At 33.9% G+C, this 72,089-nt stretch overlaps 3 protein-coding genes and 2 long non-coding RNA genes across 5 annotated transcripts; 4 read left to right on the top strand and 1 right to left on the bottom strand.

Moving 5' to 3' along the window:
• Positions 1–22,783: 22,783 nt before the first annotated feature.
• On the top strand, positions 22,784–23,215 carry LOC109002609 (uncharacterized mitochondrial protein AtMg00820-like). The gene has a single exon (XM_018980436.1). It carries the CDS (start codon positions 22,784–22,786, stop codon positions 23,213–23,215), a length of 432 nt encoding a protein of 143 aa, XP_018835981.1.
• Positions 23,216–27,488: 4,273 nt separating this feature from the next.
• Positions 27,489–28,479, top strand: LOC109002648. The gene is made up of 2 exons (XM_035690363.1): positions 27,489–28,096; positions 28,208–28,479. Exons 1-2 carry the CDS (start codon positions 27,515–27,517, stop codon positions 28,280–28,282), a joined length of 657 nt encoding a protein of 218 aa, XP_035546256.1. The 5' UTR covers positions 27,489–27,514; the 3' UTR covers positions 28,283–28,479.
• Positions 28,480–34,962: 6,483 nt separating this feature from the next.
• LOC109002650 lies at positions 34,963–47,945 on the top strand. Its single transcript, XR_004801583.1, has 4 exons — positions 34,963–35,005; positions 35,260–35,353; positions 41,288–41,293; positions 47,934–47,945. It is a non-coding gene; the product is annotated as an uncharacterized LOC109002650 (long non-coding RNA).
• Positions 41,157–42,076, bottom strand: LOC109002647. The gene is made up of 3 exons (XR_004801584.1): positions 42,031–42,076; positions 41,790–41,891; positions 41,157–41,224 (listed from the first exon to the last, which is right to left on the bottom strand). It is a non-coding gene; the product is annotated as an uncharacterized LOC109002647 (long non-coding RNA).
• A 20,544-nt stretch (positions 47,946–68,489) lies between the features above and the next one.
• LOC118343649 lies at positions 68,490–69,414 on the top strand. Its single transcript, XM_018980492.2, has 2 exons — positions 68,490–69,038; positions 69,148–69,414. The coding sequence occupies exons 1-2, from the start codon at positions 68,490–68,492 to the stop codon at positions 69,247–69,249; spliced, it is 651 nt and encodes a 216-aa protein (XP_018836037.1). The 3' UTR covers positions 69,250–69,414.
• The last annotated feature ends 2,675 nt before the right edge of the window (positions 69,415–72,089 follow it).

Here is a 72,089-nt window from a genome sequence, read left to right on the forward strand (position 1 = left end):
TGTGTAATCGTTTTGAAAAAAGTGAATAAAACATGAGACCTGCATGAAAAAAATTAATTTTTTAATAATAAATCTCACTCTTTTTCAACATAATTATACGATTTTTATATACTTTACAATTATATATAAAATTACTCTTTTAAATTTTCTTTTCATAGTGGGATGAAAAGAAACACATGCATAATTTTTAGTATAGACCATAGTTTTAAATTTTGGACCGTACCGGTACAGGCCGAAATTGAGGCCGATACGTCCAGTACTGAGTTCAGTTTTTCTGGTAATGAGTTTAGTTTTTTGACAAAATCCTTTAATCAGAAACAGTCTGCGTCTGCGAGTTACTGAGTAACAAAGCATTCCATCAAAAAACGCTTCAATACAGTTAGACTTTCTGGAAAGGAAGCGTTGAGAGATACTATGAGGATTGAAATATATATGTGCAGTATAATGCCAAGATTTGGTTGAAAATCTGGTTGAAAATAATGCCAAGAATCTGCAATCATACTGCAGATGGCAACTAAAGAGGAGAAGGGGACACACGAGTTTAGAGAATTCCGGGAAAAAGCAGACGAAGGTGAAGGGAAAAGGGAGAAGGGAGAAGGGGATGCACAGAAGATGAAGGAGAAGTGGTAAAGACTAAAGAGGAGAACTCGAGTAAAACGGTGTGCTTCATTAAATTACATGGCGGTTACTCAGCGTGTACACAGGCCGGTTGCATCTAGCCTTTTTCTAATTGAAAACGCATAGACGAAAAAAAATTGATCACTTACGAGCAAAGATCCCCGAAGATATGATCGCAGGTTCTGAGATTAATATCTGTGACGGAACAGAAAAGAAAAGACAAAATGTAAATAAAAAATGTTAGTGTTACCGAATGTTGGGTCTTGATAATTTTTTATTTATTTAGTAATTAAGAAAGTATTTTTTAATAATATTGTGAATTTTTTAAAAACATATTTGAAAATAGAAAAAAATAATTAAAAAATAAAAAAACATTTTTCTCCTTGAGGGTCTTGTGCTACGTCCTAGGGGTGGGCAGCGGGGCCCCGCCCCCGCCCCCGTTGCCCCGCTCCGCTTCCGCCCCGCCCCCGTGCGGCGGGCCGGATCACCCCATCCGGCCGATGCAGGAGGTGGGGGCGGGATGGGGGTGACCCCCGCCCCATAAATACCCCGTCTCGCCCCGCATGTATTTAGATATATATTAATATATTATATATTTATATATATAAAAAAAAAAACCAGGCACATGCCAGGGTTTATAACAAAACCCACCCCTCGCCCCCGCCCCCCTCCCGATTCCCATTTCCCTTCACTGACTTCTCCCTCGCTCTCAGTCTCTCCCTCTCTCTGAATGTTGCATTGGGACATCTGAAGACCAATTTTAGAGAGGCAAATAAGACACTCATGGGTGATGAGTGTCTGCATGTGAGATGTGCGGCACATATTCTGAATCTGATTGTCACTAATGGTTTGATGGATCTTCATGACTCGATTGCTCGAGTTAGGACTGCTGTGAGATGTGTGAGATCTTCTCCTTCGAGGTTGTAGAAATTCAAGATTGATGCGAGATCTGCGGGCCTAACATCTAAGAAAAGTCTTTGTACTGATATATCTGCACGATGGAACTCAAAATTTCTGATGTTGGTGGCTGCCCAAGAATATAAGGTGGCATTTGTATTATTGGTTGACAAAGACATCCAACATGTTAGATATTTTAATGATCACGGGGGATTGGGGAAACCCGTAGATGATGATTGAGAAATTGTAGCTATTTTTGTAGAGTTTTTGAGACCTTTTTACGATGTCACCACGAGGCTATCTGGAACTTTGTACCCTACATCCAATGTTGCTCTCTGGAACTTTTTAACTAGGGCAAATATTTTGTTATATGTAGCTGTTGTCTTTGACCCGAGGTATAAGTTGGATGGCATGATATTTGGATTGGACCTTGCGTACGGGCAAGTATGGGCGGAGCTTATTGCAGCAAGGGTTCATGAAACCCTTACTAGATTATTTGATGACTTTTCCACCCTGCTGGGTGATAATATTGCGGCACCTACACTTACCCCCTCAGCCTCAGGCTCACAGTTTCCTAAAGTTGAGGTTGAAAAAGACGTAGATTGGAGTGGGGTGAGAGGTATGAGTAGACCCCCTTCTTCCGGAGTTCTGTAGAGGCTCAGTTAGAGATAAACAGATACTTAGCAGTAGAGATTCTACCATTTTCACGAGATTTCGATATATTAAGTTGGTGGAAGGTGAATACCGGGAAGTATTCCATCCTTGGAGAGATAGCCTGCACACTTTTGGCTATCTCTGTTACCACAATAGCCTCAGAGTCGGCCTTTAGCACCGGAGAGTGTATATTAGATTTATTTCGGAGTTCATTAGCTCCTGCCACTGTGGAGGCTTTGATTTGCACGCCGAATTGGCTCAAAGGAACTTCATTTCATGTTTTGGATGTTCTTGAGTATGAGGAGGCCGACGTCGAGGTGGAGGGTGATGATCAGTCTGGATCTGGAATTTATTTTAATTTCATTTTCTAATTTCTTATTTTAATTTATTTATTTTCATTTAATCGGTATTCATTAATTTGATTTCAAATTTAATACTTATAATGATACATGAGACGGCGTCTACGGCTACCTCTGATGCAGTATGACTTTGTATTGGACTCACCATTGCCATGGTTTGCACAATTTCTCCATTAATTATTTTTTGTATTTAAAATTTTGTTTCATCTTTATAACTTTTTAATTCTAATTTGTTTTATTTTTAACTTATTAATATTTTAGGTTTTATAACTTATTAACTTTTATGATCTTGATTTTCAGTCTCACAGCAATCAACACAACTCACCACTTAGTGAACTCACCACTACGGCTCCACCCCAAAATCAAATTGATCAAATTTAAAAATTATGATTTTGTTAATTTACAATTAATTGTAATGTTACTACAATTGTTAATTGTACAATTTGTAATATTTATTTTTTTTAGAGGAGTTTGTAATAATGTAATAATTTATTAGTTCTCTTAATTTGTATAATTGTAAACTATTTATTTTAGCATAGTTCCTTACTGTCTTAGTGATGATTATTACTTAATTAGTTAATTGTTGAAACTTAATATCTACTTAATAGTTCAATCTATGATTATATATATATGTATATATTATTTTTTTTTCTGTTTTTAAATCTATATATTTTTTAAGTTAAATTATGGGCTTAAAGTGGCCTAAAAACAAATTCTAGGCCCAACGTGGCCCAAAAACGGATTCTGGGTCATTTAGGGCTTAGCAAACTATACTGGGCCACCCTCGCACTCCAGCCAGCGGATAGGGGACTCCGCCCCTGCCTATGCTGGGGAGGGGTGGACCCGCCCCGTAGGGGGCGGGTATCACCCCTATTACGTCCTGTTGCACTGCTCATCCTATTGACAGAGAGCAATGATGAATCTTCGGGGACGCCAAAGTTTTTTATTTTAATTTCTTTCATAAATTTAAGTGGTAAAATAAATTTTTATGTAGTTTTTTCAAAGTATAATGAAGGCTGGGACAGATTTCAGTAATGTTTAGGTAATGAAATGAGAATTTGATTTTAAAAATTTTTTAAAATATTTTTCGTAAATATTATTTAAATAGAAAATATTTTTTAATATTAAAAGAATAACAAAGAACACTACTTTTGATCTTATCTGAAGGCCTTGTTTGGTTTTACGGATGATCTCCATCTATTTCATCCCATCTAATTTCATTTATTTTCATTGCAAAATTTAAACACGAGTAATGCTATTTATCATCCTAATTCTCATCTTACTATCACCATACCATGATGTGGTATTAGGTGATTGGAGACTATTTTTTATATGTCACTTATGAACCTATCATCTAATGTCACATCATGGGATGATGAGAAAATAGATAATGAATAAATTTTTTCTTTAAACACCATTAAAAAACAAACACATTTCAATTTTTTCATATAATCGTTACAATTTTTTCAAACTTTCAAACAAAATATAAAAAATAATTCAAAATTTTCAAATCTTAAAATAAAATAATATTAAAAAATTATATGTTAATAATATTTTAATTTTATAATATTTTTATTCAGATTTTTTCTCTCTCATTTCCTATAACCCAATAAAATGTCATTAAGGCCATGTTTGGATATAAAAAGTCCTCCAAACTCATCTCAACCAATTTCATCTAATCATTACAATTTTTTTTTTAAATTTTTACACAAAATATAATAAAAAATTCAATTTTTCTAAATCAAATAATAATAATAATATTAAAAAATAATATTCTAAAAATTTATTCAACTTTCAACTTTTATTTCAGCTCATCTCATCTTAACTTAAACTCTTTTACTATTATTCATAAACTATCTCTTTAATATTCATAGATTTTTTTACCTAATTTTATCTGTATAATTAATCGAGCTTTTTTTGAAGATACTTAAATAAATTTTAAGTACCTCCATATATACTGTTTGCTGTTTGTGTGATTGTTTAACTTTTTATTTATAAAGAAAGTTTTATTTTCTTAATTTTCTAGGAGGGCCAAATGTTAGTTGTAAAGCCCACATTTCTGATTAATTTTTGTTCTGAAAACCTTTTTCTTTCGGGGGTTCTTGTGCAGTTTTATAATCAATGGGTTTTTGTTTCACTTCAAGAAATATGGCCATACATCTTTTGCCGCAACTTAAGTTTCGCGGCAAAAAATACTTTTTATGGCCAATTATTTCTAGTGGGCCTGACGACAACTTCAGTTATAATTGTACTGATTTTTTGTCCAAACATTGCAACCCCCGGCCCCTTCTATGGTCATTATTGTGTACGTGAACAAGAATTTGTCGAAGAGTTGGAAGGGACCTTTTTACAATGGAAAATAATTCAATTATATAAAATGATTATATAAAAATAAATTTATAAATTGATTTGACTTGATATAGTATATCAAAAAAGTTATTTTTATTATAAAGTAGATCTAACAAATTACATGAAACCACATCAATTTTTTTTTTGTATGTAACAGTTCTCTTTTACAAATGCATTATATTTTTAATTGAAAAAATTATTTATATTTTTTATTTAAATATGCAAAGCTCACATTAATTATGTGGTCTAAGGTTTTTTCTTTTTCATTTTACTTTTGAGCAATTTCATGCTTAGTAGTTGTAAAACGTATACGTTTATTGAAGATGTGCAAACTTTAATTTGCTTAGATCAAGAACTTAATTTAAGATGACAATTTACCTAAAGTCATAATTCATCCTTAGTGCTCTTTTACTATATACCGAATTAAGGTTATTTTCTAAACTTGTACGTAAATGCTTACAGATTTGGCAAGCTGTTATGCTTTGCTTAATTGGATGCCAATAATTATTCTTTCTTAGAAAAATTCCCATTCCTTCCTCATTCCGCAATTTTCTTACTACTCACTACAAGAAACGGAGCCATTCCCGGCGCCTCAAATCGCTGCTAATAACCACAAAAATCGCTGCAAATACTTATTTGCAGCGATTTGTGCTGCGTCGACAGTCCGTCGCAGTTGTTGCGCCTTTTAAAAAATTCGCCAGCGAAACGAAAAATTCGCTGCGAAAAATTTTTATTTGCCACGCTTTTTTTTGCTGCAAATATAATTAATTTCGCCGCAATTAATGACGGGATTTCACTCTTCTATCGCTGCGAAAAAGTATTTGCAGCACCTTATATTTCTGCTAATACCCATAAAATCGCCGCAAATTTCAAATATTTTTAGCAGCGATTTAGTCAAACGCTGCAAAGAATCTTAATTGCGTCGATATAACGCGTCGCAAAATTTATTCGGGTCGCAACTGTTGGCCAATGTATATTATTTGCAGCGTTTTTACGTCTGTCGCCAACTCTTCAAATGGCTTTAATGTTATTTGCGGCGACTTGTTCCGCTGCAAAAAATATTTCGCATCGAATTCTTGGTGCCGCAAAAAAAATGGGCATACGCTTTCGGTTTTGGCGACCGACTCGGATTCGCCGCAGATGAGGAATACGTAAATTTACGTCGAGGCCTTAATCGCCGCTAAAAATTATTTATAACATTAGATGGCTTTGGCGTCAAAGATTGTTCGCCGCAAATAACTATTTCGAATGCAAATGACTTTTGCGGCGAACTAGAAATCGCCGCAAAAGGGATTTTTGAACCGAAATATGCAGTATTCATACAGAATGCACAATTTGTTGTGGGTACCTAATTTCCTGCTCCAACTGATTCACAACATTATCAACTAGTACTTTAATCCAATACGGGTAAGCATAATAGCATCTATATATTAATATAAAATGAAGTTTACATCCAATACATGATCAGCTATAAACTGGCATTTGGTGCATTAATGGAAGGCAATAAAGTCTTACAAGTGGGAGCAGCTAATGTCTCTTACAACTTTAAATTACAGATCAAACATCCACAATCCAGGTAATACAAGTATAAACAAATAATGTTGATATTTGTAGGGTGGAGTTCATCCGCAACTTCGCATATCGATCGTTGATGATTTGCGATGACTTCTACATTCGCTGCACAAAATAAATATCCAAGTTGGAAATCTGCAATTAATATGAAAAAAAATGGTGTACATGAACAAATCATGGGGCAATTAATAAGAAATCTGCAGTGGAGTACAATGCCTTCTACATTATATAATTTTTTTTTGCATAAAACTCACACAAACATATAGCAGAAATTATCTAAAACCTATTAATACATTCTAAACCGAAAAAGTATAAAAAAATTCCAACTACATGAACCATGATTTCTTTTCTAGCTAGCTAGCTACCTAATAGTAATATATATTGTTAATCTAATTAAAAAAGCTATTAAAATGGAAGTATATATATGTATTCAAGATGATTATGATCTGTATTAGATCATGTGGTACATTATATTTGCATATACCACATGCATGCTAAGGAATATGATTTCAAATGTGCATACAATTGTTCATGAAAACTTATTAAACTATCATCTTTCCTTACAGTTAAACTAAATATATATATAGGGCTTTTTTTTTTTTATCAATCCCAAAATCATTTTTTGAATTTAATAGATACTTTAGGAGAATATGTTTTTATTTAATGAGTGCTGTTCTGGCTCTTATCTATTAGTATTTGTTTTTGCTTAATAGTTAAAGAAGTGTTTTTCAATGACTTGATAATTTTTTTACTCGCCAAAAATATTTAAGAGGCTTACTTGTAAATTTCTCCCACTTAATTTCTTGATGGTGAAATACTAAGAGAAATAGTTTACATTTTTACAAGAGATAAAATTTTATCTCAGTTGGGGAAACTATTTACAAGAAATAGTAAGATAAAATTTACAAGAGATAAAGTTTACATCCTTCATAGTTTGGAACCTAAGACAGTCGAAGGAGACAAACACAAGCAATGCACCAGAGAAGGGGCCATGGCTAAACCAAACGAAGCTAATAAAAATCCATAAGCTACAGATCAACGCAAAAAAAAAAAGTTCACTCAGAAATCAGAATGCATAAGCTACAGATCAACAAATCCATTAAGACACACTATTAATCAGTACCCACCAAAATGCATAATTTTTGCAATAAGCAACAAATGCGAGGGGAGATGTATTTCTTTAAGGGGAATCACAGATACCTGTCGCTGGACGACACCGAACAGCCGATATTGGCCTTCCCAAAACAATCACTCGAAAACGGACCGCGGGGAGGCTTCAAATGTGGAATGAGGGGCACGCGATCTTCAGCTCCAGAATCGCCTGGTCCAGATTCAGGGGGTGTGCGAACTTACTGCTAGGAAAAAATGGGGTCGAACGAAATCGGGAATTGGGGGGAAAGAGGTATTTGGGGGGAAATCTGATTTTCTGTGGAGGAATTGGCGCCGATGACATTAAACTGGGGTTTTGCAGCGAACTTGTGCGTCGGCCGAATGTTTTGGAATTTTGCAGCGTTTTAATTTGCCACAACTATCACTAAAGTCGCTGCAAAATCAAAAATAATATTTGCGGCGAAAATTATCGCCGCAAATATTATTAAAATCGCCGCAAAAAAGCGATAATAGTACGCACCGCTTGGAAGCCGCGTCAATCCTGGTAATCGCCGTGAATAAAGACTTATTGCGGCGACATTAATCCCAGCAGATCAAAAATCGCCGCAATAGACCTATTTTCTTGTAGTGACTCCTGAAAAATTATAACTTTTTTTTTGAGTTATTTTTAATTGACTCTTCATGATATTTAACTACTTATTATTCTCAACAGGTCTACTAGTAATTAAGGTTAGTCAAGTTTTTCTCGGGGAGATATATTTCAGAATGAAAAATTTTGCTCATTATTCTCACATTACACATAATTTTTTTGAGAAATGAAAGTTGTAATCGTAAGTGTGCAAGCGCCGCTCATTCACTTTAAAAAAAGTGACTAAATACATGAATTTTTTGAGAAATGAATCTTGGGGGACACCAAAGTTTTTTATTTTATTTTCTTCCAGAAATTTAAGTGGTAAAATAAATTTTTTTGTAGTTTTTTTAAAGGATAACGTTTAAAGGATAATGTAATGAGGATTTATTTTTAAAAAATTTTAATTTTTTTTCTTAAATATTTTTAAATTTTAAAAGAGTAACGAAGAACACTACTTTTGATCTTATCTTAAGGCATTGTTTGGTTTTACATATAGTCTCAATTTATTTTATCCCATCCATTTTCATCTAATTTCATTTCAACATTTATACACCATTAAAAAATAATTACATTTCAATTTTAAATTTTAAATTTTTTCATATAATTATTACAACTTTTACAAACCTCACATACATTTTAATTTTAATTGCAAAAAATATTTTATTTTTTATTTAAATATGTAAACCTCACATAAAAAAAATATACATATATAAAATGAGTTATTTTAGAAAATATTTATATAAATAATAAAATACATAAGAAACAACTTTAGATGTATAAAATTCTCTAGTAAATATTCTGACAACACTTGATCCGTACTCTCCCTATCCCATTTTTCCTCAATATATAGAGTCCATGGCTCCCACCAAATCGTTGCAGAGACAAAGATGGCCACAAATCCGAGCAGCAGCGAGGCGACAGTTAGCTTGAACCTCCTCGTAGACAAAAGCTAAAACAAGGTGGTGTTTGCCGAGACCGGAAAGGAATTCGTGGACTTCCTCTTCGGAATTCTACAGGTACCTCTCGGTTCCATCATCGGACTTCTTCGGGATAATGACTTGGTAGCTGGGTCAGGGTCCCTGGGCAGAGTCCATGAGAGTATCCAAAACCTTGACCCCTCCTATCTTCTTCCAAACCAAACCAAGGATTCTCTCTTGAACCCTAAATCAGCATTCCAATCTTCAACTCTTACCCCTCCATTGCTGCAAAATTTCGTTTCACCTGATCAAGAGAACAGGGCTAAGTCCCGGTACTACTGTGACAGTGATGGTGATGGTTGCTATAGTCCGCCGCTACGTCGTGCCCATGCAGTTGAAAACAATACTGAGAAAGGGTATGTTAGAGGTAGGGGTGTCAATATGTCACACGACCCATTAACCCAACACGAACACGACACGATAAAAGCGGGTTAGGGTTTACTCTTAACGGGTTCGGGTCAAAACGGGTTGACCCGTTAAGACACGATAGCTTAACGGGTTGATAACAGGTCAACCCGTTATGACCCGTTATAACCTGTTATGACCCGTTAAGAAAGTTAAAATTACAATTATACCCTTATACCTAAAAAATAAAATTGTTGAGATTTTAATTTAGATATTTTTATTGTTTAGATTGTAATTTTGGACTTGTAGTTAGTTTTATATTTTGTATAGATATTGTGATTTTAACATTTATATAAAATTATGCTAAACTTAACTAGATTAAGGAGGTTAATTTTGGGTTTGTTTCAATCTATTTACATAAATAGGTCAAAACGGGTTGACACGACACGACCCGTTATGTTATTGGGTCGTGTTAGGGTTTGAGATTTTGACACGATAAGCTTAACGGGTCGGGTTAGGGTTGACCTATATAGTATAATATACATGTCTTGACACGACACGAACACGACCCGTTAACACGATTTGACACCCCTAGTTAGAGGTGTGGTGACATACATGGTGATGGATGATTTGACGGTGAAACCCATCTCGACCATTTCTTGCATTACCCTTCTCAACACTTTAAACATCAAAGACATAGGTTCTGTCCAGGAGAAGAAGGTCGAGATTGACATTAAGAAGCTTAGATCTTGTTCTTTCTTTCTTTTCCAAGAAGAAAAAGTGTTTTTATTTTTTTAATATGTTTTCTACTGTCATATTTGATTTTGAGTTTGTGCTGCATGCATTCTAGACCTTGGAGCTGATGAAGGTTTCACTCTACTCCACCACAGTCCTAACAGACCTTTTCCTCGGGCACAGGGAGTAATCTTTCAAGCCAATCGGAAGAAACGTGACTATTTAGTATGGGTATCTCATATGTGTGTAAAAGTAAAGTATTTTGCAAGGGAAATTCTTCAACCATTTAAATGGTTTTGGGAAGAAAAAGAAGAATTTCTGGGCTGTGTATGTAACTAGATCTGGGTTTTAGTAAAGATAGTGCTATATATTTCCTTCGATTCTCCATATGATTAATCATTCTGATAATTCTTTTTCGTTTCTTCTATATTCGAAAATAATTCTTTTAAAATATTAGGATGATTGAAGTTCACTTGAGCGGTCAAGAAATTGCACATTCTAAGTACTTTTTATTCAACTTCTCACTGCGGCCGTATCAAAGAACGAAACATCAATGAGAAGAGTGCAGTTAGATTTACATTCACAAACTAATTAATAAATAAAATAATTTTATAAATTTACGTAAATTTATCTGATTTGTTAAATTTATTTTATAATAAAAATAATTTTACAATTTAAAAAATCTCATCAAGCCATGGAATTATTTTGGTATTAGAATATTTTTCAATTAGAACTCAAAATCAAATATATAAGTAATGTTTGACACGTTTATATTTTTTTCCCGTTCTTGAGATAAGTTTAATTTTTTTTATAATTAATATCATCAATAATGAATTAAAGTACATAAGGTACAAACTGCTTTACTTTTTTCTCTAATAGCATTGGTATTTGATTGGCTATTTTATTCTTCAAATTTTAAAGAATATGTAACTTTTTCACTTTTAGCTAATCATTCAAAACTTAAAGTCTACATTAGATTAGTCATCACATTCTCTATAATAATAAAATAGTATTATTTTTTATTTTTTTATTTTTATAATTAATTTTTATTTTTTAATTAATTCTATTTTCATAACCTCTTATAATCTCTAACAATCATATTCATTTTCATTTTCATAATCCAATAAACAAAATTTCATCACACTATATTAATATTATCAAAATAATTACATCGATCTTCAATGCAATCAAGCCAATTCTCACAAACATGATCACCAACTAGTGCAAAATAAGAGTAATGAATAGGGTGGTAATCAACATATAAAACTATAAACATCACACCCATATCTGTGATCCAAAATAACAAAAAACCACAAAATAATCATGGGCTACAACCACAATATACAAAACAACTCTAAAATGTTTCACCAACAAAAGGCTACACATCTTCAAAAGATGAAGATAGAGATGGAGATGAAAATCGCTTCCTGGATTTCTCAAAAATCTCTTTTTGAAGATTCAAGAAATACTCTCGTTGCATTCCATTCATGCCAGTAAGATCCATTTTCATTATCTCCATATCGATCTTCCTATTCTTCGTATCATTTCTCCTCTTTTTCTCCGCTAGTAATTGAGCCCTATCAACATCCAATTTACTGGCCACTTGCATTCTTTCAGACATAAATACAGCTCTATCATTTGTCATGCAATTTAAGGCCTCAGCAAATTCTGAATCATATGATTCTGCAGCCTTCCTTTTTCTCTCCCTTTCTTTCTCAACCTTCTTGCCTGGAGGTCTCTCCAAAAAGACCTCTATGTTGTCATCTATCGCGTCGTCTCCTAATAGAGTCGACTCCGCTATAGCATGGCGTTTTCCATGTGGTTTCCTTCTCGTAGACAACATGGACACGTGTTGTTGCCATTTTGGTTGGTGTCTCAATAGACACCAACAATGTTCCATGTTGTATGTGGCCTTCTCAGTCTCTCTATACATGATTTTAGCTCTTTCAATCTAAATATACGAATGTAACAAGAATTTTATAATAGAATTTCAGCAAGAAGATTTAAAATGAAATTTAGTTAGAAACTCATACCTTGTCCTGCTCTGTCGCACCACTTGGATGCAAAGATTCTACTTGAGCCACAGCAGCACAAAATTTATTTGTACATTTTTAGATCACCGACCATCGATTGGTCAATGACCCCCCAGAACGATTTGCCATGCTAGTATTTTTATGCTCATTATAATAATTGTTAATTCTCTTCCACATTTGAGAATATTTTTGATCCATCCCCCGTATAGCATCCATGCTAATATTGAGCCAAGCCGACACGAGGAGATTGTCCTCCTCTACGGTGAAAGACATACCTCGTTGTGTTTTCTTACTAGGTGGCCTTTTTTCACCTTCCAATAGTGTTGCTTGGAATCCAACATTATCATGGATACTAGTCATTACGGTTGTGGATCTCCCTTGGTCACCACTTTGCAATAGAGTGGTAAAGAATGGACTTCATCAAATATGGTGTCCATCCTTGATTCAAGTATAATTATAAAAAATCAGGGCAACAATCATAAACACTCCTTAAAGTATTCACACATAATCTCATGCAAGTAGGTCTAATCAAACAATTGCTTAAAAACAACACTTCCTTTCAAAAAAATAGGTATATTAAACATTAGATATAAAGTAGATACGCAACATAATCTCATGCAGGAAAAATATGAAAAATATAAAGTAGATACGCAACATTAGATATGAAGTATAACTATGACTATGACTATACATGAATTCTCACAGAACTATGACTATACATGAATTATGACCATACATCAATCCTCACAGAACTATGACTATACATGAATTATGACTATACATCGATCCTCACAGAACTATGACTATACATGAATTCTCTAAGCAACGATTCCATTGTTCCATTTCAAATACATGAATTCTCTAATGCTTGCAGGTGAAACCCCATAAATTCTCTAACGAATTCTCTAACGATTCCCTTGATTACCAACTTCATCTTTATGCCAAAGGTCCCTAGTAATTAATACAGAGGCAAAACCCCAGAAATCTGAGAACATCAACAGAGGCAATCGCTCGAAGAAACTACCCGAGACCAACAAGTTCAAACCCAAACATCAACAAAATCAAACCAACTTTCAGAGAAATCAGGGCTAGAATCAAAGTTAGGGTTTCGAATCAAACCCAAACATCAACAAAATCAAACCAACTTTCGGAGAAATCAGGGCTAGAATGAAAGTTAGGGTTTCGAATGATTACCGTGTGCTTGGGAGTGCCGTGCTGCCGCCGTGCTAGAGAGCTCTATCGCAGGAGAGAACGGTTGCGGGAGGGAATAGTTGCGAGAGAAGAGAAATGGGGAAGAGGACAAATGGGGAAGCAGAGAAACAGGGGAAGAAGAGGAAAAAAATGAGAAGAAGAGGAAGAAGGAAGAGATGCGGGAGAGGGAAGAAGAGGAGAAGAGAAAAAAAAAAAGAAAGAAAGATGAAGAGAACAGAGAGGAAGAGACGCGAGAGAGGGACGAAGAGAAGGAAGAAGGGAAGATGAAACGCGGGAAAGGAAGAGGAAAAAGAAAGAGAAAGGAGACGCGGGAGAGAGCGACGAGATATTAATAAACAATGTATTTGGAGATGAAATAGTACTTTTCATCCTTGAAGAAAAAGATAAAATTACTGTAGCTAACATTTAGGATGAGAAGTGTTTGGCTAATTCAATGTGGGTCAACTATTGATAAAGTTATTTAAATTTAGAGATGAAATGTGATTTGAAGAAGCCAATATGAATGCTCTAATCAACAAACATCTTTACTTTTTCCAACAAGCTGTCTGTTTGTAACTTTTTTTTTTTTTTTTTAAAGATAGCCCAATTCTTATTTGTAAAGCTGTCAACAACTTTTAAAGATGGCCCAATTCTTATTGGTAAAGCTGTCACCGTCTCGGATTACTTTAAGACCTTAAGGTTGGATTATTTCTTAATTGTGAAATAAATTTTTTTTTTTTTAAAAAATAAAATATAAAAAAAAATTATACTTACAATCGTGAGTTTGCAAGTGCCGTTCAATTGTTTTGAAAAAAGTGAATAAATATGAGATCTACATGAAAAGAAATTAATTTTTTAATAATAGATCTCACTCTTTTTCAAAACTATTGTAAGGCGTTTGCGCACTTCATGACTATATGCAACATTACACGTTGTATGGCTGGCTTCATCTGTGTTTCTAAATGCACATTAGTTCAGTTTTTAAAAATGACAATGCCAAAGATCCACTGGGAGCTCTTAAATTTTTTTTTTTTTTTAGTTTTTCTTGGTGATTAAAAAATTTTATATCAAAACCCACCCCCGGTTCCCGAACCTCGCTCACTTCTCCCTCGCTCAGTCGCTCTCAGTCTCTCCCTCTCTCTGAGTTCCCGGCATCGCACCCTGTCCTTCTCTCTGCATCGCCGTTCTGGTCGTCGTCGTCACAAGACTAGCACCCGGTCCCTCTCTCTTCATCTCCGTCACCGAAGATTCGAAGGTAAGAAACCCTGAATTCAAATTTTTTTTTTGTGATTTATATTTTTAATGAAGATTGTAGGAAGGATGGGGTTTATCGGAGATGGAGAATGAGATTTTGTGAATTGTGTGCTGTGGAACTTAGATTGTGCATATGGTTTGAACTTTGAATGAGTCCCGTCCATTTGTTTTTGTTTTTTATTTTGTTTTTATTTTGTTGTTTTGTTTTTTTGTTTTTTTTTTTGCATTATGTAATATGTGTGAATCACTGAATGATTATTTGTGTCTAATTAATTCGGATTGGAACCCTAAATTAATTTAGAGCTCCAATCCGAAACCATAAATTAATTTTTGGGTTTCAATCTGTGAAACCCCTAAATTAATTTTGGGTTTCGAAAAACCCTAAATTAGTTTAGGGGTTTAATATTTAAAAGTGTTATGCACTAGGAGTTTAAAAATAGAATTTCATGTTCCCTACCAAATTGAGAAAAAAGAAAAGAAAAAAGAATGCACTAGTGTATTTCGAAATACAATATAAATAATTAAAATGAAATATATATATATATATATGAATGTCAAGTGATAAATATTTTTATTCTACTTTTTTTTTTTTATATTCATTATTTCTATGCTTATAGTCTTTCAAGTATAAGAAACTATATTGTTAATATATAGTTGGTATGTTGCTATATTTTCTATAATTTCAGATTTCTTATTTGCTTGAGTTGATGGATGGATATGCTAGCAGATTCTAGTGCAAGTTCTCCTTTCCAGGCCGAGGGCACTCCCACCCCTATCCCTATACCTACACCTACCCCTCCTACTCATACCCCTACCCCTAGCCCTACGGCACCTTGCCCCGTCCCCAAGCCCAACAAGAAACATGCTTCAATAGTTTGTAGTCATTTCACCAAACTAGAGGGTGGTGATCCAAGTAACCCCCAAGTCAAGTGTAACTATTGTGAGAAAATTTATGGATGTCACTATAGTAAACATGGCATCTCACAATTAAAGGTGCACATAGAAGAGCAATGCAAAAAAAGTCCAATATTAAGATCACTATAACAGAAAAGCCAATCTAGGCTAGAAATTGGACTTAAAAAAATGACGGATGAGACTAATGGGGGTGCAACTTTGAGGGGGTATACTAAGTATGATCCCGATGAGAGTAGAAGACACCTAACTCATATGGTTATCATGGACGAGTTACCTTTTTGACTTATTGATGGGAAAGGGTTCCAAGCGTATTCTCGCTACTTGGAACCATGGTTTAATATTCTTTCTCGCCACACGGTGGCAAAGGATGTAAAAAAATATTTTACATTGAAAAGGAGAAGTTGAGGGGTCAATTGGCGGATCAATTTGTTTGTCTCACCACTGACACTTGGACATCGATCCAAAATTTTAATTATATGTCTTTGACTGTACATTTTATTCATTGTCATTGGACATTGCAAAAGAAAATTATAAAATTTTATAAAATCACCGATCATAAGGGTGAAACAATTGAAAAGGCCTTAGAGGCCGCACTAAAGGAGTGGGGGTTGACCCGAGTTGTTATAGCCACAGTCGATAATGCCTCGTCTAACGATATCGCATTGGGACATCTGAAGACTTATCTCAGAGAGGCAAATATGACATTCATGGGTGGTGAGTGTCTGCATGTGAGATGTGCGGCACATATTCTGAATCTGATTGTCACTGATAGTTTGATGGATCTTCATGACTCGATTACTCGGGTTAGGACTGCTATGAGATGGGTGAGATCTTCTCCTTCGAAATTGGAGAAATTCAAAGTTGCTGCAGGCCTAACATCTAAGAAGAGTCTTTGTACTGATATGCCTGCATGATGGAACTCAACATTTCTGATGTTGAAAGCTGCCCAAGAATATAAGCTGGCATTTGCATTATTGGTTGACGAAGACATCCAATATGTTAGATATTTTGATGATCACGGGGGATTGGGGAAACCCGTAGATGATGATTGAGAAATTGTAGCTATTTTTGTAGAGTTTTTGAGACTTTTTTACGATGTCACCACGAGACTATCTGGAAATTTGTACCTTACATCCAATGTTGTAAACCAGCAAATATGTAGGGTAAAAGAAGATTTAGATAACATAGTCGTGGCTGGTCACATTAGGCAGCGGGAGATGACATTGATTATGAGGACAAAGTACGACAAATATTAGGGAGATTTAACTAGGGCTAATATTTTGTTATATGTAGTTGTCGTCTTTGACTCGAGGTATAAGTTGTATGGCATGATATTTAGATTGGGCCTTGCGTACGGGCAAGTATGGGCGGAGCTTATTGCAGCAAGAGTTTGAGAAACCCTTACTAGATTATTTGATGAGTTTTCCACTCTGCGGTGTGGTAATATTGCGGTACCTACACCTACCCCCTCAAGCTCAGACTCAGAGTTTCCTGAAGTCGAGGTTGGGAAAAGACGTAGATTGGAGTGGGGTGAGAGGTATGAGCTGACCCCCTTTCTCTGGAGTTCTGTAGAGGCTCAGTCAGAGATAGACAGATACTTAGCAGCAGAGATTCTGCCATTTCACGAGATTTTGATATATTAAGTTGGTGGAAGGTGAATGGCGTGAAGTATTCCATCCTTGGAGAGATAGTCCGCACACTTTTGGCCATCCCTGTTAGCATCATAGCCTCAGAGTCGGCCTTTAGAACCAAAGGGCGTGTATTCGATTTATTTCGGAGTTCATTTGCTCCTGCTACTGTGGAGGCTTTGATTTGAATGCAGAATTGGATCAAGGGAACTCCAATTCATGTTCTGGATGTTCTTGAGTATGAGGAGGTCGACATCGAGGAGGAGGGTGATGATCAGCCTGGATCTGGTATTTATTTTAATTTCATTTTCTAATTTCTTATTTTAATTTTTTTTATTTTAATTTAATTGGTATTCATTAATTTCATTTCAAATTTAATACTAATAGTGATACAAGAGATAGTGTCTATGGCTACTTCTGATGCAGTATGACTTTATATTGAACCCACCATTGCCATGGTTTGCACAATTTCTCTCTTAATTGTTTTCTGCATTTAAAATTTTGTTTCATCTTTATAACTTTTTAATTCTTTGTTTTATTTTTAACTTATTAATATTTCAGGTTTTATAACTTATTAACTTTTATTATTTTGATTTTCAGTCTCACAACAATCGACACAACTCACCATTTAGTGAACTCACCGCTACGGCTCCACCTAGGGCTGCAAACGGTCCAGTCCGGTCCGGCGATAGACAGAATATTTTCGGTCCATCATTTTTCCGGACCGAACACCCAAAGGGACCGGACCGGACAGATAGCTATTGGTCCGGTCCGGTCCAATCGGTCCGGTCTATTTTTTTTTATTTTTTTAAATAATTAATAAAAAAAATGATTTAAAATACTAAATTAAATTAAGTGACTTATTATTGTGGATTTTGTAACAAACTCAATAAAAAAAAATATTTTATATGGTCAATGATAATAAATTAGATGAAAATTATATTATTAATTTATATAATTACTATATAATTAACTAATTGATATTATATATTTATTAATTCATAGAATATTAACAAGTGTTAATAGCATATTTAAAATTTTATATTGTTAATAGTGATAGGTTAGATGAAGATATATATAAAATATTGTTAATTTATAGAATATTAACAAGAATTAATAATATATTTAAAAATTTATTTTGCTAATTGTACAATTATTAGATATAAAATATATACATATTTTTTATGTTTCATTCGGTCCGGTCTGAAAAAACCCTGGACCGTGGACCGGGCCGAATGTTTTCGGTCTCTAAAATGTGGACCGGATTAGACCGGTCTAAGTCTCGGTCAGGACCGAAACGGTCGGTCCGACCGGACCGTTTATCACCCCTACAGCTCTACCCCAAAATCAAATTGATCAAATTGAAAAATTATGATTTTTTTAATTTACAATTAATTGTAATGTCGCTACAATAGTTAATCCTATAATTTGTAATATTTATTTTTTTAGAGGAGTTTGTAATAGTATAATAGTTTATTAGTTCTCTTAATTTGTTTAATTGTAAACTACTTATTTTAGCTTAGTGCCATAATGATGATTATTACTTAATTAGTTAATAGTTGAAACTTAATAGTTCAATCTATGATTATATATATACATTTTTTTTTCAGTTTTTAAATCTATATATTTTTTAAGTTAAATTATGGGTTCAAAGTGGCCCAAAAACGGATTCTGGGCCCAAAAACCCATTCTGAGCTATTTACTGCCCATAAAACTGTACTTGGCTGAAGGCACAGTAGGGGATGCTGGGGTAAAGACGGATGGGGGTCCACCCCGGCAACGGGACGGGGTACCCCGCCCCCCGCCCATGCGGGGGTGGTCCCGGATTGGCTTCCACGTGGACCACGCCTATGATAAACAGTCGGTTAGTTTATGTTAGATGAGATCAAATCAAATGAAATGAAATGAATTGAATTGAAGTGAAATTAAAATTAAAAGTTAAATAAAATATTATTAAAATATATTTTTAATATTATTTTTATTTTATAATTTTAAAAAATTAAATTATTTATTTTATATTATGTAAAAATTTTAAGAAATTATAAGAATTAGATGAAATGAACTGAGAAGAGTTGTGAAAACAAACGAAGCCAAATAATTACAAATCAATTCACCATTTAAAATTGAAGATTTAGATATTTTATACTTTAAGTCTTAGTATATTCTACGTAAATAAATTTATAAATTAAAATAATTTGACACAGTAAAAGATATTTTATTATAAATATATTTAATATAATATATAAATTTATATTAATTTATAAATTTTTTTTCATGATTTTTTTTAATTGTAATCCTTCTGTTTAATACACAACATCTATCTCTAATCTACCAAAATGTTTCCATGCTTTCTCTTCCATCCAAAGTACTTTTCATGCCGTTTCTGAGATTTTCTTTGTTTTTCTTCCGATGATGGGTCAATAGATCATCGAATTCAGAGGTCTTTTTTTTATCAAATGTAAAAATGTGAAGTTCAGTGATCATCGAATTTTATTGTAAGAATGTGAAGTTCAGTGATCATCGAATGTTATTGTAAAAATGTGAAGTTCACAAACTAATTTTTAATGTAAAGTAGATATAGCGTATCATATTTAACTAAATCAATATGTAAATTTTACTTTTATGAAATCTCTTTGTAATTCTATCACTTTTTATATTATAATAGCAATAAAAAAAATACTTTACGGATAAAGAAATCTCATAAAAATATCTTAGGTAAGTCATGCATTGAAAAGTGATAGGGAGTATTAACATAGAGAATATTGACATCTCACCAAAAGTCACTGTAAAAGAAACCTTAAGGAAACCGTAGGCTTTTATGTTAGTCATTCTCTCAAGTTGTATAATTGATTTATTCTTCCAGATTCTTGTACAAACTATGTATAAATATCCCTTGAAATGCAATACAATACATTGTGGAATTCAGTGGTAAAATGTGATTCTGATATGGTATCAAAGCAAATGACTCACAGTCCCTGATCCATGGCGTCATTCTCCTCCCTTTCCATTATGTCTTCATTCTCCCATATTGTCACAACAAAACAAAACACAGAAAATTACCTTATGTGAAAAGTGCAAATTACTGCATACTTGAGAGGTCAAGATCTCTACCAATATATCAATGGTAGCTTGGTCTGTCCCCCAGAAACTATACTTGAGGCATCCTCTTCTACCCCACGACCCAATCCAAAATTTTCTTCCTGGAAACGCACTGACCAAAAAGTGCTAAGCATTCTTTTCACCTCTCTCTCAGACTCTATCAATGGCCATGTGCTTTGATCAAGCAGTTCTTGTGCATTATGGCTCTCCCTTGCTTCAACGTTTGCATCACACTCTCAGGCGAAACAATTTCAGGAACATTTTCAGTTGGCAAACCTCACTCGAGGTGACCAAACTATTACATATTTTTTGGGTTTGGTGCGTTCCCTTGCTGACATTCTTGCCTCCACGGGAACCGCACTACCAGATCAATAGTTTGTCACTTATCTTCTCATGGGGCTTGGTTCAGCTTATGAATCGTTTGTTACTTCCATAACTACATGGGTTGAGCCCATCTCTTCTAATGAACTTTATCAGTTGTTGCTTGTCCATGAAAGCAGATTATCTCAAACTGCAAAGACTACAAGTTCCATGGAGCCTTCAGTCAACTTCACCAATACTGGCAACCATGGACGTAACTCTTTTAGAGGAGGTTGAAATGGTAGAAATGGCAGAGGTGGTCGCAATGTTCACTCAAATCGTGGTGGTCGCTTCTCTTACAATCCGTCAACTGCTCCATCAAATACGTCTTACAATCAACGACCAATATGTCAAGTCTGTCACAAACCAGGCCATGTTGCCTCGAAGTGTTGGCATCGTTTCGATCATAGCTACCAATATGCTGCCCCACCTTCTTTCTCAGCAAATTACACAAGCCCTCAACCTGAAGGTTTCTCAGACAAATCATGGTAGACTGATTCTACAGCAACTCACCACATCACTCATGATTTTGACAATCTTAATCTCTCCTCTGAGCCGTATAGTGGTAATGATCAAATTTGGATTGGTGATGGCTTAGGCCTCTCCGTTCAAAATACTGGTGATTCCTCTCTATCTTCTCCTTTTTCCTCCTTCTTATTGCGAAATCTTCTTCATGTTCCAAGCATAACCAAAAATTTAATCTCTGTTTCTAAATTTTGTCAAGATAATCATTGCTATTTTGAATTTCACGTCAAGTTCTTCTCTGTGAAGGACATAGCGGAAGCCCCTCCTCACAGGTCCAATACGTGATGGCCTTTATGTGTTTCCTTCTCCCTCCATGACTCCATCACTTTCTATCCTCTCTCCGTCAGCTCATATTGGCGAACGTACTACCACAACTCAATGTCATTTTCAGTTGGGCCATCCTCATCACTCTGTCGTCTCCACCATCTTGCGCACCAACCATTTGAAGATCTTTTTCAACACTTCTAAATACAATTGTCTCGATTGCCCACTTGCTAAAAGCCACCAACTACCGTTTGTGTCTCTATGGGCCTCTTCCACCAGGCCTTTAGAGCTTGTTTGAGCAGATGTTTAGGGCCCTGCCCCGTTTGTTTCTAGATTAGGCTACAAGTACTATGTATCGTTTATTGATCAATTCACCTGGTTTTATCCATTAAAATTAAAGTCTGATGTTCTTCATTTTTTCTCAATTTTTTTACCTTATGTCGAACGACTTTTCAATACAAGCTTGTTGCACCTCAAACTGATTGGGTGGGGAATTTAAATCTCTCACACCCAAATTCATCATCAATTTTCCTGCCACATACCCATCGACAAAATGAACTTGTGGAAATGAAACATTGGCATATTGTAGAGACTGGGCTTGCTCTTATGGCCCATGCATCTCTTCCTGCTCATTTTTGGGCTGAGGCTTTTGAGACCGCTACTTATCTAATTAATCTCTTACCATCCCCCACTCTTCAAAATAAATCTCCATTCTTTCAAGTTTATCATCGTCACCCTGATAATCATTTTTTAAAAGTGTTTGGTTGCAAATGTTTTCCAAATTTATGCCCTTATAATAAGCATAAAATTAACTTCCGTTCTGTTCCATGTCTTTTCATTGGTTACAGTTCTATACATAAAGGCTATCACTGTTTGGACCTCACTGCTCAACATTTGTATATATTTCGGGACGTTTGATTTCATGAAGATGACTTTCCCTACTCTAACTCACAGCCCATCACAACTTATTCTCCTCTCGTTTCTTCAAACCTGTCCACCAATAACTCCTCACAGGCCTTTTTACCTCTACTATCCCAATCAATTCTTGGCCCAGGCCCAGACCTGCAACTTACATCTCCTTCAGTTTCATCGCCTACCTTCCCCGAAATCCCTAATTCCACTGCCTCTCTTCTCCTTCCTAAATTACAATCTCTAATCTCAACCATCAACTTCTTCACATCAAAATCCTACTCCACCCATTCTCACTCAACCACGTTCCCCCATTATTACTCGATCCCATACTCAGTCCTCTTGTCTTATTGTTCCTATGGACGACACCATCCCATATCCTTCTCGAACTTGTCTCACTACCACTGTACACACTTCCGAAAATCCAACCAGTTGTGCAGCAGCTTTAAAACACTCAGAGTGGCAAGATGCCTTGCAACAGGAGTTTCGTGTCCTTCTCCAAAATCATGCCTGGAGTTTGGTTCCGCCCCATCCCTCTACTAATATACTTGGTTGTAGGTGGGTGTACCGTACAAAACTGCGGGCTGATGGTTCCATTGAGAGGAGAAAGGTGAGACTTGTAGCCAAAGGCTACAACCAACAGTCTGGTGTAGACTTCCAGGAGACCTTCAGTCCTGTGGTCAAGGCTCCTACCATTCGGCTTATTGTTTCTATTGCGGTTGCCCGTGGCTGGCCTCCTAGACAGATTGACAATCAGAACGCCTTTCTTCATGGAACACTCCATGATTAGGTATTCATGCAACAACCCCAAAGTTTGATAGATTCTTTGCACCCTAACTATGTTTGTAAATTGCAAAAGGCAATTTATGGCCTCAAGTAGGCCCCTAGGGCATGGTTTGCCCAGTTGAGTACTTGGTTATTGTCCTACGGTTTTAAGGCTTCTCACACTGATGGATCATTATTCATCCTTAGTCATGGTGATTCTCCCATGTATCTCCTCGTTTATGTTGATGATTTTATAATCATTGCTTCTAGTGCCTCTGCCATTGATAAATTCATTCATGACTTAAGTGAATCATTCCCTGTTAAAGATTTGGGTAGTCTGTCCTACTTTCTAGGTCTGGAAATTATTAGGTTGAGTGATAGTCTACTGCTCTCTCAATGAAAATATATCAAGGACCTGTTATCTCGAGCTAACATGCTGCAAGCCAAGTCTATCATATCTCCCATGGCATCATCTTTGAAACTATCTAAATTTGACTCACCCAATTTTTATTATTCTACACTGTTTCGTAGTTTGGTTGGCGGATTGCAGTATTTATCAGTTACTAGGCTTGGCATCTCATTTACGGTAAACAAGGTGTGTCAATTCATGCATGCACCCAAATTACCTCATTGGATTGCAGTAAAGAGAATACTGCGTTACTTGAAAGGTACTATAAGTCATGGTCTATTTTTCTCCTCTCAATCCTCATTCAAACTTCAAGCCTATTCGGATGCGGACTGGGCTGGCTGCCTAGATAATAGAAGATCAACGGGTGGCCTTTGTGTCTATTTGGGCAAGCATTTAATTTCTTGGAGTTCCAAGAAGCAGCATACTGTTGCAAGATCAAGCACTATTGCAGAATACAAGGTTGTAGCTTCCTCTACAGCAGAGTTAATCTAGCTTCAGATACTCATTTCAGAACTTGGACTACCTTTAAATCAAGCTCTCACAATCTGGTGTGAGAATATTGGAGCAACTTACTTGGCTGCCAATCTAGTCTATAACTTTAGAACAAAGCATATGGATATTGACTTCCATTTTGTTAGAGATAGAGTTGCGGCAAAAACATTAAATATTTCCTTCATCAGTTCAAAGGATCAGATTGCAGACATATTTACAAAGCTACTTGTAGCTAAAAGATTTTTTCAACTAAGAACGAGTCTCAATGTCGAAGACATTCCCTTGGACTCGAGGGGGCGTATTAACATAGAGAGTATTGACACCTCACCAAAGGTCACTACAGAAGAAACCTTAGCGAAACCGTAGACTTTTCTTTAATCATTCTCTCAAGTTGTATAATTGTTTTATTCTTCCAGATTCTTGTACAAACTATGTATAAATATCCCTTGACATGCAATACAATACATCTTGGAATTCAGAGGTAAAATGTGACTATGATAGGGAGAACCATTCTACAATTTTTTCACAACTTTATGTTAAAATATTATTATTTTTAAAATACATATATAGAAAAAATTCAAATAATTTTAATATATATTTATATTCTAATGCATAGTTGTGGAAAAACTTATTATTTTTAATACATATTCAAGGCTCAAGCAATCTGAGAAGTAGATTGCTCTCATGATTGTCTTTATGACGGCTAACTGATGAAATATTTGACATTATTTTTCAATTAGGATTTAATTTTATAATTTTCTATTATTTTGGATGAATAATACTACTCTTACCATTGATTTTTACTAATAATTTTTACCGCTTTACTTTTTATATATATTTTTTATTATTTTTATTAAATGATTAAGTAAGTTCTTTTTAATAATATTATGATTTTTTTTTATTTTTTTAAAAGTATTTAAATGTATTAAAAAATACATAAAATAAAAATAAAAATTACAAAACCATTAACGGTAGCTCCCAGCGGTAGCTGGGAGCGATGGCTCTAGTGCCACTGATTTTGGATTGTCTATTGAGATCTATTATTTTGACCATTAAAAAAAATGACTTGTTGCTTATTATTAAAAGAGTAATGCTACATACAAGTTTCAAATAGATAAATTTCATATAAATTTTTTGTAAAATAATGGATCTCACTAATGAATAATAATTTTTTTACACTTTTTTAAGATGGGATCTATTTTTTAATAAGGACTTGTATAAAGATTGTTTATTTAAAACTTATACAAATCATTTCTCTTGTTAAAAATTTAAAAGTACAAGAATTTTGCTGATATATATAAGAAGAAGGGGAAAAAAGGATTAGGATTTCTGCTTTTGCGTAGGAGAAATGATAACTGCCAGTCTGCTTCCACGTGAGTAATTGGTCAGAGATTTTTAGGTGGAAAATGCTGGTCCTCCCACCGGAAGTTATGGGGTATTTTTTTTTCTTTTTTTATTAAATATTTTTAATAATATTATAATATTTTTATTTTTTAAAAAATATATAAAAATGTTAAAAAATACATATTAAAAAAAAATAGAAAACATCTAGCGGGAGCTCTAACAATGAGAGTAGCACCACTTTTTTAGGTTGAGTTTGGACTGTAAGATAATTTGAGATATTTTATAAATAGATATAAAAATAAAAATAATTAATAATTAATAATAGAGTATTCACCATAACCGTCTCTTCCATATTTGCTGCGTAGTGTTTACTACTTGACGGTGACATCCCACCTAAGAATTAGCCTAATTGTCCAAGCAAATATACCCTTGAGATGTAATAAATATAATTATGAAATAAAAAATTTTAGGCATAATTTTTTTCTATAAATTTAATTCATAAAATGATGTTATAAAGTTACATTAGTTTATTAATTTACTTTTATACAATCGTTTTGTGTATGTAATATTTTTCATTCACATAGTATGATTTCAGTTGAAATTAGTTGTGAAAGCATTTGTAACAATACAAATAAAACTCAAGCCATATATGAGACTGTACTCTTAAAAGATTAATCAATGTTACAATTGATTTAAAAGATTAATCAATGTTACAATTGCAATTCGCTGAAATCATAAAATATAAAAACTTCTAGTTCTCAAGTAATTTGGAATTATATTCACCACTTTGTGTATGCAATTAATTCTGTGGTACTCTAAGGTTTTTTCTTTTTCATTTTACTTTTGAGCAATTTCATGCTTAGTAGTTGTAAAACGTATACGTTTATTGAAGATGTGCAAACTTTAATTTGCTTAGATGAAGAACTTAATTTAAGATGACAATTTACCTAAAGTCATAATTCATCCTTAGTGCTCTTTACTTACTATATACCGAATTAAAGTTCTTTTCTAAGATTGTATCTAAATCCTTACAGATTTGGCAAACTTTTATGCTTTGCTTAATTGGATGCCAATAATTATTCTTTCTTAGAAAAATTCCCATTCCTTCCTCATTCCGCAATTTTCTTACTACCCCTGAAAAATTATAACTTTATTTTTTTGAGTTATTTTTAATTGACTCTTCATGATATTTAACTAATTATTATTCTCAACAGGTCTACTAGTAATTAAGGTTAGCCAAGTTTTTCTCGGGGAGATATATTTTAGAATGAAAAATTTTGCTCATCATCTTCACATTACACATAATTTTTTTGAGAAATGATAGTTGCAATCGTGAGTACTGTGAAAGCGTCGCGCAATCACTTTAAAAAAAGTGAATAAATACAGGGATTTTTTGAGAAATGAATCTTGGGGGACACGAAAGTTTTTTATTTTATTTTCTTTCAGAAATTTAAGTGGTAAAATAAATTTTGCTGTAGTTTTTTGAAAGGATAACCAAGGCTGGGAGAGTAATGTTTAGATAATGTAATGAGGATTTATTTTTAAAATATTTTTTAAAATATTATTTAAATATAAAATATTTTTAAATTTTAAAAGTGTAATGAAGAACAGTACTACTTTTGATCTTATCTTAAGACATTGTTTGGTTTTACAGATAGTCTCAATCTATTTTATCTCATCCTGTTTCATCTAATTTCATTTCAATATTTAAATACCATTAAAAATTAAATACATTTCAATTTTGAATTTTGAATTTTTTTTTATAATTATTACAATTTTTACAAACCTCACATGCATTTTAATATTAATTGCGAGAAATATTTTATTTTTTATTTAAATATGTAAGCCGCACATGAAAAAATATACATATATAAAATGAGTTGAAATAAGTTTTATCGTCCGTATAATATTTTAGAAAATATTTAAATAAATAATAAAATACATAAGAAACAACTTTACAACTTTTATGTATAAAATTCTCTAGTAAATTCTGACAACACTTGATCCGTACTCTCCCTCTCTCATTTTTCCTCAATATATAGAGTCCATGGCTCCCATCAATTTGATGCAGAAACAAAGATGGCCACAAATCCCAGCAGCAGCGAGACGACAGTTAGCTTGAAGCTCCTCGTAGACAAAAGCTCAAACAAGGTGGTGTTTGCAGAGGCCGGAAAGGAATTCGTGGACTTCCTCTTCGGACTTCTACAGGTTCCTCTCGGTTCCATCATCGGACTTCTTCGGGATAATGACTTGGTAGCTGGGTCAGGGTCCCTGGTCAGAGTCCATGAGAGTATCCAAAACCTTGACCCCTCCTATCTTCTTCCAAACCAAACCAAGGATTCTCTCTTGAACCCTAAACCAGCATTGCAATCTTCAACTCTTACCCCTCCATTGCTGCAAAGTTTCGTTTCATCTGATCAAGAGAACAGGGCTAGCTTTTCGCCGGCCTCTTCTCATCATGCCCATGTACTTGGATATACTACTTCGCAACCTCCAGTCCTTGAGAAAGGGTATGTTAGAGGTGTGGTGACATACATGGTGATGGATGATTTGACGGTGAAACCCATGTCGACCATTTCTTGCATTACCCTTCTCAACACTTTAAACATCAAAGACATAGGTTCTGTCCAGGAGAAGAAGGTCGAGATTGACATTAAGAAGGTTAGATCTTGTTCTTTCTTTCTTTTCCGAGAAGAAAAAGTGTTTTTTTTTTTTTTTAATATGTTTTCTACTGTCATATTTGATTTTGAGTTTGTGCTGCATGCATTCTAGAGCCTGGAGCTGATAAAGGTTTCACTCGACTCCACCACAGTCCTGACAGATGTTTTCCTTGGGCACATGGAGTAATCTTTCAAGCCAATTCGAAGAAACATGACTATTTAGTATGCATGGGTATGTCATATGTGTGTAAAAGTATTTTGCAAGGGAAATTCTTCAACCATTTAAATGGTTTTGGGAAGAAAAAGAAGAATTTCTGGGCTGTGTTTATGTAACTAGATCTGTGTTTTAGTAAAGATCAGAGCTATGTATTTCCTTTGATTCTCCTTATGATTAATCATTCTGGTAATTCTTTTTCGTTTCTTCTATCTTCGAAAATAATTCTTTAAAAATATTAGGATGATTGAAGTTCACTTAAACGGTCAAGAAATTGCATATTCTAAGTACTTTTTATTCAACTTCTCACTCCGGCCGTATCAAAGAACGAAACACCAATGAGAAGAGTGATGTTAGATTTACATGCACAAACTAATTAATAAATAAAATAATTTTATGAATTGACTTCGTTAGATTTACTTTATAATAAAAATAATTTTACAATTTAAAAAATCACATCAAGTCACATAAAATTATTTTTTTCTAATAACTGAATTAAATGGTCATTTTCTTACCAATTATTTTCATCTTTCTTGGTAAAAACAATTTACAATTTAAAACGGATGGAAATTACGTCTTTTGTCAACATTAAATTCATATATATATATATATATATGTGTGTGTGTGTGTGTGTGTGTACCAACGAAAGGAAAATAATAATTTGAAACAAAATAATAAAAACTAATTCAAAAGCGCCCATGCAATGAAAAATAATTTAGTTGACACAAAGAGAAGAAAACCTCATGATTTAAATTTGATTACGTACGTAAAATGTGATCACATGTTCTCACTATATTACGTAAACGTTAAATCCAAGCATTTCAAATTTATAATTACCAAGAACTGAATTTAGTTTAAGATGACAATTTACCTAAAGTCATAATTCATCCTTAGTGCTGTTTTACTTAGTATATACCGAATTAAGGTTATTTTCTAAGATCGTATCTAAATGCTTACGGATTTGGCAAACTTTTATGCCTTGCTTAATTGAATGCCAATGATTATTCTTTCTTAGAAAAATTCTCATTCCTTCCTCATTCAGCAATTTTCTTACTACCCCTGAAAATTATAACTTTATTTTTTTGAGTTATTTTTAATTGACTCTTCATGATATTAACTAATTATAATTCTCAACAGGTCTACTAGTAATTAAGGTTAGTCAAGTTTTTCTCAGAGAGATATATTTTAGAATGAAAAATTTTGCTCATGATTCTCATATGGCATATATATATTTATATATATATATATATATTTTTCTTATCAAATATGTAGTGTATAAATGAAAAGTAGAATAATTCAATTAGTTTAGAATGAATAAGACCAAAAAAATTAAAAAACAAAATTAGAAATAAGTATGGTGTGTGGTGTGTGGTGATGATGAGTAGCACAACTCTTTCAGAATTGAAAAATGATACTATGTCGCTTAAGTTTGCCTCATCAATTTGAATGCTCAGGTATTTTAGTTGGGGAATCACCTTTCCCGGTGATCCACTTTCGTTGGAAAAACCAATAAAATCGCCGCATATAACCTTTCCCAATGATTTATAAATCGCTGGACGTTCGCCGGTATTAAAACTCCACTTTCGACGATCTACTCTAACAGAAGCAAAAAATCGCCAGGAGATCTATTTTCTTTACCGGCAAAAAAAATTCGTCACTAATAGTACATTTTATCGCCGCAATTGCAAGATACGATTCAGTTGTTAATCGTTGGGAAAAATTAATTCCAGCGATTTAATACTATCGCTAAAAGAGGAAAAATCGTCAGAAAGATTCTTTTCCAGCGATTTTTTTAAATTGCCCCATTTGATTAAATGGTTTTGAAATAACACTTGCGGCGATAAAAATGCGCCGATATAGATCAATACTAGCGATTTAAAAATCGTTGCAATTGATTAAACGGTTTTGAAATAACAATTGTAGTGATAAAATTGCGCTGATATAGATCAATACCAGTGAGTTAAAAATCGCTGCAATTGAGTTATTGGTTTTGTGAACTCAGTTGCAACGAATATAATATCACTAGTAATTATAGTCGTCACGAAAAATAAAATAAATCGTCGCTAATGCTGCAATCTATTCCAACGACTTAATTAAATCGCTGGAAATATTTGTCTCAATGCAAATTATCTTGCAACAAGCAGTACGAATATTTGCTCAATTTTCATAAATATTTATCAAAATCTTATAGCCTGTATTAGACCAAGAAGCCTGTCTTTATAACTCAAACTCACCAGTTACAAGATAAACAAAAAAAAGGTGGTGAACTAAACTAATCAATACAATCGGTAGAAAAAAATAATAGTGCCGCTCATTGCGCGATAGCCGCTGGTTCTGGTAACCATTGCCACACTTTCACTTGACCGGCTCCATCACCAGTAAAAAACACGCCAACCGGACCCATCTGAATTGCACGAACCTCTTGTTTAGCAAAAATCTTACCCCTCTCCAAAAATCTAACCAACACAGACCAAAAGAAAACAAATAGATAAAAGTGGGTTCTTGAAAACAAGAATAGACTCCCAAAAGAAATTCAAATTAAAAATTAAAAGAAGTCAATCAAGAAAATACTAACGACGGAAAATCATAGAGGTGGACAGAGTTATCGTTGGAAGAGCATAGCAAGATGGGCTTGGCTTCTGAATCATGCATCCCAAAGAGGGTAAGCAGGCCCTGCAAGAGCCAAAGTAACAGTAATAGTTTAAAGTAGTTCGGATTTAACTACCCCAACCTTCAAAAAAAGGCAAAATAGAATTTTTTTTCATAAAAAAAACAAAAGCAGAAAAAGACATACCAAATGCAATCACTGTAGTTTCCAATCAATCCTCTAGAAGTACTCCACCAGAAGGATGAGATGTACAAACACTATAAGAAATAAGATTTTTTGCGGCGATTATATGTCTGTTGGAAATAAACTCGCCACATAAAGCCTTTTTTTGTGGCGATTTTTCAATCGTCGAAGTCTTTTTACATATAATTTTGAAATTAGCCTTTTTGCGACGATTTTTGTACTTTTTGCTACGGACGTATTCGCTGCAAATGCTAACTTGATTTTTTGCAGCGATTTTTCAGTTTTTGCTACGAAAAAATTTGCCAGAATGTTAAAAAAATTGTTACGACAATTTTTTAATCGTTGCAATTGCGAAAGTGGCATTTTGCAACGATTTTTCCTTTCAAAATCGCTGGAAAGAGCTATTTCTAGCGACTTTTTTATTGCCGCAAAAAATACGAGTTTGGAAAACGGTGATGGAGAAATTAACTTTTACTTTTTGCGGCGACGTTTATATCTATTGTGGCGAATTTGTCCGCTACAATAATTTTTTTCCCTGTAGCGCCATTTACTTTCCGTTGATTGCACAAATCGACACAATAGATAATTGTTGAGGCGAACTTTATCGTATTAGCGGCGATATGAACTTGCCACAACAAACTAATAAAATTAAAACCCCCACTCATTTTCCACTCATTTCCCTCCCATCCGTCTCCCCCCTCTCCCGTCTTCTTCGTTTTCTCCTTAGGGTTTTCTTGAGAAGCCCTTACCCAGTCGTGAGCTGCCAGGAACCACCCCTGCATGACCGAGGCACGGCTTAGCCACTAATCTTCCCTCTCCGTGCGACGATCTCTCTCTCTCTCTCTCTCTCTCTCTCTCTCTCTCTCTCTCTCTCTCTCTCTCTCTCTCTCTCTCTCTCTCTCTCTCTCTCTCTCTCTCTGTATTCAGCGTCGTTATTGTGCCCTCCCAACGCCACCACGAGCCGTCGTCGCTATCTCCTTCACCCACAACCACTGCACCCAGTGGAGAATCCCGTTATCCTCCTCCAAACAGCCCCTGCCACCATCTACAAAGCCCCTCCCTACCGTGACAACACTAAAATCCACCCCATCGTGAGCTTCCCAACCACCAATTGAGACCATCACGGTCCTTTGCTCCTCAGCCCAGCACCACCGCCCATGGTTAGCCTCCACCAGGGTCCCTCTGCCATTTTCCACTACCTTGGACAGCCACAGGGTACATCACAGGAACGGCTAAACCACCGGACAGTAGCAACACAACATTTTCAGCTCCAAATCATGGTATAATTTCTATCTCTATATCTTGATAATTATTATGCTTATGAAGCTTAAATGATATTGTGAAAGGTGTTCTGTCGATTATTGTTTATTGTGAATGTGCTCTGTGTTGTGAACTGTGAATGTGAAGTGATGAGATTAATGTGAAGTTTGTGATGTGGTTGTGTTTTGTGAAGTAATGAGATGGTTGTGTAGTTTGTGAAGTGTGTTATGCTAGGTAGGCAACTTTTTTTACAGTTTTCTGTAGAATAGTGCTACCCAATTAGTTTTCTTAAGCCAAATAATTTTATTTTTTTTATTTTTGATAAGTTTAAACTCATATACATATATATTTAAGCCAGATAATTATTATGCACCCAAGGACTAATTTATCAATGATATACAGAAGAAAACACAAATCTAGTGAAGATTTGTGGGCAGAGAGCCAGAATGAATATATGGGTCATGCTATTGCACTCTCTCTGTTAGAAGAAAGTCAAAAGGAACTATGTTTCGATGTAGTTTTTTTACCTGCATTTTACTTTTCTTTCTCTAACCTTTTCGTTTGTTTGCTTTAAGGATACTGATGAGAGTTATCAGCAGAATAATCTCGGTATGCTACTTTCTAAACCTTTTAGAAAGTATCTTATTTTGTCATATTTCCTAATTTTTCTGAATCCAGGCACATATCAACTTTGATATTTGACTAATGAGAACAATTTAAAATGGATTAAGTCATGCGATTTTGACATAAAAATGTATACTTTCCTTGAGAATGGAATTTAGTATTTTACAATGACATCGATGCTGTGTAACCTGTATCTCTGAAGTGACATAGTTTGGCCGTAGTAATTATCTGGCATTTCTATGGTCGCCTCATTCAACCTTGTTTTATTGGAACTTAGCTAGTTTTGAACACTTAAAAGTTAAAATTACTAAGAAAATTGAAGCACGTAGATGATGACTAAAAAACATACATATATATAAATTCATCAAATCTGTGTCCATGTTGGAAGTTAGGTTGCTTCTATGTTACCATCTGATGTTGGTTGAACAACTATGCTTGTGCATGGTAATAGTGGTGATAATTGGTAATACTTGTAAAGAATGAATGTAAATGATATAAATGCATAACTTAGTTTTACTTGTATGCATATCAAAAGTATTTTTTCAGCTAAGAAATTATCTGTTTTTGTCTCAAAACCTTAGGTGGTACATTTGTAGAGAGACGACACCGTGTATCTAGACAGGCATTTTGTACATTATATTTTTTATTTATTCTATTTTGTGCATTTTTTTAGTAGGTGGAATGGAACCAATTACACGCAACAAGTAATTGATTCCATTCCTTGTGTATGGAGGTGAGAGCATTGGGCTAATGGGGCTGGTTTCACAATTGACCAATTGACATTTAATTGGGTGACCCCATATTGACATGTCTCTCAATATGGGGTTGCTAGCATGGGTGAGGAAGAGGTAACAACTATATGGCTGTTGGTTCTATGTAATTTCTTAGTAAGTTTGGTCATATTAGTAGTACTTGGATCTTTTTTGAGTATGTAAAAAGGGCCATAAACCAATCCATAGTGTAAGGTAAAATATATATCATGATCTTTTTTGCGGCATTGTAGCTTTAGAATTGTTTATAAGGGTTTATTATCTAGATTCTAACCTATGATCTTTAGTGGGCTTTCCAAATTATCATTATGGATCTGCTGGTAAATATTGTTATGAAGATCATTCACTACAAGAAAATGGCTCAATTGTGACCATTTTTCATCTGTTGCAAACAAAATCGCCGCAATTGGTATTTTTAGCGGCGATTTTATTTTTCGTCACATAGAGTAAACAACGCCTTTCGATTTACTAGGAGTGAATCACTGTACATCTCAATTGCAGCGATTTTGGTAGATATTGCGGCGCTGTATTTCGCTGAAAAGGTAAAAAAATTCTTGCGACGGTCAAACAATCGCTGCAATTCTCTCTAGGACGCTTAACTCACGGATTGTTTAATTTTCCCCCCGAAACGAAAACACATTCCCTCTCTTTTGTTTTTTGACTCTGTTCTTCCCCATCCCCGAGTTCCTACGATCGCGCGCTGTGATACACACCCACTCATCAATGGCCATTGTTTGCAGCCCAAAATGGGAGATCACTTCGCCCATTTCCTTCTCACAAAAGCCACTCAAGCCATCTACTCCCATTTTTCTGCCCTAGAGTGTCTGTTTCCTTCGCACAAAAGCCGTATAGGTCGTTCCTTGTCGACGCAACACCACTCAAGGCAGACAAAGAGTAGCCATTGAAGCAGCTCAGAGATGGAGGCGCCTTAATGCTGTCGAGGCCCAACTCAAGGTCCCTCCTCCTCACCTACCCATCTAATCTGACCAAATCGTGACCCCCTTTGTGAAAGAATGGCTTCATTGACAGTGTTATCATCGTCGTCACCTTGGCTTTCGTGCGGAGGAGGTAGACAGGCTTGCATTCCTTCAGCTTCCCTCACATTCCTTGCGGGTTCAACAAGGAGAAGCTCGGTGTCGTTGAATGCTGGGAGCAACCCCATCCCTCGTTCCGGGCTGCTTCATTGCTCCTTAATTCCCTCTTCTTCCTCTTCTTTTTCGTTCTCTTTCTCTTTCCCTTCTTCCTTTTCAGGTAATTTCACCACCGCTTTTGAGTAAGTAAGTATCAAAGTTTGTGCTTTATTTCATGGTATTTGGTCATTCTACCATATGGGCGAGGAAATCTAAAATGATAAAAGATTCATAAGATTTTAATTGCAATAATAATTTAGTTTTCTGATTCCCTTGTCCTCGCTGATTTTAGCCATAATTGACAGCGAGGAATGTTGAAATGGGAATTTGAATGAATTATGCGCAAAATTAATGTTTTTTTCCTTTAATTTTTAGGTTTATCTTTGGGTTTGAATTTGAGTTATGGTATTGGGGTCGGAAGAGAAAAAGCCCGCAGCTTAGTTGTGAGTGCTGGGAAGTTCGCTCTTTGGTGATATTACCTTGTTCTATCAATTTCCATGTAGTTATTTTCTAAAAATGTTTAATAGTGAGGGCTTAGGGTGTAGCTTTGCTCCATTCTGATAGACTGCAATTTTTGCTTTAACACTCGAGACAAATAAAACACCATACAGAAAATAATGCAAAGAAAAAAAGAAGAAGAAGAAGAAAGAAAGAGAGAGGCTTCCAGAATGTGCCGGGATTTTTGTACAATTAGTTTCATTGTTATCTAGGTACATACTTTCATAGATATGTTTGATTACGTTTACTGGATACATAAATTGACTAGCACATTGAATTTCAGGTCATTTCTCAAGAACTGTACTGTTCTTCTTTGCCACAAATTTTCTGTAGAATCTAATTAGTCTAGGTTTGTGACTATGCTGGAAAAGATAGTTAGCAGCTTCACCATTAGAAAAAGAAGAAAACAAAGCAAATGTTATTGATGCCCCTAAAATGTTTTGTTCATTAGGTTGTTTGGAACCTCACTCGTCTCATTCCCATCTCAAGTTGGGCAATCTTGTCAATAGTCTCAAGTGTAGGCGCACGGCTACTGTACAGTGCCAAATTCTGTGGGTTTTGTCAGATTTCATTACGTTACTTCATACTAGTTATCGTTGGAAATGTTGACTTTGTTACTGCGTTCAGATTTTGAGATACAAACAGCAATACAAGCATTTTCACAGCCAGACCATTTAAAACACATGGGAAAACTGAGAACAATGCATATAAATTTATAATAGGTGATTGAATATGTCAACCTTTGGGCTGCCTAAGCAACTGGAATATCCAAATTCAATGGTATGTGTGCAAATAAGAAGACATATTTTCATGTAAGTGTGAAAGGAAAGCCATTTATTACAAGAAACACATTACATTATTAGTGAAATAATAAGACAAAGAAATGGCATCGTTCTTGTTGCATAGGAATAACATTTCGATCATTGGCCAGCTGCTACTACCATGTTTATTCATAAAAAAAAGGCTTAATACTTCCAGCGAATATCAATTTGTACATCTACTATGTAATGAGTTTGATTAAAGCTACTTATAAAAAAAAACATGAGTTAGACGAGAGGACTTTGGGGCTTCACTTTCTGAGTCATTCTTCTCCCTAGATGCCACTGTAATAGATAACTTAGACGAGAGGATGCGGTTAGGGGTAGCAATTTGTGTTTGTAATAGATAACAATTAAATTTTGTTCCTTTCATACAACTTGCTCTGGGTGGAGAGAGATATCTCAGCCACCAAAGTAGTCTCCTAAACACCCTATTCAGCCCCAGCCTTTTAATATATGTGATCAATATATGTATATATATATATATATATATGATCAGATGCACTTGTTTCCAGGAAATTGAGCCCCAGTTATTCAAATTGCTATAGTCGATTTCATCAAATGCATATCAGCAGCATATGCTCTATGCTCACCTTGATAATCAATCTAAGGTAACACCTTAACTAGATAATTACTTGTTAATTAAAGTTTTAACATTGCTCTCTTAGTTGGACAAAATTTCTTCATTTGGAACACATGCATGAGAAACAACAGATCAGCAGTTTACAGGAAAAGAAAAAATTAAATAATTTTCAAATTAATTTGGTGGACTATTGTTTCACTAATCTATATATATTGTCTTCCTCACATAAAATGCATCATAGAATTGTGTGCACATTTATCTTAATCATGTATATATGTATTGTGTGTATCTCTCATAGGAACACACTAGCATCCGTAGTGCAGCACCAGACCAAATGATTAGAGTTGTAAAACAAAACTGTATTATCCTATAAGTAAGTGATGCAATGAAGGCACCATTAGATATCAGCATCCAGAGTGAAGCCTGAGATGAGTACCAATGTGCACCTTGTACAAACATAGTGGGTAATTTAGTAACCTGTCGTTGCAACTGTGCTATTTGATACCTTCATCAGTTTAAAATTCCTATCTATACGGCCTTTTCAGTTTGTTTATGGTTCCCATTTTTGAACTGTTTTTTTCTTATTTGCTGGACAGGATTACTAATTGTGGGGGGTTCAAGTACTATAATGACAAGAAGTATGCTGAAGTTTATGCACATAAAAGCAGGTAATTTCTTAATTGAAGTTTGTGTATAAAACTAAAGTGTCAAAACAGATATATAAGGATGGTGAAGGTGAAATCTTTTGTTATGGAAACAAGAATCAATCGTTTTGATATTCACATATATAATGTTCTTAAGGCTTTTATATGTGTTAGGAGTTTATTTTTAAACTTAATATTATCAAAAGGTTCCATTTTCCTTTTGATAATATTATTTTTTTCCTTCTATAATGGAGAAAGTAATTATCTAACTAGCATGAGTTCACTGAGTTCTCATGAGAATCACATCGGGACAATTATGGGATCCATGATCAGTTCTTCAAACACATAAGCTCTCGTATTAATTATATACGAGAGAGAGAGAGCAAATAATACCCAAAAAAGTAGTATTCAACAATTAAATGCACCAAATAAATAAATGCAAGTTCAAAGCATAGTGACTTGGTCTTACAATAGATATCTTAACCTTATCATAAATAATTACTAGGAAAAACAGAGGAGAACATGAACTGAATCTTTAGTGTCATGCATACATGATATGTGGGTTTTCTGCTTTACCTATTTTTATTTACATCTAAAATTAGAAGTAATCAAAATGATGAGGGATCTGATATGGTTCATCCCTCTCTTTCTTGCTTAACTTAGGTAACAAAGCTGATCTACTCCTGATGATCATCTTGTCATGTAAATCTCTAGGGACCTCAGGTGGTCTAACTGACCTAATCAAAGCCCAATTCACACCCTTGAAGAACTCATGCCTCTTGATCTCAACAGAACCCTTTAAGCTTCCAATTCTCTTGTTGGGATTCTTCACCAAGACCTTACATATGAGGTCTTGAACTTTCACCATCTCTTCAAATTCTTTGCTGCTACTAATACCAATTTTTGGAAAGGTCAGTGGCAGTTTAAGGATGTTGATGAGAGTTTTCTCATTGTTTTCACCTTTGAAAGGTGTTCTACCATACAGCATTTCGTACAAGAACACCCCCCAAAGTCCACCAATCAACTCCACCAATCAACTGCACTCCCATGGCCTTGAAAAGACAAAGTACGTACAGGGAGATATTACTGATTTTAGCACTGGGAAGCTCTCTTATTTTGAAAACAGATCATGCATTTAGTGATAGCACCCCAGAAAATTAGGAAGTTTTGTTAAATAAGCCCAAATAGAATGTTTTGTTATTTATAACTAGTCCTTTATATATAACTGTTATAATGGTGTGTATTGATGCATTTTATTTCCACTTGTCAGATTGGTGTTTGTTGAGATGGAAATATCAAAGCTTGTGGCCGCCAAGTATAACTCATTTGAAGCAATCTTGTAAGCCATGATTCTGCCCACACCTCATGCCCAGGTCCCATTTGAACAGTTGACATATTTGAACAATGTATTCTCAATATTTAGTAGTTAATGCATGGGTTTTGGGTTCCGAATGGTCCACCCCAGTGTATAGCCCATAACTACATTAATATGAATTCCCCACCTAAATGGATGAATTGAATGTCATTAATTTATTATCTTAGATGGAAATAGTGCTCAAAGATTTGGAAATTAGGTTCCTACATGTTCCCAAGGCTTATATAATGAAAGTTCAATATTTTCCTTTATGTTTCCTGTTTCTAACTATTTAATATCATAAGGCATGGGTTTAATATGACAATATTATTTTAGAAGTCAACATTAAGTGCAGTTTATGTGGTTAACTATAATTAGCTTATTATTTCAGGTCAGTCAAACAATATTAATAAAAATTGATGTTTTAAGTAATATTGTTTGACTGACTTGAAATAATAAGGCAAGTAGTGTTAATTACATAAACTGTAAGTGTGAGTTTGCATATCCAACAAACGTCTGGGCGGAAAAAAAAAAAAAAAAAGAGCATTTGCGGCGAACATTAAGCGCCGATAAAGTGCACATGCATGAACACGTAAACATTTGCGGCAAAACATTTCGCCGCAAATACTTAAGATTGCGGCGACAGTGTGATGTCGCTGCCAAGAATAACTAGTTTTGCGGCGACTAATTTGGCATTTGCGACGGCAACTTTCATCGCAATAATCTTTTCGCGGCGATTATGTTGTTGCCTGGAACCTTTTTCTTGGCGAAATTTTTACATCATGAGTCGCCGCAAATGGTGTCAGTTATGGCGATTTTTGAAAATCATCGAGATTGAGCGAAAATGGCTTTAGGATTGTGGCGATGCTGCAGCGATTGATAAATCGCCACATTTGAACTACAGTAGTGATTATGTGCATCATTTGCGGCGAATTTTAGCGCTGGGAAAGCCCAATTTTCTTGTAGTGATTGTTGGATTCTGTGGTGGATGAGTATTAAAAGAAATTTATAAATTTCTTTAATATGTCCAGATACTTATAAATTTCTCGGTTTTGGCTTGGACAGACCATCCTCTAGCATTCTCCCTCAAGGTACCATTTCCTTCCCTTTTTCTTTATTTTTATTACAAGGAATGGAATAATTTACTTGTTGAATGTGAAGGAGTATTAAAGGAGGTGGTGTAGTAATGGAAGAAGGGTTTTTTTACATTGAATTTGAATTAAATTGTGTAGCTTGGATTGAATCTAAAAAGTTGGAAATGTGTGACTTTAAGTGGGTATGCAATAAGTGGGTATGCAGTAAGCTCACTCGGAGGCTTATTTTTGTGACATTTTATTCAATTTTCATTCTCAAACTTGGTTTATCTGAATTTTTTGGTTTTATTTTTTTATTCTTAAGCATATACTATAGTCCTTTCATTTGAGTTAAGGAGATCATAATATGGTCATATTAGGAACAGAAATCATTTTTGAGAATGTCAAAAGAATTTTACCTTACAGATCTGTAAGGTAAAATTCTGTTGGCGTGCCCCTTTTTTTTTTATGTTCTGAAAGTCCTTTTCCGGCGAGTAAGACTCGCTACAAATAGTTTTTTCGTCAATATTGATTATTTGCGGCAACATAATATCGCCGCAAATACTCAATTTCAACGACTGGGAATATATTCTTCCGACGATAAATTAAAATCATCGTACATACTTTTTGCAGCGATGTAATATTTTTTGCGAGGATGATAATAGTTTTGCAAAGATGTTTGTAGTTTCTGTAGCGATTTATTCTGGACACTATCAAGTATTTGCAACGCAATAGGCCACCTGGTGGAGGCCTTTTTCCCAGCACTTATGCATATTTGCGACAGAGATGGAACCGCCGCGAAAATTTTATGCAGCGACATCCTCTGATGCAAATAAATTTCTCATTACTGTCGATGCTTTTAAACGTTGCAAAAGTGTCTAGTAATTGCAGCGATTATTTGTTTTCGGCAGCGATTTATTAACGATGCTATGAAGTATTTGCAACGCAATCGGTCACTTGGTGGAGGCCTTTTTTGCAGCGCCTAAATGTATATTTGCTGCAGATAAGGAAACGCTGTAAATAATTTTTTTTGCAATGTTTTATTGTGATTCGATGCTTATTCTTATCAGCATCCAGTTTTTTGCAACCAATGTGCAACGATTAAAAATCCGCTATAAAAAGATATTAGCGGCGTTTTTAGCGATTTTAGCAGCGAATTTTAAGCGCTGCAAAAGACCAAAATCCTTGTAGTGAGACAACATATGATACCAAAACCAACTTACTCTTATAGTACAATCCATTGAACCAGAATAGAGCCTATTAGCTCCAACTACTAACGAAACAACTCCAAGGGTATGACCATTAAGTGATGCAGCTGGTTCAAAACAGTTGGTAGCTGCATTAAATGTCCATGCCAATATAGACCCATCCTGCACCAAAGAAAACCTTCCATCAATACCAGTTAAGAAATGTTTTTTTATAAGAAATACAAGTCAAACGTGTTAATTCTGCAAACACAAACAAACACGCACGCAGGCGCAAGGAGAGAAACATATATCCCTAAAGATGCAATGGTTTTTTCCCTTAGTGAGATTCAGGTAACATTATCAAATCTGACTTCCAGGGAAATTAAGATGCCTTGTGTCCAGCGAATTTATGTATAGTAGATATCATATACTAATAAAAAATGATATGGACCACTATTTTACAATTTTTTTACAAATCTTCAGTTAAATAATATAATTTTATCAATTTCTTTGAATTTTCTTTGACTTTGATGGTCTTGAAATTAAAAAAAAAAAAACCAATATTTTATATAACTCTTTCATACCTTATATATACAGAGCCCCCATAACATATTCAAAACAATCTGATGGTTCTTACAATTCCATCCATTTCAGAATTAACCAATGCATAAATACCCAATGTAACAGCAACGACTTTTTTAGAGGAAATATGACATGCAAACAAATATTCATAAGTCCAAAATATTACCTGCGTACCAGCAAAAAGCAAACCGTTGCCCACAACCATTGCATAAACTTCTCCTATAGGCCAACTAAGACTCAACTCAGTGTTAGTTTCGGTGTTCCATGCCTGCAATACCAATATCACCAACTGAATTAGGCAGAATATTTCAGAACAGATCGGTAGCATTATACTATAACCAAAAAAAGCAAGTACAACATTGTATTATAATAAAAACACACAAGCCAAAGTTTTCCTCACATCTTACCTTGACAAAATTGGGCATCCCAACGAAGACCCAAGGACCTTCACTAATCATACAACCCACTTCAGCACCCAGATTAATCACCCTCATACACTGCAAAACAATAAGGTAAACCCAGAGAATATAATTTAATTTGCCTATTCTTTCATTGGCTGCAAACTAATGAGTTATGATATAATGGAGTATGAGAGAGGGAAGGAAAAAAACTCAACTCAAGAAAGCAAGAAGACGAGGTTTATTACTTCACCAAATGATATTGACAATTGGCAGACAATGAATTTAGTATTTATTTTTCTTCTTTTTAGATCAGTAAATCTAGTATTTCTTCTTTAGAAACAACTCCCCTTTAGTCTTTTGAATTTAGACAAGTTCGATTGCTACAGTTAAGCATTCCTTTAGCATTTATTACATTCCAGAGAAGTGATCCAAGACACATGGAAGACCATTACTTTCATAGACCATCTCTAATATTTTAAAAATATTACACACTTAACCACACTGTTTCGAGGTTATCTTCTTCGCTGTTTCAAGTGGGTGAAAAGTTCTTTCTCTAATAGAAGCCAGCTAATTAAAGATAAATTTTAAACTATAAAACTAAATTAATGATGACGATGAACTTTAGCATCCATCAGAGAATTGTAGTCTTGTAGAGTCACTACAACACAATTGCTTTTTAGTGACGGTTGGGAAATTGTGACAGTCCCTAGACCGTCACTAAAAGGCATTTTCTGTGACAGTTTTTGGAAACCGTCACTAAAGATAGAATGAGATTTTTTTACATTCGAACGTATGGGAAATATGCGTTCGAACGTCACATATACGTTCGAACGTTATGTCTGTTTACGTTGGAACGTAAAATGTTTTGGCGCAACCGTTCGAATGTTATTAATTTTACGTTCGAACGTAAAATGTTTTCCGCCAACATGCGAACGTTAATTACTAACGTTCGAACGTTCATTGTAAATTTAAATTAAATGACTTTAATTTAAAAATTATGTATTTTTATTGTGCATAATTTGTGAACAAGTCTAAAAAATTGAATTGTATATATTTATATATACACACTTTGTAATATATAAATATATATTATTGATTTATATATATTTGAAATGCAGTGATTTAGTATTAAAGTTGAAAACTATAACATCAAAGAAGATTAAAAATTGAAATGAAAAAACGATAAAAATATTCCATAATATTTTTCGTTACAAATATTAAAAATAAAATACAAAAATTGATAGAACGTAGTAAACAACAGTCAGATGATAACGTTATCCGCAAAAGTCGAACTCCGTACTTCCTCAGTCAAGGTATCAACCTTGTCGTTGAGGATAGTTACACGATGGGTGAGTTCGGCAACAGACGCCGATATAGCCTCGAGCGATCGATCGATCTTATGATCAATATGCGCAGTCAGCTGTGAGATGACCGCATCAACCCAAGCAGGCCGCACATCTCCTGCAGATGTACTCGGCGTATGCTGACTACTACTCCCGACATGACCTGGCTCAGGCTGCGTCGGAGGAACTAGATCCTCTACAGGGGGTGGCTGACGTCCCCTCGCCTGTCCAATGCTACGCCGATGCATGGTCATGTCGAGGGGGCTCATCTGATCTTTGACCCGCTCCTCTGGCTGGGTCGGCACTCCCCGTGCAAGTAATAGTCGGCTGATGAGGACACCATATGGGAGATTATCCGTGGAGACGATGCTCGCCTCGTAACGGATCCTCTCAAAAATGTGCAGTGGCAAATCTATAGGATCTCCACGTGCCACTCGTATCAAAAATTGTGCCCGAAGCCGACTAAATGTGGTTTTATGAGCCACAGGATCGACATTTGTTGCAACAATAAGGTGCAACATGCGGAAGAAATGCAGCAGATGGTTCTGGTTGAAGGCGTTCTTCCGCTCGATCTGCATGCGATCCCTCCCGGTGAGGATGTAGAAATCTTCGTCTCGGTCATCATCCCGAGCCTCGACGCCAGTATCCTCAGCCTCTGACTGGCCTGCATCATCGGCTGATGCTGGCTCACATCCCCGGCCAGTAGATGATGCAGAAGTGCCTACATCCTCACGGGGTGTTGAGTGTGTAAATGTCTGAGCACCTCGATGAATCCCGATGTGCTCGCCGATGACATCTGCCGATACCTCAATGGAAACACCGCGTACAGTCACGGTGTGAGAGGATGCATCCGGAGGCATGTCACACATCCCCATATAGAATTCTTGAACCATTGAGGGGTATACCTTCCCCTCAATGTGCAGATATTTCCCCAGCCTCTACTGAGGAAAACATCTCTTAGGTTCGTCTGCTGCCAACAGAGTTCGTCGAACTCATTAATTAAGACCTCTCTCTCTACCATAACAGTACGAGCTCCGATACGGGCAGTGTCCGACGTGGCTCCTTCCCTCCCTCGTTTTCGTGTATGCAGTGGAAGAGCCATATCCTGAAAATAGAAAAGGAAAAAAAAATTATTTAGAATAATGCATTTTTTTGTATTAATTTTAAGATGCTCTGGATTAACGTTCGAACGTTCTATCTTTAACGTTCGAACGTTAAAGATAAAAACGTTCGGACGTTAACTTATACGTTCGCACGTAAAATAATGTAAATAAATTTACGTTCAAACGTAAAACAAATACGTTCGAATGTACAGATGTACGTTCGAACATAAGCAGTAAACAAATACGTTCGAATTTAAGTTCGAACGTATTTGTTTTACGTGTGAACGTAAATATGAACGTCCGAACGTCGAAGCATGAATAATGTAGAAAATCACTACGTTCGGATGTTATAATTAAACGTCCGACCGTATGTGATTTACGTGCGAAAGTAAATATTAACGTTCGAACGTATGTCGTTTAATAATATTCACGTCCGAATGTAAGACGATTAACGTTCGAACGTGGAAGCCGTAACGGCTCGGTAATTTAAACGTCGTACGTTCGAATGTCTTGGTGAAACGTTCGAACGTTTCGACGCAGAATGGCTGAGTCGACTCAGCCATTATTGAAATCTCGAAAATTTCTCTACAAGGGTCTAAATGCCGAAATGTCACCATGTAAATGAAGTATACACTTCAAGAAACATTTCTACGGTGACTATTCGGCCAATGACTGGTCGTGGTGGCCGGAAAATGAAGTTGAAAATCCGGTAATATTTATCCGGTTTTAAACCAAACTCAATCCAAATGTCAATCTAAATCTCAATAAAATACATGTTATTTGCATAAAAGATGAATGCCTACCTTTTAGTGACGGTTGTGGCGGAGTTGACGGCGGCGGTGACGGCGGCGTGGCGGCAAATAACGGAGAAGACGATGGATACGGGCAGGGAAATGCGTTTCGACGTTCGGTTTTGGCCTTATATACATAGAACGTTCGAACGTACTTATTATTACGTTCGAACGTTTGTCAATATAATATATTATATTATAAATGTTTAAGTTATATATTAGGATGTTATATAATATTATTGACAATTAGATTATTGGTTTTTTTGTGAGTGCTTCTTATATTTATAAAGTTTAGCAATATATAAAATCCGCTCCGACTCCGACTCCGACTTGTCGGAGCGGAGTCGGAGCGGAGTCGGATTTTTTTATTATTTTTTTTTATCTTTTTTAACTTCATATTTGACCCACTTTTTTTTTAAAAAAAAATTTGTGAGCTTTTAAATTTCAATTTTCTCAACATTACAATCTAAATTAATTAAACTTTTGATTATAACAAGAAATACAACTAAATAAAACAAGTAACATAATAACATGCATTCAAAAATTAAAAAGAAAGTCCTATTGCAATAGAAACGACGCCGTATTGTATAGTAGTATACTAACTAATATAAATCTATTTTATATATTATATATATATGAAAATTTATAAAAAAAAATATATGATATATATTATTATATATGAATATTAAAAAAAAAGCACCGAAATATTAATAATAAACTAATATACTTGATATATATATATATATATTAAATTTCTAATCTCTTATACTTGATATATATATTATATAAATATTAGTTATACTAATAATTATATTAGTATTAGTTATTATTAATACTATATATTATAGTATTATACTAATAGTGATATTAATACTATATCACTATTATAGTGATTAGTATAACTATATTAGTATTAGTTATAGTGATTTAGTATAACTATATAATATATTAGTATAAGTTATAATACTATAAGTTATAACTGTAGTCTATATTAGTATTAGTACGACGCCGTATTGTATAGTAGTATACTAACTAATATAAATCTATTTTATATATTATATATATATGAAAATTTATAAAAAAAAATATATGATATATATTATTATATATGAATATTAAAAAAAAAGCACCGAAATATTAATAATAAACTAATATACTTGATATATATATATTAAATCTCTAATCTCTTATACTTGATATATATTATATAAATATTAGTTATACTAATAATTATATTAGTATTAGTTATAGTGATTTAGTATAACTATATAATATATTAGTATAAGTTATAATACTATAAGTTATAACTGTAGTCTATATTAGTATTAGTATTAGTTATAGCGATTAGCATAACTATATATTAATATTTGCTATAGTGATTTTAATTTAGTATAACTATATAATAGTATTAGTATAAATATTATTATATTACACTAGCTATATCACTGATAGTATTAGTATACTAATGTCTAATACTAATATATCACTATAGTTAATAGTATCACATAGTAATATAGTATTAGTAATTAATACTATAGTGCTTTATATAGTAATTTATATATAGGCTTAAAGTGGTTTACTAATAGTATTAGTATTAGGCCATAAATCTAATTATTATACTAATGTATATTAGAATTACTAATATATTTATCAAAATGAATATGTTGAGAATTTATTAGGTCAAAAAATATAATTAATACAAGATATTGTTATATAAAATTGATATGAATAATACTTTAGTTATTATACATTAGTATTATATGTTATTATAAATTTATAGATTAGTGTTTATCCATTAGTATATGTATTACAATATTACATGTTGATGTTATTATGCATCTTAGTGTTTATAGTATATTATATATACATTAGTATTACATGCTATTATATTTATACATTAGTAATTTAGAACAACATGGTAGTAATATTGTAAATTTTTAGTAGTATGATATTTACATATAGTCATATACTAAACTATTATTAGTAAATTTAGTCTTAATATTATAGTATAAATATATTATTTAACTAGTATAAATATAAGTAATTTAGAAAAACACATATTTTGTGCATAATATATAAATTATATTATGCACAAAATACTATACAATGTAGTATATATATTATATTATAAGTTAAGTATAGTAGGAATCTTACGTTCGAACGTTTGAAGTTAACGTTCGAACGTTAAACTAAGAGGCGGGAATTTTCCCGCTCGATGTTTAATATCTGTGTGATTATTTAGACGTAAGGACGTTTATACTATACGTTCGAACATCAAATCCGTCAACGTTCGAACGTTAGTCAAATTAGTGCGGGAGATTTCCCGCTCAAATATGGTAACACTTTCATGAAATGTACGTTCGGACGTTTAAGTAGTATGTTCGAACGTTTATCTATAAATCTACAAACGTTCGAACGAGAAATTGTGATACATTCGAACATATATGAGGAAAGTGCGGGAACTTTCCCGCTAGATTTCATGTTATATCATAAGAAGGGTACGTTCGAACGTGTATTTTAAACGTCCGAACGTTCTGGGCGGGAATAATTTTAGAATTAACGTTCGGACGTTTAAAGTTAACGTTCGAACGTTTAAACTAATAATTTTAGAACTTAATCAGTACGCGCACGGGAGGATGCCCATTATTTCTTTTCTCCCGTGCGCGCAACAGAAAGAGAAAGAGAGAGAAGAGAGAGAGAGAGAGAGAGAGATTTCGACGAGAGAGAGAGAGAGAGTTAGAGAGAGAGAGAGAGTTAGAGTGAGAGAGAGTTGAGTTAGAGAGTGAGAGAGAGGTGAGTTTTGGTAAGATAATATTTTTATTTCTTGTCTTTATTTAAATTTTATGATATTTATAGAATGTGTTTTTGTTATAGAATATTTCTAATAAGTTTGTGTTGTATTTTTTTGAAGGATTGCTTGTTTTGGGAAGTTTGAAGATTTTGATTTGTAAGAGGATATTGTGAGTGCTAGGTATATTTCTAAACTTTATCAATATGTTGTTGTGATTTGATGCTTACTCTTTATCATATTGTGATTATTGTTTGTATAGTTTGTAAATAGTTTGTGAGTTATTCTAAATATGTTGTGATATAAATTTGAAATATTGTGTTTATTATTAAAAATATATTGTCATTAGGCTTTGTTAATACATGTTTATTGCTTACTCAAGTTTAGAAATATGTTAATACATGTGGCATGTTATTTTGTGAATATATTGTGAGTTATCACTTTTATATGTTGTGATATGGATTTGATATATTGTGATAATAGTATTTAAGTATGATAATTAAATATTTATAATAATAATTAATATATAAGTAATAACAAGCATAAAAGTAACTCTTTAAGAATTATAATAATTAAAATTATTGTATAACCATTGAAATTTAAGTATGATAATTAAATATTTATAATAATAATTAATATATAAGTAATAACAAGCATAAAAGTAACTCTTTAAGAATTATAATAATTAAAATTATTGTATAACCATTGAAATTTAAGTATGATAATTATTATTTATAATAATAATTAATATATTGGCACAGTAGTTCGAGCTTATGCTCCATTTTATGTGCGCTCATGGCGAGATGTTCCGAATGAGATTAAGGAGCACATTCGAAGTCGTGTGCTGGTGAGTTTACTTTTCAGTACATTTTTTTCACTTAGATTAATCTATTATATTTTTTACCTGATTCCCTTGTTAGGATGAATTCGACCTCGACTTTAGCCGTAGCGAGGATTTGAGAACCGTGAATGAGTTGATGGCTACACTATTCCGACGTCACAAAGGACGATGTCATGACCACTTCAAGAAGTTTGAGACGTTGGAAGAGGCTGCGCAGTCTCCTTTTCAGCAGATGAAGTTAGATGATTGGAGAAAGTGTTGTGATCTTTTCGCATCTCCAGATTATCAGGTATTTTACATTTATATCTTTAAATTATTTACATTCATATTCGTTTTATACATTATATGTATACATATTACAATTAACATTTTTAATATATTTTGTAGCACTTGAGTTCTACAAATGCACAGAATAGATCCGTTCTGACTGTCCACCATCGTGCCGGTTCAAGGTCATTCCACCGTCTTGCTGAAAAAATGGTAATTAAAAAATTATAGAATTCATTTATTTTCCTGATATTCTTTCTGATAAGTACTAACATTATCTTTTTAAAATTGCTAATATTGTCGCTTTGTTAGAAACGTGATGATCCTGAAAACTTTTCCCTCGTTCATGTCTATGCTGCTGCTCACACTAATGAGCATAGTGAGTGGATGGATCCTGTCGCTGCAGATAATTATGTAAGCAGTGTTAATTTTGTTAAATAAATTTTTTATAGAACATTTTAATAGTTTATTTCTTATTTCTATTTCTTTTAATACTATACTAATTATTTACGATCATTACCTTTTAAATTGCAGAACAAAATGTTGGAGATGCAGTCGACTTCTGCGGAATTCTCTCCTAGTGACATAGACATATTCACCCAAGTGCTCGGGCCGCAGTCTAGTATGGCAAGAGGTTTGGGACGATCTATCAAGCATAAATGTTCATCCTCCTCAACCTCATCGGCTTCACAAATTAATAATCTTACAGCAGATTTAGAAGCTGCACGGCATGAGAATGAGTATATGAGGTCGAGACAGCAAGAGTTAGAGTCTCTCTTAGAACGACAGTCTCATTTAGAGACGCGTTTGCAGGACCAACAGAGAGACCAGGAGGAAAGAATACGCAGTGAAGTGCAAGAGCAAGTGCAACGAGAGATGATGGTGCAAATGGAGCGTGTTATGTCGTTGCAACAGAATCCCCGTGGGCGAGGGAAAAAGAAGAAATAAATTTTATCAATATTTCTGACTAGTTTTAATATCTAATTTTGTACTTTTATAAGACAATGTTACTTCTTAATTGGGTATGTAATATGATACTATTGGTATTTTGTTTTTAAATTTTATGAAATTAGTATTTCTGATCTGTACGTTCGAATGTAAATAAAAATCGTTCGAACGTTGGTTCACACTGTACCAAACGTTCGAACGTAAATACAATTGAATCGTTCGAACGTTAAACCGACTAACGTTCGAACAAAGAACTTGCATTCGGACGCTCCTTCGTTTACATTCGAAATAACGTCCGAACATTAAACGCGCTACGTTTGAACATTTACGTTTACGTTCGAACAAATATTCGAACGTTTATTGTAATTAACGTTCGGACGCATTAACATGCGAACGTAAATATGATACGTTCGAACGATATACAACAAACGTCAACTTCTCTCATTCGAACGCCAATCGGGTCGGGTATAACGTCCGAACGTTTAATTGTACGTCCGAACGTGATTTTCTGTGACAGTTCATAACCGTCACAAAAAAGGAACGTTCGAACGTTGTACCGAACGGAACACTTCCAACCGTCACTAAAAATATTTTTTGTGACGGTTGAACAGTAAACCGTCACCAAATGTTTTCTGTGACGCACTTTACGTGACGTTCATGGTGACGGTTTCAAACCGTCACCAAATATGTTTAGTGACGGTTTGCCATTTTTTTGTGACAGTTTCCTCTGTCACAAAATACACATTCTGTTGTAGTGAGTGTGGCACACACTCAAGAAGTCAAGTTCTTGAAATGCAATGATGATAATTTCAGTTTCAGTTTCAAAGATTGCAAAGGCTCACCTAACTATGCATAATAAATCAGCTTTGAGCATAAGTTCAGGAAGTAAATCACCAGAAGACTACAATACCTTGAATAATTTCTGGTGTTGTTTGGAACTACTGCCAGATATCTTGATAAGAAGTAAGATCTAAATTCAGAAACTTAGCAGTAAGGAAGACAGCTCCAGCAGCAATATGATGAGATTTGAATTGAAGCCACAGTCAGCTTCGAAGTCTGCAAAACCAAGTATTTAACAACTTTAAAAGGTGATATTAAAGCAGTAGCGCGTTCACCATTAATAAAAGCAGGGAGTGTGATACATGAATAGTCAACAACTTTAGAAGGTGAAAGGACAGGCTTTGATATTTTAGAGTTCAATATATCAAAAGAGATGCAATGGCATCAGTAGAAATATACCTTGAAACAATTCTTCATTACTTTCCAATATCAACAACTTTAAAAGCTTATAATCAGGTTATTTATAACACTGATTTACACACACACACACATATGTATGTATATATATTTTTGATAAGGAATAAAGAGTGTGTCTACATATATACACCTCAAGAGTAGAAAAAGCAGTAGAAATGGCAAAGTAACATTGACAAGCTGATAAAAGGTGCTGCTACTCAGCCCTCAAGTTAACCCTTGTGCATCTTTTTTTCTTTTCTTTTTTTTTTTATAAAGAAGAAAAATTGTTTAATGTTATAAAAACACATATATACATTAGTGGTAACTTTTTTAAACATTTAATGTGAAAACAGTGGTAGATTGTTATTTGTTAGAGAACCTAAGCAACAAACCAAAGGAAGAAACACATCTAATGTGAAACACATCATTTAACTGTCTCATTGTTTTCGGTAAGACCCTCCAAGCCCCAAGAAAGAAGCTGAAATGAAAACTTTGGAATAAATTAATAAATGTCAATCAGACAAACTTTACAGCCTGCAATAAGATAGAACAAACAGTTACCTTAAAGCTTTATATTGAAAACACCTAGAATAATAATAACATGGAAACTAGTTACACCTTAGGCACATGTTGAACATTGACAACACTAGTGAGGGTTCAATAATAACAATAAAAAAACGTTTAACAGAAGTTCAATAAGATTGCATATTTGTGCAATTTGATTCCTGTAGAAACTGTGGAATGGTTCTCCTTTGGAACTCTCCAATAATCCAAACATTAAGCATTTAGGAAATCATTAAGAAAAGGGGCTACAATAATCCACACAGAACAAATAACACAAATCTCATATGTCACAATCTTTATACTTCACCTCCAACTCCATTACAATCCCAACCACACATCACTTCTTCTAAGTCTACCATAATCAACGCAGTGAATATATACAAATATGTCCAATTATGCAAACATAATGCCATTCAATCACATAAACATAATTTTCCTTAAGATAAGGAGACTGGTTTATACCATAAATTGAAGGCTGAGTTTGGCAATGCTAGGGCAGTGCTAGATGCGGAGGAGAGGCTCCCAGTGGTCTGAGGTGGGTTGAGCAATGGTGGGCAATGGGCCCTGTGTGGAGGAACCTGTGGTGGTGCCGTAAGGGTTGCTGCTATGAGGGTTCGGCTTAGGGCTGTGAAAACAGAGGGGCTGAGGAAGGTGTTGGGCTGGGATCCAGAGTGGGGCCTATTTTTGTGGACGGTGAAGGATGGTGGTTGGTCGTGGATGATGGCTGGCGGCCGTGAGATGAGCGGAACAGAGAGATGAGGGAGAGACAGACCAAGGGGTATCATGGCTGTTGGTGGACGCTTGGTGATTGCTGATTGCGAACAGAGCAAGGGAGTGAGGGAGGGCCTCGTGTTGCTGGGCTAGGCGTGGTGGAGAAGGGGGCTCTGAAGGAGTAGTGGCGATGGGCATCGAGGTGTGAGTGGTGGCGGACGATGCTCCTAGCGGCGGCGATGTAGAGCAATCCAAGAGAGAGAGAGAGAGGCGAGGCCAGATTTGGGGAAAAGGAAAGAGATCGGTGTGGGGGTTGGGGGAGAAGGAGGGGGTGGCCGTCGAAATGACGTGGTGGTGGCGACAGGCTGTGCGTGGGGGCTGGGGGTTGGGCGAGTAGAGGGATTGGGGAGACGGGGGTGGGGGCGCGGGGAGAGGAAGGGGGGATGGGTTGTGTGGAGGGAAAAAAAAATGACCACGGGATTTTAATTTTAACATGATAATGTGCGGCGATATTAACTTGCCGCAAAACGAATCGAATTTGAAATTGTTGAGACAACTCATTCTTGGCGATTAAAAATTCGCCGCAAATAGTATCCTGGTGAATTTTCTAATATACTTTTCTCCACACTTTATATTCACCGCTAATAAGATTCACTCGCCGTAAAATATCTATTGTGGTGATTTTTCTATTTGTTGCAACTAAAATTCCACTATAGTAGTCTGCGACGACAAAACAATCGCCGCAAATAAATAAACAATAATTTCAACATAAATTTTCGTCATATATTCCGTTGAATTTCAGCGGCGATCCAAAAATCACCGTAAATAAGAATCTACTGAGGCGATTTCTTTTGCAGCAATTTTAAAATCGCTGAAAAATACTTGATTTCTTGTAGTGTGCTTACAGATTTGGCAAACTTTTATGCCTTGCTTAATTGAATACCAATGATTATTCTTTCTTAGAAACATTCTCATTCCTTCCTCATTCAGCAATTTTCTTACTACCCCTGAAAATTATAACTTTATTTTTTTGAGTTATTTTTAATTGACTCTTCATGATATTAACTAATTATTATTCTCAATAGGTCTACTAGTAATTAAGGTTAGTCAAGTTTTTCTCAGAGAGATATATTTTAGAATGAAAAATTCTGCTCATGATTCTCATATGGCATATTTTTTTTTTCTTATCAAATATGTAGTGTATAAATGAAAAGTAGAATAATTCAATTAGTTTAGGATGAATAAGACCAAAAAAATTAATAAACAAAATTAGAAATAAGTATGGTGTGTGGTGTGTGGTGATGATGAGTAGCAAAACTCTTTCAGAATTGGAAAATGATATTATGTCGATTAAGTTTGCCTCATCAATTTGACTGCTCATGTATTTTATTTTATTTATTTATTATTTAATGGTTAAATAAGTGAATATTAGTGCATTGATATTTTTTAAAATTATTTAAATATGTTTAAAAAAAATTAAAAAATAATAATAATCTGTACTAGAGGCGCACCAAGGGCAAACTTGGTGGCAAATTCATTTCATTGATACTGAAACTAGTACATATTTCTTATACAGTGGGGAGTTTCCTCCAACTCCACTATGCAATAAAAAACAAGAAGAGCATTTTTAGCAAGAGTGTGAGCTATTACATTGCCCTCTCTATTAACATGCTTAGTGATACAAACATCAAACATACTAGTTGTAGACCTTATGGTCAGACGTGATCATCCCAAAATAGCTTTGATCTAGTGTTTGCTTCTGGATCCTTGCTACTACTAACTTAGAATCTCCCTCCAATATGATCTTGTTCATGCCCAGTTCCAGAGCAAAAGTTGTTGCTGTCAATGCACCTACTGCTTCAACAATTAAAGGATCTGGATTCAGGTATTGATTCTTTCTCATGGTGGCTAAGTAGTTACCTTCCCCATCTTTAACTGAAATGCCAATACCAATCTTGAAATGTTTTTTGTCCGCTGCCAAATCCCAATTCACTTTGCAAAAACTTGAAGGGGGTGCTTCCCATGTTTGTGTCCTCAAAGAACTTCTGCTGTGATGTTGATTCTTAGTGTTGGCTCCTATTACTGCAAGATCAAGTTGTATCTGTTGAACACGATGTTGAACTGTTTTAGGATCAATCATAACATTGTTGAACACCTTATCATTTCTTCTTTTCCATAGGTTTCAAAGAGTCAAAGCTAATTCTTCCATTTCCTCCTGCTGTAATTTGTTGAACATATTTGCAAGAAGTTCTTTCATACTCTGACAAGTATTATTACACTTCTGAATCATTTTTGAGCACTGCCCCAAAATATCATTAGCAGAGATACATTGCCAAAGAATGTGTGTTGTGGTTTATGGTGCTGATAAACACATAGGACAATTATTATCAGATAAGATCTTCTTTTTACAGAGATTTTCTTTAGTGGGAAGAATATTAAGACAAGCCCTCCACAGAAAATTCTTTGTGGCTGGTGGGATACCTAGATTCCAAATTTTGGTCCATTCCTCTCTATTTAGTTTGCCTTCGAGCTTTGTCCCTGCCTGCTGTTAAGGATATATCCCTGCAAGTAATAAGCACTCTTTATATTGAACATTCCATTTTTTGTACATCTCCAATCCATTTTATCAGACCTGTTATAGTGACTTAAAGGCAATTGAACAATAGTATCAGCATCCTCCTTTGAGAAAATATCATTGATAACATTGGTATTCCATTCTCTAGTCTGATGATTAATAAGCATATCCACTTTGACCGCTCTATCAAAAAACTGAAAACCACTTTGAGGCTTAAAGGTAGAGGGTGTTGGCAACCACTTATCAGTCCAAATTCTAACAGAATTTCCATTCCCAATCCTCCAAATAGCTCCTTCTTGAAGTTGAGGTCTAGCCACTAGTAAGCTTCTCCATAAAAAAGAAGGATTGCTGCCTACCTTAGCATTAAAGAAATCTGAATTCACATATACTTGTTTGTTGTTTGTGTGATTGTTTTACTTTTTATTTATAGAAAAAAAGTTTTATTTTCTTAATTTTCTAGGAGACCCAAATGTTAGTTGTAAAGCCCACATTTCTGTTTAATTTTTGTTCTGAAAACCTTTTTCTTTTGGCGGTTCTTGTGCAGTTTTATAATCAATGGGTTTTTGTTTCACTTCAAGAAATATGGCCATAAATCTTTTGCCGCAACTTAAGTTTCGCGGCAAATAATACTTTTTATGGCCAATTATTTCAAGTGGGCCTGACGACAACTTCAGTTATAATTGTACTGATTTCTTGTCGAAACATTGCAACCCCCGCCCCCTTCTATGGTCATTATTGTGTATGTGAACAAGAATTTGTAGAAGAGTTGGAAGGAACTTTTTTACAATAGAAAATAATTTAATCATAAAGTGATTATATAAAAATAAATTTATAAACTGATTTGGATTGATATAATATATCAGATTGTAAAGTTATTTTTATTATAAAGTAGATCTAACGGATTCTATAAAATTACATCAATTTTTTTTGTGTATGTAACAGTTTTCTTTTACAAATGCATTATATTTTTAATTGAAAAAATTATTTAAATTTTTTATTTAAATATGTAAAGCTCACATGAAAAAAAATATAGTTGAAATAAGTTTTATCGTCCGTATAATATTTTAGACAATATTTATATAAATAATAAAATACATAAGAAACAACTTTACAACTTTACATATATGTACAAAGCTCTCTAGTAAATTCGGACAACACTAGGTTTTTTAGAGCAGCACTACACCTACCGAAATATGTCCCGAATGTGTGTCTTGAAAAGCACATTTTACTTTTTTATTTTTTTTTTCTTTTTTTTTCATGTATTTTTTTAATCATCATAAATATTTTTAAAAAAATAAAAAAATTCACAATATCATTAAAAAACATTTTCTTAATCACTAAGGCTGCGTTTGGATATTGAATTGAGTTGAGTTGAGATGATAAAATATCGTTAGAATATTATTTTTTTTATTATTATTTTGAGATTTGAAAAAATTAAATTATTTATTATATTTTGTGTTGGGATTTAAAAAAATTATAATAATAAATTGAGATTAGTTAAGATTCCAAATGAAACCCTAGTAAAAAAAAAAAAAAAAATCATTCGAGACTATTTTTGATTCAGAACTCAAAGCATTTCTCGATTTTTTAACTGGTCTCCGTACTCTCAAATAATTGGTCTGCATCCGTACTCTCCCTCTCTCATTTTTCTTCAATATATAGAGTCCATGGCCCCATCAAATTGATGCAGAGACAAAGATGGCCACAAATCCCAGCAGCAGCGAGACGATAATAAGCATGAAGCTCCTCGTAGACAAAAGCTCAAACAAGGTGGTGTTTGCAGAGATTGGAAAGGAATTCGTGGACTTCCTCTTCGGACTTCTACAGGTACCTCTCGGTTCCATCATCAGACTTCTTCAGGATAATGACTTGGCAGCTGGGTCAGGGTCCCTGGACAGAGTCCATGAGAGTATCCAAAACCTTGACCCCTCCTATCTTCTATCAAACCAAACTAAGGGTTCTCTCTTGAGTCCCAGTACTATTGTGACGGCCGTGATGGTGATGGTGATGATGACTACGATGATGGTGATGGTAGCTATAGTCTACCGCGACGTCATGCCCATGCAGTTTACATGGTGATGGATTTCTTGTAGCATGAAAACAATACTGAGGAAGGGTATGTTAGAGGTGTGGTGACATACATGGTGATGGATGATTTGATGGTGAAACCCATGTCCACCATTTCTAGCATTACCCTTCTGATCAACACTTTAAACATCAAAGGCATGGCTTCTGTCTAGGAGAAGAAGGTCGAGATTGACATTAAGAAGGTTAGATCTTGTTCTTTCTTTCTTTTTCGAGAAGAAAAAGTTTTTTTTATATGATTTCTACTGTCATATGTGATTTTGAGTTTGTGTTGCATGCATTCTAGGGCTTAGAGCTGATAAAGGTTTCACTCTACTCCACCGCAGTCCTGACAGACGTTTTCCTTGGGCACAGTGAGTAATCTTTCAATCCAATTCAAAGAAACATGACTATTTAGTATGCATGGGTATGTCATATGTGTGAAAAAAGTATTTTGCAAGGGAAATTCTTCAACCATTTAAAGAAGAATTTATCGGCTGTGTGTTTGTATGTAACTAGATCTGGGTTTTATTTCTGGGTTGTGTATGTATCTAGATCTGGATTTTAGTAAAGATAGAGCTATTTCCTTTGATTCTCATTATGATTAATCATTCTGGTAATTCTTTTTCGTTTCTTCCATCTTAGAAAATAATTCATTGAAATTATTAGGATGATTGAAGTTCACTTAAACGGTCAAGAAATTTCTGGGCGGCGCGTGAGGCTCACATGAGCCACTCGTTTAGTCAGTTTTCTTCTATCGTTCAATAGATTGGCAGTTGGAAAATTTGGTGGCAGGGGTCGTGGCGGTTGTAGGAGGTTGGTAAACAGCAAATCGGCGCATCTTGGTGCTATAGCTGGAAAACTAAGGAAAAATCGAGAAAAAAAACTTATGTACATTTTCGGCATTGGTCGGACAAGGAGAGGGACTTAGGAGCCGAAGCTTCACCCCTATGGGTAGAGAAGTTGGGATGGCTGGGTCTTTGGTAGAGAGAAAAAAACCTCCTGTTGTGAGAGAAAATCAAGGGATCATGGAGCTTTTAGATCACAACATATGATTATTATATTTGTAAAATATGACATTGGAAAAATAAAATATAGAAATTTTTAAAATATTATTTTATTATTACATAGAATATATGGGTAAACCCAATGTGGCGTTAATTTTTTAGTAGGATTAATAAAATGCAGAAAGAGATAGCAATCCGTATATGTAAGTTTTTATTTAAAATAGTCAGTCAAATAATATCATTTTAAAATAATAATAAAGAAAGGAGAGATGAAATAGAAGGAATAAACAATAAGAAAAAATAGAAATATATAAAATATTTATGAACTGCTAAACAATGTCAAACTAAGGGATGTTTAGAGAATGAGATGAGATGTAAATTTTATAAATAATAATAAGATGATTTATAAATAGTAATGAGATAGTTTGAGTTAAATACTTTTTGAATTTTCAGAAAAGCTAAAAAATTAAATAAAAAATATTTTAAAGTTAAGATATTATTATAATATAATTATTTAATATTGTTTTTGTTTTGAAATTTAAAAAAGTTGAATTATTTTTTACTAAAACTACGTATAGTTACGGAATGTACAAACGCAACACAATCGTTTTGAAAAAGAGTAAGATTTACTATTAAAAAATTAATTTTTTTATGTAGATCTCATATTGACTCATTTTTTAAAGAGATTGAGTGACGCTTGCGCACTTCACGACTACAAATATCATTTCTCATTATTTTTAATTTTAATTTGAAAGTTTGTAAAAGTTGTAATGATTAGTTTGAAAGTATTTATGTTTGAGCGATATTTGGAAAGATGATGAGATAAAATGAGATAAAATGAGATAAAAACTATTTCCAAACATTTCCTAGATTGCGTTTGGATGTTGAACTGAGATGAGTTGAGTTGAATTCTTTATAAATAATAATGAGTTAAAATGTTGGAATGAGTTTTGTAGAGCCCACCAATGATAAGTTTAGAAACGTTTAGATATTAAGATGAGTTTAGATATATTTACGAAAAGTTAAAAAAAATTATGGGTCCGGGTGTACACAGATGTTGAGTTGAAAAAGGTTATGGGTTCTACTAATAAAAATGTCTTTAATCAAGTGATGTTTAGTAATTTGAAAATTATGTATTTGAATATTGGGTTATGTTTAAATTTAAACTCAATTCTAATAAGTTTAGCTACTTTTATGTTAGAAGAATAATTATACTTATCATCTTCACACGTTTGGACCAATGTAGGACAGCTATGATGCAATCATCCATTGTTTTTAATATCTTGGGATCGCAACTTCATCATGCATGGCAAATTTTGATGTATTGATGTGACTTGAGGACGGAAGGTGTGGATGGCTGTTTCCACTTTTTTTTTTTTTTTTGGAGGGCATTCATGAGCCGGCGATTAATTTGTTCATAATCGTTCGTGGCCAAGGGGATCTCTGGCACTCTGTACTCCTCTGTTTTCACTTGGCTTCCATGATAAACAGTCGGTTTGTGGTAGACGAGATAAGATAGAATGAAATAAAATCAAATGAATTGAATTAAAATTAAAATTAAAAATTAAATAAAATATTATTAAAATATATTTTTTAATATTATTTTTATTTTATAATTTTAAAAAATTGAATTATTTATTTTATATTATGTAAAAATTTTAAAAAATTTTAATAATTAGATAAAATAAACTGATAAGAGTTATGAAAACAAACGAAGCCAAATAATTACAAATCAATTCACCATTTAAAATTGAAGATTTAGATATTTTATAACTTAAGTTTCAGTAAATTCTACGTAACTAAATTTATAAATTAAAATAATTTGATACAGTAAAAGATATTTTATTATAAATATATTTAATATAATATATTAATTTATAATTTTTTTTCATGATTTTTTTAATTATAATCCTTCTTATTAATACACAAAATCTATCTCTAATCTACCAAAATGTTTCCATCCATTCTCTTCCATCCAAAGTACATTTCATGCCGTTTCTGAGATTTTCTTTGTTTTTCTTCCGATGATGGGTCAATAGATCATCGAATTCAGAGGTCTTTTTTTAATCAAATGTAAAAATGTGAAGTTCAGTGATCATCGAATTTTATTATAAAAATGTGAAGTTCAATGATCATCGAATGTTATTGTAAAAATGTGAAGTTCACAAACTAATTTTTAATGTAAAATAGATATAGTGTATCATATTTAACTAAATCAATATGTAAATTTTACTTTTATAAAATCTCTTTGTAATTCTATAACTTTTTATTTTATAATAGCAATAAAAAAAATACTTTACAGTTAAAGAAATCTTATAAAAATATCTTAGGTAAGTCATGCATTGAAAAGTGATAGGGAGTATTAACATAGAAAATATTGACACCTCACAAAAAGTCACTGCAGAAGAAACCTGAGGGAAACCGTAGGCTTTTCTGTTTGTCATTCTCTCAAGTTGTATAATTGTTTTATTCTTCCAAATTCTTGTACAAACTATGTATAAATATCACTTGGAATGCAATACAATACATCGTGGAATTCAGTGGTAAAATGTGATTTTGATATGGTATCAGAGCAAATGACTCACAGTCCCTGATCCATGGCGTCAGTCTCCTCCCCTTCCATTATGTCTTCATTCTCCCGTATTGTCACAACAAAATTAAACACAGAAAATTACCTTATGTGGAAAGTGCAAATTATTGCATACTTGAGAGGTCAAGATCTCTACCAATATATCAATGGTAGCTTGGTCTGTCCCCCAGTAACTATACTTGAGGCATCCTCTTCAACCCCATGACCCAATCCAAAATTTTCTTCTTGGAAATGCACTGACCAACAAGTGCTAAGCATTCTCTTCACCTCTCTCTCAGACTCTGTCATTGGCCATGTGCTTTCATCAAGCACTTCTCGTGCATTATGGCTCTCCCTTGCTTCCACGTTTGCATCACACTCTCAGGCCAAACAATTTCAGGCATGTTTTAAGTTGGCAAACCTCACACGAGGTGACCAAACTATTACATATTTTTTGGGTAATGTGCATTCCCTTGCTGACATTCTTGCCTCCACCGGAACCCCACTACCAGATCAATAGTTTGTCACTTATCTTCTCACGAGGCTTGGTTCAGCTTATGAATCGTTTGTTACTTCCATAACTACACAGGTTAAGTCCATCTCTTTTAATGAACTTTATTAGTTGTTGCTTGTCCATGAAAGCAGATTATCTCATACTGCAAAGACTACAAGTTCCATGGAGCCTTCAGTCAACTTCACCAATACTGGCAACCGTGGACATAACACTTTTACAGGAGGTCGAAATGGTAGAAATGGCAGAGGTGTCGCAATGTTCACTCAAATCATGGAGGTCGCTTCTCTTACAATCTGTCAACTGCACCATCAAATACGTCTTACAATCAGCGACCAACATGTCAGGTCTGTCACAAACAAGGCCATGTTGCCTTGCAGTGTCAGCATCGTTTCGATCATAGCTACCAATATGCTGCCCCACCTTCTTTCTCAGCAAATTACACAAGCCCTCAACCTCAAGGTTTCTCAGACAATACATGGTAGACTGATTCTACAGGGACTCACCACATCACTCATGATTTTGACAATCTTAATCTCTCCTCTGAGCCGTATAGCGGTAATGATCAAATTCGGATTGGTGATGGCTTAGGCCTCTCCGTTCAAAACACTGGTGATTCCTCTCTATCTTCTCCTTCTTGCTCCTTCTTAATGCGAAATCTTCTTCATGTTCCAAGCAAAACCAAAAATTTAATCTTTGTTTCCAAATTTTGTCAAGATAATCGTTGCTATTTTGAATTTCATGTCAAGTTCTTCTATGTGAAGGACATAGCGGAAGCCCCTCCTCACATGTCCAATCCGTGATGGCCTTTATGTGTTTCCATCTCCCTCGATGACTCCATCACTTTCTATCCTCTCTCCGTCATCTCATATCGGCGAACGTACTACTACAGCTCAATGGCATTTTCGGTTGAGCCATCCTCATCACTCTGTCGTCTCCACCATCTTGCGCACCAACCATTTGAAGATTTCTTCCAACACTTCTAAATACAGCTATCTCGATTGCCCACTTGCTAAAAGCCACCAACTACCGTTTGTGTCTCTCTGGGGCGCTGCCCCATATGTTTCTAGATTAGGCTACAAGTACTATGTATTGTTTATTGATCAATTCACCAGGTTCACCTGGTTTTATCCATTAAAATTAAAGTCTGATGGTCTTCATGTTTTCTCAATTTTTTTACAGTATGTCGAACGACTTTTCAATACATGCTTGTTGCACCTTAAACTGATAGGGGGCGGGGGGGAATTTAAATCTATCACACCCAAATTTATCATCAATTTTCCTGCCCACATACCCATCGACAAAATGAACTTGTGGAAAGGAAACATTGGCATATTGTAGAGACTGGGCTTGCTCTTATGGCCCATGCATCTCTTCCTGCTCATTTTTGGGCTGAGGCTTTTGAGACCACTACTTATCTCATTAATCTCTTACCATCCCCCACTCTTCAAAATAAATATCCATTCTTTCAAGTTTATCATCGTCACCCTGATTATCATTTTTTAAAAGTGTTTGGTTGCAAGTGTTTTCCAAATTTATGCCCTTATAACAAGCATAAAACTAACTTCCGTTCTATTCCATGTCTTTTCATTGGTTACAGTTCTATACATAAAGGCTATCACTATTTGGACCTCACTACTCAGCGTTTGTATATATCTCGGGACGTTTTATTTCATGAAGATGACTTTCCCTACTCTAACTCACGGCCTATCGCAACTTATTCTCCTCTCGTTTCTTTAAACATGTCCACCAGTAACTCCTCACGGGCCTTTTTACCTCTACTATCCCAATCAATTCTTGGACCAGGCCCAGACCTGCAACTTACATCTCCTTCAGTTTCATCGCCTACCTTCCCCAAAATCCCTAATTCCACTGCCTCTCTTCTCCTTCCTAAATTACAATCTCTAATCTCAATCCATCAACTTCTTCACATCAAAATCCTATTCCACCCATTCTCACTCCACCACGTTCCCCCATTATTACTCGATCCCATACTCAGTCCTCTTGTCTTCTTGCTCGTATGGACGACACCATCCCATATCCTTCTCGAACTTGTCTCACTACCACTATACACACTCTCGAAAAGCCAACCAGTTGTGCAGCAACTTTAAAACATTCAGAATGGCAAGATGCCTTGCAACAGGAGTTTCGTGCCCTTCTCCAAAATCATGCCTGGAGTTTGGTTCCGCACCAGCCCTTTACTAATATACTTGGTTGCAGGTGGGTGAACCGTACAAAACTGCGGGCTGATGGTTCCATTGAGAGGTGAAAGGTGAGACTTGTAGCCAAAGGCTACAACCAACAGCCTGGTATAGACTTCCAGGAGACCTTCAGTCCCGTGGTCAAGGCTCCTACTATTCGGCTTATTTTATTTATTGCGGTTGCCCGTGGTTGGTAGGGATGTAACCGGTCCGGTCTGGTCCGATTTTGGATAAAATCTAGGACCGAACCGGTATTACCGGTTTTGTATTTTTCAAAACCGATTACGCACCGGTTACCCTCCTAAATTGGTACTTCTGGTTTTACCGGTTTCCGGTCCGGTCCGGTCCGGTTTTTTGGTTTTTTTAAAATGTAAATTTCACAATTTGTCATTAAAAATTTGTTTATAAAAAATAATTGATTTAAAAAAAACTGTTTTATACTTTTATTAATATATTAGACTATATAATAGTATTAATCTTAAACTATTGATATAGTTATAAGTTATATATTAGTATTAGTTATAAACTTTTTGTGATTTAGTATCAACATTTTATGAATAATTTATAAATTATAATAAGAAATTATTTCATAAATGAATATATATGTTATATATAAAATTTCACATAAAAATTTATAATTATACATTATATATAAAACTTATATATATTAATATTTAATATATATAACATATTTTGTATAAAACTTATATATAAAAATATTATTTTTTATTTTTTTAATCAACCGGTCCGGTCCGGTCCAAAAAATTCCAGAACCGGAACCGGCCGGTTTTTACGTTTTAAAAACCGGTTCCGAACCGGACCAGTTGGTTCGGTCCGGTCCGATCCGATTTTTCGGTTTTCCGGTTTGAGTTTACACCCTTAGTGGCTGGCCTCCTAGACAGATTGACAATCAGAACGCCTTTCTTCGTGGAACGCTCCATGATTAGGTATTCATGCAACAACCCCAAAGTTTTATAGATCCTTTGCACCCCAACTATGTTTGTAAAAATTTACGGCCTCAAGTAGGCCCCTAGGGCATGGTTTGCCGAGTTGAGTACTTGGTTATTGTCCTACGGTTTTAAGGCTTCTCACACTGATGCATCGTTATTCATCCTTAGTCATGGTGATTCTCACATGTATCTCTTCGTCTATGTTGATGATTTTATAATCACTGCTTCTCGTGCCTCTGCCATTGATAAATTCATTCATGACTTAAGCGAATCATTCCCTGTTAAAGATTTGGGTAGTCTATCCTACTTTCTAGGTCTGGAAATTATTAGGTTGAGTGATAGTCTACTGCTCTCTCAATGAAAATATATCAAGAACCTGTTATCTCGAGCTAACATGCTGCAAGCCAAGTCTATCACATCTCCCATGGCATCATCTTTGAAACTATCTAAATTTGACTCACCCAGTTTTGATTATTCTACACTGTTTCGTAGTTTGGTTGGCGGATTGCAGTATTTAACACTTACTAGGCTTGACATCTCATTTACGATAAACAAGATGTGTCAATTCATGCATGCACCCAAATTACATCATTGGACTGCAGTAAAGAGAATATTGCGTTACTTGAAAGGCACTATAAATCATGGTCTATTTTTCTCCTCTCAATCCTCATTCAAACTTCAAGCCTATTCGGATGCGGACTGAGCTGGCTGCCCAAATGATAGAAGATCAACGGGTGGCCTTTGTGTCTATTTGGGCAAGCATCTAATTTCTTGGAGTTCTAAGAAACAGCATACTGTTGCAAGATCAAGCACGGAAGCAGAATAGAAGGTTGTGGCTTCCTCGACAGCAGAGTTAATCTGGCTTTAGACACTCATTTCAGAACTTGGACTACCTTTAAATCAAGTTCTCACAATCTGGTGTGAGAATGTTGGAGCCACTTACTTGGCTACCAATCTAGTCTATCACTCTAGAACAAAGCATATGGATATTGACTTCTATTTTGTTAGAGATAGAGTTGCGGCAAAGACATTAAATATTTCCTTCATCAGTTCAAAGGATCAGATTGCAGACATATTTACAAAGTTACTTGTAGCTGAAAGATTTTTTCAACTAAGAACGAGTCTCAATGTCGAAGACATTCCCTTGGACTCGAGGGGGCGTATTAACATAAAGAGTATTGACACCTCACCAAAGGTCACTGCAGAAGAAACCTTAGCGAAACCGTAGGCTTTTCTGTTTGTCATTCTCTCAAGTTGTATAACTATTTTATTCTTTCAGATTCTTGTACAAACTATGTATAAATATCCCTTGAAATGCAATACAATACATCTTGGAATTCATTGGTAAAATGTGATTATGATAGGGAGAACCATTCTACAATTTTTTCACAACTTTATGTTAAAATATTATTATTTTTTTAGTACATATATAGAAAAAATTCAAATAATTTTAATATATATTTATATTCTAATGCATAGTTGTGGAAAAACTTATTATTTTTAATACATATTCAAGGCTCAAGCAATCTGAGAAGTAGATTGCTCTAAAGATTGTCTTTCTGACGGCTAACTGATGAAATATTTGACATTATTTTTCAATTAGGATTTAATTTTATAATTTTCTATTATTTTGGATGAATAATACTACTCTTACCAATTATTTTTACTAATAATTTTTACCGCTGTACTTTTTATATTTTATTATTTTTATTTAATGATTAAGTAAGTAATTTTTAATAATATTATGAATTTTTTTATTTTGTTAAAAGTATTTAAATGTATTAAAAAATACATAAAAAAATAAAAATTAGAAAACCATTAACGATAGCTCACAGCGGTAGTTGGGAGCGATGGCTCTAGTGCGCCACTCTAGGTGGAAAATGTTGGTCCTCCCGTTGGAAGTTAAGGGTTATTTTTTTTATTTTTTTATTAAGTATTTTTAATATTTTTATGATTTTTTATTTTTTTAAAAAATATATAAAAATGTTAAAAAATACTTGTAAAAAAAAAAATCAGAAAACAACAAGCGGGAGTTCCTAACGGTGAGAGTAGCACCATCCTTTTTTTGTTGAGTTTGGACTATGAAATGATTTTAGATATTTTATAAATAGTAATAAAAAAATAAAAAAATATTAAATAATAATAAAATAATAAATAATAATAGAATATTCACAATAACCGTCTCTTCCATAATTGCTGCGTAGTGTTTACTGCTCGACGGTGACATCCCACCCAACAACTAAACTAATTGTCCAAGCAAATATACCGTTGAGATGTAGTAAAATGTAATTGTGAAAAAAAATATTTTAGACATAATTTTTTTCTATAAAGTTAGTTCATAAAATGATGTAAAATGTCAAATTGTAAAGTTAATTTTATCATAAAATATATCTAATTAATTACGTAAAGTTACATCAGTTTATTAATTTATTTTTATATAATCGTTTTGTGTATGTAACATTTCTCATTCACATAGTATGATTTCAGTTGAAATTAGTTGTGAAAGCATTTGTAACAATACAAATAAAACTCAAGCCATATATGAGACTGTACTCTTAGAAGATTAATCAATGTTACAATTGTCTTAAAAGATTGATCAATGTTACAATTGCAATTCGCTGTAATCATAAAGTATAAAAACTTCTAGTTCTCAAGTAATTTGGAATTATATTCACCACTTTGTGTATGCAATTAATTCTGTGGTACTCTAAGGTTTTTTCTTTTTCATTTTACTTCTGAGCAATTTCATGCTTAGTAGTTGTAAAACGTATACATTTATTGAAGATGTGCAAACTTTAATTTGCTTAGATCAAGAACTTAATTTAAGATGACAATTTACCTGAAGTCATAATTCATCCTTAGTGCTCTTTTACTTACTATATACCGAATTAAAGTTCTTTTCTAAGTTCGTATCTAAATGCTTACAGATTTGGCAAGCTTTTATGCTTTGCTTAATTGGATGCCAATAATTATTCTTTCTTAGAAAAATTTCCATTCCTTCCTCATTCCGCAATTTTCTTACTACCCCTGAAAAATTATAACTTTATTTTTTTGAGTTATTTTTAATTGACTCTTCATGATATTTAACTAATTATTATTCTCAACAGGTCTACTAGTAATTAAGGTTAGCCAAGTTTTTCTCGGGGAGATATATTTTAGAATGAAAAATTTTGCTCATCATCTTCACATTACACATAATTTTTTTTAAAAATGATAATTGCAGTCGTGAGTGTGCAAGCATCGCGCAATCACTTTAAAAAAAAGTGAATAAATACAGGAATGTTTTGAGAAATGAATCTTGGGGGACACCAAAGTTTTTATTTTATTTTCTTTCAAAAATTTAAGTGGTAAAATAAATTTTTTTGTAGTTTTTTCAAAGGATATGGAAGGCTGGGAGAGTAATGTTTAGATAATGTAATGAGGATTTATTTTTAAAAAATTTTAAATATTTTTTAAAATATTATTTAAATAGAAAATATTTTTAAATTTTAAAAGTGTAATGAAGAACACTACTTTTGATCTTATCTTAAGTTATTGTTTGGTTTTACAGATAGTCTCAATCTATTTTATCTCATCCTATTTTATCTAATTTCATTTCAACATTTAAATACCATTAAAAAATAAATACATTTCAATTTTGAATTTCGAATTTCGAATTTTGAATTTTGGATTTTTTTATATAATTATTACAATTTTTACAAACCTCACATGCATTTTAATTTTAATTGCAAAAAATATTTTATTTTTTATTTAAATATGTAAGCCTCACATAAAAAAACATACATATATAAAATGAGTTGAAATAAGTTTTATCGTCCGTATAATATTTTAGAAAATATTTAAATAAATAATAAAATACATAAGAAACAACTTTACAACTTTTATGTATAAAATTCTCTAGTAAATTCTGACAACACTTGATCCGTACTCTCCCTCTCTCATTTTTCCTCAATATATAGAGTCCATGTCTCCCATCATAATGATGCAGAGACAAAGATGGCCACAAATCCCAGCAGCAGCGAGACGACAGTTAGCTTGAAGCTCCTCGTAGACAAAAGCTCAAACAAGGTGGTGTTTGCCGAGACCGGAAAGGAATTCGTGGACTTCCTCTTCGGACTTCTACAGGTACCTCTCGGTTCCATCATCAGACTTCTTCGGGATAATGACTTGGTACCTGGGTCAGGGTCCCTGGGCAGAGTCCATGAGAGCATCCAAAACCTTGACCCCACCTATCTTCTTCCAAACCAAACCAAGGGTTCTCTCTTGAGCCCTAAATCAGCATCTTCAACTCTTACCCCTCCATTGCTGCAAAATTTCGTTTCACCTGATCAAGAGAACGTGTCTAAGCCCCGCCACTACTACGGTGGTGAAGTTCAAAACAATACTGAGAAAGGGTATGTTAGAGGTGTGGTGACATACATGGTGATGGATGATTTGACGGTGAAACCCATGTCGACCATTTCTTGCATTACCCTTCTCAACACTTTAAACATCAAAGACATAGGTTCTGTCCAGGAGAAGAAGGTCGAGATTGACATTAAGAAGGTTAGATCTTGTTCTTTCTTTCTTTTCCGAGAAGAAAAAGTGTTTTTTTTTTTTTAATATGTTTTCTACTGTCATATTTGATTTTGAGTTTGTGCTGCATGCATTCTAGAGCCTGGAGCTGATAAAGGTTTCAATCGACTCCACCACAGTCCTGACAGACGTTTTCTTGGGCACAGGGAGTAATCTTTCAATCCAATCCGAAGAAACATGACTATTTAGTATGCATGGGTATGTCATATGTGTGTAAAAGTAAAGTATTTTGCAAGGGAAATTCATCAACCATTTAAATGGTTTTGGGAAGAAAAATAAGAATTTCTGGGCTGTGTATGTAACTAGATCTGGGTTTTAGTAAAGATCAGAGCTATATATTTCCTTTGATTCTCCTTATGATTAATCATTCTTGTAATTCTTTTTCGTTTCTTCTATCTTCGAAAATAATTCTTTAAAATTATTAGGATGATTGAAGTTCACTTAAACGGTCAAGAAATTGCATATTCTAAGTACTTTTTATTCAACTTCTCACTCCGGCCGTATCAAAGAACGAAACATCAATGAGAAGAGTGCTGTTAGATTTACATGCACAAACTAATTAATAAATAAAATAATTTTATGAATTGACTTGAACTCATTTGACATGCTAGATTTACTTTATGATAAAAATAATTTTACAATTTAAAGAATCACATCAAGCCACATAAAATTATTTTTTTCTAATAACTGAATTAAATGGTCATTTTTTTACCAATTTTTTTCATCTTTCATGGGAAAAACAATTTACAATTTAAAACGGATTTAAATTACGTCTTTTGTCAACTTTAAATTCATATATATATATATATATGTACCAACGAAAGAAAAATAATAATTTAAAACAAAATAATAAAAACTAATTCAAAAGCGCCCATGCAAAGAAAAATAATTTAGTTGACACAGAGAAGAAAAGCTCAATTAAATTTGATTACGTACGTAAAATGTGATCACATGTTTTCACTATATTACGTAAACGTTAAATCCAAACATTTCAAATTTATAATTAACAAGAACTTAATTTAATTTAAGATGACAATTTACCTAAAGTCATAATTCATCCTTAGTGCTGTTTTACTTAGTATATACCGAATTAAGGTTATTTTCTAAGATCGTATCTAAATGCTTACGGATTTGGCAAACTTTTATGCCTTGCTTAATTGAATGCCAATGATTATTCTTTCTTAGTAAAATTCCCATTCTTTCCTCATTCAGCAATTTTCTTACTACCCCTGAAAATTATAACTTTTTTTTTTTGAGTTATTTTTAATTGACTCTTCATGATATTAACTAATTATTATTCTCAACAGGTCTACTAGTAATTAAGGTTAGTCAAGTTTTTCTCAGAGAGATATATTTTAGAATGAAAAATTCTGCTCATGATTCTCATATATATCGCATTTATTTTTTATTTTTTTTCTTATTAAATATGTTGTGTATAAATGAAAAATAGAATAATTCAATTAGTTTAGGAAAGATAAGACCAAAAAAATTAAAATAAAATTAGAAATAAGTATTGTGTGTGATGTGTAGAGATGATGAGTAGCAAAAATTTTTTAGAATTGGAAAATGATAATACTATGTCGCTTAAGTTTGCCTCCTCAATTTGACTGCTCATGTATTTTATTTTTTTGATTTCTTTTTTATTTAATGGTTAAAGAAGTGAATATTAGTGTATAGATATTTTTTAAAATTATTTAAAGATGTTTAAAAAAATTAAAAAAAAAAAATCTGTACTAGAGGCGCACCATGGGCAAACTTGGTGGCATAGTATCACTATGCATTAGAATTGAAACATCCAATTCAATCATATAAATAGAAAACATCTTTATCGGGTTACGGGCTCAGGTTTTGGTTTTTTATTGATCTCTAGTTAGGCCCATGATCTCAATGGCCCATTTGTTTAGAAAAAAGAAAATATATAAAAATTATAACCCTACAATTAAAAACGCATAGACGAAAAACAATTGAACAATTACGAACAAAGATCCCGAAAATATGATCGCAGGTTTTGCGATTAATATCTGTGACGGAACGGGAAAAAATAAAAAAATAAAAAAAAAATAAAAAAGACAATATGTCAATAAAAAATGCTACAGTTACCAAATGTTGGGTTCTGATAGTTTTTATTTATTTATTTAGTGATTAGGAAAGTATTTTGTAGTGATGTTGTGAATTTAAAAAAAAAAATGTTTGAGAATATAAAAAAAAAATGAATAAAAAAATTAAAAAAAAAAACATTTTTGGACCTATCATCTAAACCAGTGTTTCAAATACCATACCATACCATACCGGCCGGTACGTCCTGTATTTGCCGTACTGGCCCAAATTTTGGCCTGTATCGGACGATATTTCGGCCTTTAATTTTTTTTTTCAAACTACAAGCTCATTTTTTTACCCCCAATTTAGATTCGACTATTTATAATTTATATATATATATATATGTATTTATATATAATTTATTCATATATCGACTATTCCGAAATAGTACACGAAACGATACCGGTATCGAAAATTCCATTGCCTTAACCGGTACGATATTCAAAACATTGCTTTAAACACCATTAAAAAACAAACACATCTCAATTTCGATTTTTCAATTTTTTTATAAAATCATTACAATTTTTCCAAACTTTCAAACAAAACACAAAAAATAATTTAAAATTTTCAAATCTTAAAATAAAATAATATTAAAAAATTATATTCTAACAATATTTTAATTTTATAATTTTTTTTTTCAAATTTCCCATAACCCAATAAAACATCATTAAGGCCCTGTTTGGATATAAAAGTCCTCACAACTCATTCCAATCTATCTCATCTAATTATTACAGTTTTTTCAAATTTTTACACAAAATATAATAAAAAATTCAACTTTTCTAAATCAAATAATAATAATATTAAAAAATAATATTCTAACAATGTTTTAGTCAACTTTCACTTCACTTTAATTTATTTCATCTCACCTCAATTTAAACAATTTCACTACTATTTATAAACTATGTCATTAGTATTTATAAATAT

This window comes from Juglans regia, chromosome 5 (assembly GCF_001411555.2).
Source record: "Juglans regia cultivar Chandler chromosome 5, Walnut 2.0, whole genome shotgun sequence".
Taxonomy (NCBI): domain Eukaryota; kingdom Viridiplantae; phylum Streptophyta; class Magnoliopsida; order Fagales; family Juglandaceae; genus Juglans; species Juglans regia.

Excerpts from the sequence above, each read along its gene's own strand:
- LOC109002609 (XM_018980436.1), top strand. The coding sequence starts at position 22,784 with ATGGACGACACCATCCCATATCCTTCTCGAACTTGTCTCACTACCACT.
- LOC118343649 (XM_018980492.2), top strand. The coding sequence starts at position 68,490 with ATGGCCACAAATCCCAGCAGCAGCGAGACGACAGTTAGCTTGAAGCTC. Across the intron at positions 69,039-69,147 it reads TCGAGATTGACATTAAGAAG|AGCCTGGAGCTGATAAAGGT; the intron begins GTTAGATCTTGT and ends CATGCATTCTAG.
- LOC109002648 (XM_035690363.1), top strand. The coding sequence starts at position 27,515 with ATGGCCACAAATCCCAGCAGCAGCGAGACGACAGTTAGCTTGAAGCTC. Across the intron at positions 28,097-28,207 it reads TCGAGATTGACATTAAGAAG|AGCCTGGAGCTGATAAAGGT; the intron begins GTTAGATCTTGT and ends CATGCATTCTAG.